We start from the raw sequence: 70,938 nt of genomic DNA, 5'->3' as shown, positions 1-70,938 counted from the left end.
AGACCATTGCCCAGAATAGTACATGGCTTTAGAATTAGCATGGAATCAGAAGAAATCATGGACGTATTGAATGGACTGGGGTGCTATTTATTATTATACAGAAAGGGTGATTTAAGCACTATTCAGCACTCAAAACTTAGAACCTGTGTCTGGAAAATTACTTAGTTCATTCACTTACCAAAGTCCATGTAGAAAAACATTTATTCAATAAAATCTTTCATTTTATAACCAAGCAATTTTATAACATCCCCAGAAATTGTGGTTTTAAAAAAAAATTATGCTAAAAATTTGAGATGTGGCAATCTAGCAATCAAAAGTTTCTGAATCCTATATTTGAACCTTGAGCCAGATTTCAGGTGTAGGAAACGTCACAAGGGGTATATATTCTGCATATTACAAAGCCTCTGCAGAAGGGTCCAGAACTGTTCCCCATACTTAACTACAATGTTTTTACGACCAAACATGAATTTCCCATTATGGGACAGATTACAAACTAGAGCTTCATGTCAGTTCAGATTAGATTATTAAAAAACACTTTCTCAGCTTCCAGAACTTCTCAGATTTTAAAGTTGCTGAAGAGGCATTGTAGACATGTAGATAATATTTCTTCTCTTCTTGAAGAAGATAATGATTACCTAGAGCTTATCCAACCTTCGCAGACCCATCCTCCTCCACCCATGTCGTCCCTCCGGCCCAGCCCCTGATAATGGACTAGGTCGTTTGAACTCTGGTTTTCCTTTGACCACATCCTGAAGCCACACAATCTGGGGTATGACTGGAACCAGTACCTACAACTCCAGATTTCCAAGCCTAAATTTATTCATATCTTATAGATTAAAATTCCTGTAAGTAATGTTCATGCCTATCATCTTACCATTAAAAGTGGGAACTCATTTTTTTTAGGCATAGGACATAAAAGATTTTTTTAATACATGGAAAGACATAGCATATTTGCACATGGGAAGTCAATAGTACAAATACGCCAAGCCTTCACAAATGTAATAGTGGAATGCATTTTTCAATCAAAAACCAAAGGAGATTGGAGAGAAAATTTGGAAAAGCAATTAAAGTCTGCTGGAAAGAAAAACATGAAAGAACCGTCAAGAAAATTTGGTAAGGGGCGCCTGGGTGGCACAGCGGTTAAGCGTCTGCCTTCGGCTCAGGGCGTGATCCCGGCGTTGTGGGATCGGAGCCCCACATCAGGCTCCTCTGCTATGAGCCTGCTTCTTCCTCTCGCACTCCCCCTGCTTGTGTTCCCTCTCTCGCTGGCTGTCTCTATCTCTGTCAAATAAATGAATAAAATCTTAAAAAAAAAAAAAAAAAGAAAAGAAAAAAGTAGGAGGCAGAAATACATACTTATCAATAATTACTTTGAATGTNTGGTAAAAGAATAACTAAGTAATAGCATTAATAGTTATTAAATAGTCAATCAACAATGAGGTGTTAGTGTAAGAATAGAGATTCATTCATTTTGTCATCCATTATTTCAATAGGATCTTTTAAGAACCTATTCTGTGCCAAGACTTAGAGAAACAGCCAGAAACAAGATGCGTAGGGTCCCCTTCTCATGAAGCACATATTCTAACAGGGGAACCAAATGTGAAAAGCCAGTCGCCACGGTACTTGATAAAAATGAAGCAGGGAGTGAGCGTGGTGGCTATTTCATGTCAGCTGCTCAGGGAAGCTTCAGTGGATTCATGCAAAAAGCCAAGAAGCCAACCCCAATATGTAAAAGAATTTGGCATTTAGTAAGATAGCGTTTCTGACATGTTTTTTAAAAAATTAAAAATGGAATAAAGCAGCTTTAAGCTAAAATTTAAGCCATGTAATTAAAAAAATATATCTGAAAGAATATATTGTGATGAGTCTATTTAAATAGTCCCCTTTGAGACAGCACCATGATATTCAGACAGGGCCGTCATCACGCATAGATGCCGGCAAATTCTTGTAGAACTTCCTTTGGAGCCTGTTGATAGTCTTGCATAGCATTTCCAGAGTAATAATTTGGAAAATTATTCAGAATTTACTCCCAACTTCATTTCCTAAACTCAAACCTCCCAAAGAACCTAGATTTTTTTTTTAAGAGAGAGGGAGAGAGGGGGTTGGGGGGGCACAGGGAGAGGAAGAGAGTGAATCTTTTTTTTTTTTTAAGATTTTATGTATTTATGAGAGAGAGAGAGGAGGGGAAGAGGGAGAGGGACAAGCAGACTCATACTGAGAGTGGAGCCCCACATGGGGCTCAATCCCAGGACCCTGAGATTGTGACCTGAGCAGAAATCGAGAGTTGGACCCTCAACTGACTGAGCCACCCAGGTGCCCTGAGAGAGAGAATCATAAGCAGGCTCCACACCCAGCAAGGAGCCTTATGCAGGGCTCCATCTCACGACTCTGAGATCATGACCGGAGCTGAAATCAAGAGTCAGATGGTTAACCGGTATGCCACCCAGATGCCCTCAGAGGGTAGACACTGATGTGGGCTGAGATTATTTGTTACCAGTGCCAAGGTTTTTAGTTTGATGAAAACAATCCTTTTTGTGTACTAGGGGTCAAAGTTACCTCATGGCCAATCTTAAGGTCTAAACTTCATCTTTTCAGAGATGTCAAGTGTCAAATACATTTTCCCCTATTCAAATGATAAAAGAAAAGCATTTTGTTGGTCAAAATTTACTCCATTAAAAAAATAATAAAACTCTTTATTTTTCTGGCCCTTACCTATTTCATTTTGTCCTTTATCTATTCTGTAACATTAAAGAGGTTGAGTTCACAGGCATGGAAGGCATTTGGACAATGTCCTCATCCTTCCAAAGAAAGAAGGTTTTAAAGGGCACAAGATTTTCTTTGATATACCTTTTCCATAATTTCTACAATGTTCCAACAAATGTGCATTAATATCATAACTAGAAAATAAGATCGTAAAAACAGGGGTGCCTGGGTGGCTCAATCAATGAAGTGTCTGACTCTTAGTTTTGGCTCAGGTCATAATCTCAGGGTCATGAGATCCAGCCCTGCATTGAGCTCCATGCTCAGCGCGCAATCTGCTTGCGATTCTCTGCCTCTCCCTTTCCCTCTGCCTCTCCCCCTGCTCACTCTCTCTCTAAAATCAATAAACAAATAAAAACTTTGGAAAAAAAAAAAAGAAAGAAAAGAAGATAGTAAAAACAGAACACTCCAAATATCTTGCTATTAGTAATCAATTGCCACAGGACGCCAAATCCTTTTTCACGTCATTTCAATAACAGCCCCCTGCGCCAAAGTGTATTTACCAGTCCACATGCCTCATGACTCAGGAAAGATGATCTCTACCAATACTTTTCAGGCAGCAGAAAGCACAGACCCTCCCAAAATAAAGAGGTAAACTCATAGCTGTTTGATAGCACGCTTCCAAACCAAAAAGCCGAATTTCTTCTAGGTCCCTTTGGGATTCTTGAAGCATATCTAAGGTGACGTTATTACAGCCTTACTACCATTTATATCAGGGGAGTTTATTGCCAACTCCAGCGGGAATATTGAGAGGAAGATAAAACATGTCTTTGTGGGAAACACAGTGACATTCCAGGCACCAGGGCCTGGACTGTCATGTTCAGTATCAGCAGAAGTGACTCCAAGTTCTGCCTCTGAAGGATGACACGAAGGTTGCTGATCATGGTATCATGGTGTCTAAAACTCTACCCTAAGAAAGCCTCCCAGTGCATTGTTAGTGTGCTGAGGCTTCCAGAAGTTCCCTATAAATGGCAAAACACCAGTGCCTTCTATGACAGGCTCTCACCCAGCTCACTGCCTGGAAGTCAGGGAATAGAGATGTGACAGCTACTCTGGGTCACAGGGGAGAGGTGCGGCACGAGAGGGAGATGGTGCCAAAGACCAACTTCCTGTCTCACAGCTTTTCTAAGTTTGGCCCTAAGTACTGGCCAGGTGGTTGGACAACCAGTCCTCCACTGCACTGTGCCAGACGGAGCTGCAGCCAATGCTCCCAATCGCCCCCAGGCATACAGAGTAGACACGCAGTTCCTTACCCTCCTGGACCTTGGCTGCTACCAGGCTCCGAGCAGCCAGAGGCAAACCTGGCCAGGCAATCACAAGGGTTTCTCCAATGCTGAAGTTAATGCTCAACAGAAAAGCTTCAATAACAACTTGGTTTGACCCCCCATATACATCCCTGGCTTGACCACTTGAGACATTACCACTTCTATACACCCAGAGCCACCATTTTAAAATGTCCCAGTCTTGATGGTGTGCCAGTGGCATACAGTTTGGTGACCACAGATACCGACAAGCTTTGTAAAAGCACCATCCCATGTATTTCTCTTTTCGTGCCTTTATTCTCTTTTCAAGGATAGGATGTTATCTCTGAACCCTGCAGAGAGCCACAAACAGTGCTTGCCACGTGGTTGTAGATATTGGTTGATTTACAGCCCTAGCAGAACAAATTCTAGATCCAATCATGCTTGGGCACAATCACACTTGTTTGTTTCTTGCATATCTTCTCTTCAGAATAGTTTTTGTATCAAGCTAAAATCAGACAACTTTAATCCTAAGGAACATCTCTCCTGCATTATCTAAAACAGAGATCGGCCACCTTTAGCCTTGCTGTCCAAAGTGAAAATGAGAGCGCTTCATAGGGTCCTCACTGGGCCATTTGATTTAAAGCACAAGTCAGTGAAAACACCACATTCTTTCTAGAAATTAGAATCCAGAGTGTAGGCAAGAATATCATGAGGTATGCATCATGCTACCTTGAGGAAAACAGGGGAAGAAATATAAGGGGGGGGGAAGAAAAGGGGGGGAGAAAAATGGAGAAAAGGAGGAGAGATTTCCATCCCTTCCCATCCCCCACCCTTGTTCTTGGCTCTTAATAGATTAGGGAATCTAGGGTCACCAGATTTAGCACATGAAAATACAGGATGTCCAGTTAAATTTGAATTTCAAATAAATGATGAATAACTTCTTAGTAAAATATACGCAGATGGAATATTTGAGATATACTTATACTAAAAAAAATTATTTATTGTTTATTGCAATAAACTGGTACGAACTGCATTATCTTGAGAACCACCAGGATTTTGAAATAAGACCAACGAGGGTAGAATCTTGCACAATTACTTATTAGTCATGAGGCTCTGGGCACGTCATATAGCCTCTCTGAGCCTCAGTATCACATCTTAAAATGAGGAAATGGCATTCCTTCATAGGGTTGCCACAGGGTTTAGAAATAAGCGTAAATTGCAACTAGCAAGTGTTGAAAAAGTCTCTGGTTAATTCACCTAAACTGTTGTTTTTGCTCCCTTCCCCTCCCACTTCCATGTCTAAATATCTCTAAACTCCATATATTTTTACAGCCATCCCCTCCCTCCCCATCACCACTCCACTCCGAGTAACACGGAGGGTACGAGTTCATTTTCCACAGCTTTTCCCCCACTACGGAAAATTGGTTGCCATAAAGTGCCATAGAGTGTCATAAGGACTATGGCATTTTAATTCCCCAGCTCAAGAAAGATGGCAGGTCCTGCGGAGGTGAGAGTGGGGTTATTCCAGGGACAAGAGAGGACAGCAGACTGAGAAGGACTTAGCCGTCACAGAAGGCAGGCTCATTCCTCAAACACGCAACGGGAATGGTGCTATTCACAGGAGGTAAACTAGGAGTTGGGCAGGTTTCTCTGGGAAGCTCTGGGAAGGCCAAAGGGAATGATTTTTAGGATTAAAAAATGGTTTCAGTTTCCCCTGGCTGAGTCTTAAATGAGGAGGGAAAGACTTTTCCCCCTACTGTCCAGGTCAGATGTTTACAACTGACCTACTCACCGCTGTAACCACACTATGGGCACAAGACAAAGTACTGATGAGGCTAGAAAGCGTGCTTTGCAAGAATTATTAATAAAACACGGCATTATGAAAGAAACCTCACAGACGAGAGAGGAAATGCTTCCCTCAAAACCACAAGCACACAAAGCCTGTTTCATCTCCTTCTGGATCAGAATCTGCAACCAAGACGTTGAAAGACTGCTTTCAAAAGCCCAAGAGTCCCGTGTAGTCTGAAATATTTGCCAAAATCACTCCTTGGCTGTGTGTGCAAAATCCTGGTGATCCCCCAATTGCACCAAAAGAATCAGTTGATAGACTCTACACTCAGTATCAGAGGAAGGGGACATGGAGACAGCCATTCTAACGGTTTCTATCAATATGGAAACATACCTAACCCTTGACGCGGCAAACCCACTGCAAGAAATCTGTCTTAGGGACATGCTTATTCATGAAGTTAAATACATATTTATGTAAAAATGCGGCTGCAGAATTGCTTGCTGTAGCAAACAATTAGAAACAAGCTAAATGTCTCTTTCTAGAGGGACAGTTGAATATATTACAAGGTAATGCTATGGGACAGGAACAGCAGTTAAAAGAATGAGGTAGATTTATGTGTCCCGGTAAGGAGAGCTATCTAAGGGGCTTTTAAGGGGGTGGGGAAATTACACAGAATATCACTATAATCCCATTACACTAAAAGGAACAAATGCCACAGCTGTTTCTATATTTACCTACGTATGTAAAGACTTATAACATCTTCAGTGACACCTACTGAATTGCTCAGAGTGCTTACGACTAGGGAAGAAAGATTGCTGGGGAAATGGAGGGAGGCTGTAACATGTGACTCAATATCTCTCTATACCATTTGAGTTTTCAGCAAGAGGGTATTAGAGCATTACTTGAATCATTTTAACTAATCGCTTTTAAAAAGAAATGTAACAATAATTAACTTAACTGGTGCAGCCACTCTGGAAAACAGTATGGAGATTCCTCAAAAAGTTAAAAATAGAGCTACCCTGTGACCCAGCAATTGCACTACTGGGTATTTATCCAAAGAATGCAAAAATACTAATTCAAAGGGGTACATGCTCCCCGATACTTTTAGCAGCATTATCAACAATAGCCGAATTATGGAAAGAGCCCAAATGTCCATTGACAGATGAATGAATAAAGAAGATGTGGCATATAAATATGTGTGTGTGTGTGTGTGTGTACATATATTACTCCACCATCAAAAAGAATGAAACCTTGCCATCTGCAATGACATGGATGGAACTAGAGGGTATTATGCTAAGTGAAATAAGTCAGTCAGAGATAGGCAAATACTCTATGATCTCACTCATATGTGGAATTTAAGAAACAAAACAGATGAACATAGGGGCAGGGAAGGAAAAATAAAATAAGTTAAAAACAAAGAGGGAGGCAAACCATAAGAGACTCTTAACTTAGGAAACAAACTGAGGGTTGATGGAGGGGAGGTGGGTGGGGGGATGGGGTAACAGGGTAATGGGCATGAAGGAGGGCCCTTGAGGTAATGAGCACTGGGTGTTATATGCAACTGATGAATCACTAAATTCTACCCCTGAAACTAATAATACACTTTATGTGAATTAAATTGAATTTAAATTAAAAAAAATAATTAAGTGAACTACTTTGACTATCCTTCCCAAATCATATTTACTTCCCTATATAGACCTTCTTTATAAAAACAGGATTTCAGAGAGAACATCGAAATCACATACCTGTGGCAAATTCACACAAACCTAGGATTTCCTGAGTACATTCGCCCAGGATCCTGGGATTGAATTGTTTTGGGAATGGAAGAGACTTCCCAAAGGAATTCATATGATGGACCAAGTAAAAATACTCAAGCTTAGTTCAAGGATTCTGCAGAACCGTCCAAAAGGAGAGGGGTCATTTTTAAGCATATTCACATATAATCCCAGGTGGTTCTCAGATTGCTTTCAAACACAGGGATTTATTACAAAGTCTTAGAGAAGGCTATTTAAAACACGAACCTACCAACTAAATCAAAATCCTCACAATTTGAGTCACCAAGAGCATCAGACAGTGATGCATGATAAGCCATGAGAAGGAATGAACCGGGGCATGTGAGAGGTGGTCTCTCCATTCCTGAGAGAGGTAACTGAAGGATGAGCCTGACCCATGGAAGGGGCTGACATTACGATTCAGTCATAAGAAGCAGAGAATGACCTGAGTCTCAAGCCACACGGATTGAGGGAGGTGAAGGTGAAAATGTTCGCAGTGACCAGGGAAGCAGGAGACCAACTACAGAAGTTGTCGAATAAAACTACACAAGATTGCCAGGAGAACCCCATGGAATTTGCTGAGATTTGGCGGAAGGGTATGTGGGAAACTGGCGTTTCCTCAACTCTGGTATAGAACCAGTCTATTAACACCGCTCATTGTTACAATCCGAAAGTCTATTACAAACTCTGTGCCAGCCTGATGGGGCTGAGGAAACCCAGGTTATATTTAAGAACTGGGTCCACCCCCAGAAGTCCTACTCCATTTCTGAAATCTCCTGTCTGGTCCGTGTACAGCTGACAGTTAAAAACGAGGTCCTGAGCGGGAAGGGGAGAGGGAACTGTCAGGTGACTGGGGGATCTAAGGTAAGAAAGAAAACCAAAAGGGCTTCTGTCGGACTCCGTGACTCCGAGGTGAATTTCACCAGCTGTTCCGTGGAGCCAGTGACGGTGGTGTGCTCCGTTTGCTGGGCTCCATCTCCAACTATTCATGAGAACAGTGAGTCCCAACTCCTGGGGAAATAAGGAGCGAGTGACAGAAGGGAGGAGGAGGTGAGATGCTTTCTTTGATAGAAGCAGCTTCTGTACTATTTTCTGACTTTATTTGGGGAAAGTTGTACAAATCTTCTTGCTTCAAAGTTACAAATATCTAAGGAAGGTGGGAAATGGTTCAGTTTACCAAGATGGGGTGACTTTTTTTCCCCAATGCTTACACTAAGTTCTTGAAAGTCAGATTCTCCTTTTACTTTTTTTTTTAACTTTTAAAAGATTTTATTTATTAGAGAGAATACAAGCAGCGGGAGCGGCAGGCAGAGGGAGAAGCAGACTCCTCGCTGAGCGAAGAGCCTGATGAGGGGCTAGATCCCAGGACCCTGGGATCATGACCTGAGCCAAAGGCAGAAGGCAGACGCTTAACCCACTGAGCCACCCAGGCATCCCTCTCCTTTTAAAGTATTTATTTTAAAGTATTTAAAGTAAAACTTGTTCTTAGATAAGAAAGCAATAGTAATTTGAAGCATGATCTTTTATTCCTTTTTATCAGAATAGTTAAATTTTAAGTTGTTTGTTTTTTAAGAAAGACTATCGCAAAGGCACTATTTCAGGATGATTTATCTCCTTAGGTTTATTGAGCAATAAGAGCTCTGGGTAAGCCCAATCCCTACCATGCTTCCAAAACATAACTTTGAAAAAAATTAAGGTGGCAACATTACCTATCACTTCTTCACTGTTTGTTTCTTGAAGGCAGGGTCCTTGTCCTATTGGGTTTTGTATCCTGTATGAGGGTGGTCACGGAGTAGAACAACATTCCCATCTTCAGAGGCTTATAGTGTAATAAGAAAATGTCAAAATAGGTTTATAAAAAAGGTAGTATATTTTAAATGTTGAAATTTAATACCAAAAATATTTGAATCAAAATGTAATATAAATGTGATGTCCACAAGCTAATGATAGGAGAGAAAGATATAGATCCATGATGATCTAGAAATAAGATACTTGTTTAATGATTTTTTTTTAAGATTTTATTTATTTATTCGACAGAGATAGAGACAGCCAGTGAGAGAGGGAACACAAGCAGGGGGAAGTGGGAGAGGAAGAAGCAGGCTCATAGCGGAGGAGCCTGATGTGGGGCTCGATCCCATAACGCCGGGATCACGCCCTGAGCCGAAGGCAGATGCTTAACCGCTGTGCCACCCAGGCGCCCCAAGATACTTGTTTAAAGTAAACAGAATAAGATTGTTTCTGTTGAATGCAGCCAAATGTCCTGTAAAACGTCCCTTGCTGCTAAACCTAAAATGGCCCCAAGGAAAGATGGCCGCTATTACCCACCCGAATATCACTGCTGCACTCAAAAGTAACTGTCAAGGTGAAGGGGATCAGAATACGGCACCCCAAAATATACCACTTTGGAGTAAGGATTATTTTGATTTGAAGGCCATTGAGATTAATCAGACACAGGAAGAACTTGCTGCCCTCTATCTGCCTAAAAGCAGGGCATAAATTTTCCCTTTGAAGGTGGCCTTCTCTCCTGTACCAGGAAGAAGAGAACAGCTGTTATTACCCAAGACAGAGATAACACCAAGATGCATCTCCACAAACAAGCCTGACTAAATCATCATTTTCCACCATTATTTTCCCCCATATATCCTACTCACTTTCCCACAAACTTATTATCCCTGGAAGCCCAAACATGCTTTCCTTTGTCCAGTTACTTCTCCACAATTTATTGCCCTTTGTTGACATTGTATATAAGCCCCTGAGCCTAATAACTTTGGGTTTTCACTTTCCTGTGAAACGTCTAGGCACATAAAAATATTAACATCAATAAAAATTGCTATGCCTTTTCTCCTGTTAATCTGTCTCTTGTCAGTTTAAATCACAGCCTTCAGGTACCTAACCTAAGAGGATAGAGGAAAAAGTTTCCATCCCTACAAACATCTGCATCAAAGTTGCTGATGCCTAACAGCCAAGTGCTGATGTCTGAAATTGAGGCTGCCTCCAGTTTTGCTGTCATGGCTTGTCATATTTCTCCCATCCTGGCAGAAGCTGTGGTATCATCGCTGCTGCCAGCTTGTGCTCCCAATGTCCCATGGTGATCACAGAGGAAACGTGCTTTTCATTTTCATTCACTCTTCTAGTGTAGGTCCTTCTATTGAGGATTCTGTTATGAATCTGGGGCTAGATTTAGGAAAGTATATCACTTAGGATGTCTTTTGCTAAAATTACTCTTAACCTCTAACTACAACTGGCTTTAAATATAAGAATTATTTTAAAAGTGAGAACTTCAAGACATAAAAACCCATAACCAGAAGTCTTCGGCCCTCCCTTCATCCATTTAGTGGCTTCATCTTCAGACTGGTAATAAGTTGACTGTCATAGTGCTGGGCATCCTATCTAGTGGGAGCCTGACCAAAGGAGAAAAGCAGACCATCTCTTCCTCCCGTCTTTTTTGGGAAGTGAAGATAACTTTCCATCAAACTAAAGGTTAGTATAACTGCATAAAGGAGCATTACCTAGGCTATTCCTCAGTCTTTCACATGTCAGTAATTCTCAGTCCCGTCTGTATATTTGAACCCCTGGAGAAATTTGAAGACTATGGATGCCTGAGTCCTACCCCCAGAGATTCTGAGTTCATTGATCTGGGGAGTTTTAAAATCTCCTCGGTGATTCTAAAGTACAGCCGATGTTGAGAACCACTGATGCAAATGGAATCTTGGTACAACTCTGTAACCAGTGACCCTCCTGACTTGCCCGGATATGCTCAGACATGTCTAAAGCCTAAGGTGAATAAAGTCAGTCTCTATGTTCACAGGGAAGACTATTAAATCTCATCTCTTTGTGTGTGTGTGTGTAAAAACTCTGTGCTCACATATGCTGGCTTACCATATACTATTTATACGTGCATGAAGGTTTCTCCCTCTACCAAACACTGCCATCTGGTCAACCCCTGCTGACCACCACCCCCACATTGTTCAACTAATAAGAGCAAGACCATGCCTACAAATGAGAGAGCAGAGATTTTATCTGCTAAATGTGTTCAGAGTTCACATTACATTCAGGACATAAAAGATTTCCCCATGTCAGATAATATTTAGTGAATGCATGATAGGTGCAAATCATTACTATGCATCTCATTTGGGGAACACAAAGATAGAAGACATAATGCTTACACTTTAAAAGCATACCATCTAAATAAGGAGATTCAATATAAACCCACTAAGAGAATACTTTTAAAAGACAAAGATGAATAAATACAATTGAATAAGATGCAAAAACTGTACTAATAATAACAACCATCTGTAAAAGACTTACAATGTTCCAGGCCAAATATATATATGACATTTCTTTTTTTTTTAATAATAATTTTTTATTATGTTATGTTAGTCACCATATAGTACATCCTTAGTTTTTGGTGTAGTGTTCCATGTATATATGACATTTCTAATATTTGGTAATCTATGAGGTAGATTTTCATTGCACTTTACAGAAAAGGGAAATAAAGTGCAGAAATTGAGTAACTTAACCAAAATCACACAGTTGTCACTCCATTATCTTACTATGCAGTAGTGTTACTTTTCAGTAATTTACATATGCTTTGATGAAGATGGAAAATTCATATCTGCATTCTGTGGAAATGCTCCCCAGTGTCAAGTCAGTATATTATATGAAGGTATCCCGAATATTATGAGAATCTTAGGAAGTTTAAAGAATACATCAAAAAGTCTAGTGCGGGAGCACCTGAGTGGCTCAGTCAGTTGAGCCGTCCAACTCTTAATCTCAGCTCAAGTCTTGAGCTCAGTGTTGTGGGTTCAGGCCTTCATGTTGGGCATGGAGCCTACTTAGAAAAAAAAAAAGTCTGGCGAAGACGCATTGCCCGGGGAGTCAGACTTGATAAAGTGAATTTTTTCTCTGGCAAAGTACTCTCCTTTCCATCTCTTGGTTTCCTTATGTATATAACATGGATATTATTTTCACATCTGCCCCTGGGATATGCTGTGAGAACAGAGAATTTCTCGCTGTGGTATAAAAGCGCTTTTGGCTGCTGTGTCCTTTTGTTTTGATTTCATGTCTTGACAGTAAGTATAAGAAGAGGTGGGCTTTCTCCCAAAGCTAAAGCAGCTGAGCTAAAGCGCTCCTCACTTTCTTGGGGTCTTCAAAGGCTGGACGAGTTCTCTGTGGGGCAGCCTAGTCACAGTCCCCTGCTTTGGGGCAGGGCAGGCACACTGTTAGCTTTACCTCCATCAATGGTGGGTCTTGGCAGCCAGCAGCCCCTGTTGATCCATTAAGCACCTGGACCCTCTCTGGGTCTCCAAGAACTGAAGCTGGGGAGGAGAGCACTGGAGTTGATAAGTCTTGGCTGAGTCAGACCAGCCGCAGCAGCTTCAGCTTGGGTGGGAGGGAGATGCGGAAGAGAGGCAAGAGTGAACCGGCCTAACAAGGTCAAGGCTAAAGTTCTCCAGGGTTGTCCCTTGGGCAAGGAACACCTTGGGGGAGCAGGAAATTGTGGCAAACATTAGAAAGTAGGCATCACTAACAGTAAGTTAGTAAGCTGAAAAACAACTTTTAGTTTATTCTAATATTTTATTCATAATTAAAAATAATTGCAAACAACCACACTCGAGGAAAGACTTTATTATCTTTCTAATCTCTCAATAGAAAATAAAATTACAAAATCTTGGTCATATTAAGAAGTCATCAAAAAGTATGTAAGAAAAAAGAATTTTAGGCTATTTTAGTTAATAATAAAGATAATCCTGTGATTTTTTTCCCTATATTTTTAATGTGTGGCATTTGTCAGCTCTTTGTGATTAATGGTTCTAAAAAACATTCAATTTTGTATTCACAGTTTTGCATTTTTTTTCTTAAATTGCATAAAATTCAAATGGTATAAACTTTAGGCTCACAAAGCCTGGCCATGTCTGGATACACTATCAATTCAATGTGGAGTGAACAACTAGTCTATAAAAATCCACATCTAGAGTTTTTACTGTCACTCATGGAACACCTAGGATTTAGTAACCAAGAGACTGGGTCCACGGAGAGGAGCGGAAGTGATACGGACGCCCAGGCGTACATGGCCCAGAATAAACTCCGCACTGTCCAGTTGGAGTTGACGCCCGGACAGGCCACGGTGAGTTTCAGTCTTCTTCTAATAGCGGTGGGAAACCGTGAGCAAGCTTTCAGCAGGGCGGGAAGTACTTAGGATGAGGAGGCAAAGGAGGCAGGGAGACTGCTTAGCAGGGGGGGATCGGTGATGCTTTGTACCAAGTTCTCCCACCTTCAGCTGCCAGTCTCTTCAGTTCTCCCACCTCTGGGCACCCTAAGTGTGCAAGGAGCCACAGGTTCCCTGGCTTCCCAGGCAACCCCTCCTCAGTCATCAGTTGACTCCTGAGTCTGCAGCCAAGTGCTATAAAAAACCCCGGGGGAGGGGGACTTCTCGCATCCTCTCAGCTTTCTGATTAATCATTTAGGTGGGAAACTGAAGCCTACTCAGGTAAAAAGATACGTGAACTCCAGGTCAGGGTCACAATCCTGTCCTAAATATATGACATTCTTTCCCCTGCAGGACGGCAGGGGTGAGGCGGGCTGGGTAAGAACAAATTATTTTCATTCAGTCACTGTTTCCTAGCAACCAATAAAAAAGCATGGGCTTTCCTGATGTCTGTGAACACCAGCCCAAGCCCATGATGTTCCGTGCTCCGGCACGCCTCCAGAAGCAGGGAGAGAACAAAAGCTCCGGAATCCGTCTCTGGTTGGTGAGAGATTCTGAAAGGGGAATTTGTTAAGAGCTGGGCACCTAATAGAAAACTATCTGAGAGTCCTGTATCATAGATGTAGGGGAGTGGAGAGGGGATCTGCGTGGAGTGTACAGATACTCAGAGCATGATATCCTTACAGAGCAAGGCTGTGACTTCTGGGGGTTTGGTTTCTATGAATCAGCCAATGCCTGAGACAGCTGACATCTTTCCATTAGCTCTTTTGTGTGTATTTCCAGCCAGAGTCTTGTTTTTTGTTAAAGCTCTATAGATAGAAAAGAAGGGTGACTGGCTGAATTCAAATTTAAATTAAATAGACTATGAAAATGGCCCCCTTTCAGCCAGGCAGATACTCAATGCATGTAAGGCAGTGAACTCTACAGCTAGTAGGGACCTCTCCAAACATTCCACTATTGTTTTACGGAAGAGGAAACGCAAAAACACAGAGAGGCAAATTCACTTATCCAAGGTGACACAGCTAGCGGATAGGCTTACTGGGTCTTTGGACCTCCTGGGGGTGGGACATGCTCATATTTTTAAGATTTCAGCCTTTGTATATTATACCATATTGAATGGTGGTCGGGGAGGGTGGTCTAAGAGGAAGCTGTCACAGTGGCCAAGAGACGCATATTTTATGCTTTGTAAGTCTGAAAATCAAAGGGTTGCCTCAGAATTACAAACAAGAATGGGTTAAAGCAAATGCTAAGACGTTTGCTTTTGAAACAGGCATCCAAGCTAAGGGAGCCCACCCAGACCCTTGTCAAGGAATTGAGATAAGACAAATGGTCTACCAACAAATGCTTTTCTAACTTAATGAAGTAGAATGACAATGCTAGCCCTTATGAAGTTTTGAGTGCTAGGGTGTTGTGGATGATGTTAGCCAAGCTCATCATTTTTTAGACAACACCTGAAACTCGGGTGCAGAAGAGCCAAGAGGCTTTTGGTTACAGCCCCCTCAGTCAGTCGGTGGTGGAGTGGACACCACATCCCAGCATCTGGCCCTCCTAATCCAGTGCTTTTCTTTCCAGGCTACGAGGTCCCCTCTCTGGCTTGTAGTATTCTCTCCCAATGGACTCTCCTGTAGAGAACTATTTTACTATCTCTGTAATTCATTCATTTCCTATGGAATGCTCTTACTTTGCGCCCCCTTCATCTTCATCTTTTCCACATCCCATCCAAGACTGAAGCAGATGCAGTGGCCGCAAGAATGGTCCAGAATAATGAAATTGGTCTGGTGAAGAATTCATTTAAATTAATGACATCCTGTTTTCTCTCTGCTTATTGTTGGTGAGCTGAATCAAATAAAGCTTAATGTTTATAGATAGCAATTTTTTTCAAAATTTTCTAAAGTTATCTATTCCAGCCATATTCATGGTAATGATTTAAAAACACATGTACAATTTCAAAAGTACAGAAGGTAATATAATGAATATCTGTGGATTTATCTTCCCAGAGTCAACAAATGTTAACCTTTTTTTTATATTTGTGTATTAGGGTTCTCCAGAGAAACAGAAAATATATGTATATATGCCTATACATGCACAGAGAGAGATTTAGTTTAAAGAATTGGCTCACATGATTGCGGTGACTTGGCCGGTCCAAAATCTGAAGGGGATAGTCTGGCAGGCTGGAGACTCAGGTTGGGAATTCTGGCAGAATTCCTTCTTGCTTGGGAGAAGTCAATCTTTCTTCTATTTAAGCCTTCAGTTAACTGGGTGAAGCCCAACCACATGATGGAGGGTAATCTGCTCTACTCAAAGTTCACTGATTTAAATATTAACCTCATCCAAAAAACACCTTCACAGAGACACCCTGCATAATTTTTGACAAATCCTTGGGCACAGTAACCTAGCCAAGTTGACACATAAGATTAACCATCACAATTTGCTTTTTGATCTTGTTTAAGAAATAAAACATTGCAGACATAGTTGACATCCGACTTATACCTTTCCCCAGGCACCCCACTGAAAAGTGATGTTTTGTTTTTATAAACTCCTTTTTGTGACTTCAAACCCCTTGCGACCCCATTCCCTAAATTCCAATTTCTGGTTCACTGTGGAGATAAGAACTGAAGATATGACCTCATATTTGCCATGGTGACGTATTCTTTCCAGGACCTTCTGGCCACAGGAAGTTGTACATGGGTTCTATAGAAAATCCCATTATAAGCCATTGTACCAAGGTGGATTCCCTGCTATTAACTATGTTGAATGCACACAGAACTCACATATTCAGATCATAGCATGTTTGGATGCTTCTGTCCAAATAGTCTCATCTACTATTACCTGAGCAGTGACTGTTCTACTTGCTAGTTTATTGCAAGGATAAGTAAATGGTGGATGTTGGGAAACTTGGAAAGAATAAGGGGTGTCAGACAAATTCAAGGTACAGTGCACTCCCCTCCCACCCCCCGACCCTCCAGCCAGTTTAATTCTCACCTGGAACCTGCTGGATAAGAGGTCTGAGCTCTGCGCACTCCCGGCTCCCTTCCAGAGCCTAGGACTCCATGACTGGTATTTGGAGTGATAGCATCCCTAACTCAAATTCTGTCTGATTTGCTGCTGTAGCTTATAGGCTCAGAGAGCCTGGGTCTTCCCCAAGGATATCAGGTGCAGTGTAGGCTGCAGATACCTGCTCAGTCGGACAAGGCTTTAATCATGGAAAGAAAGCTGCTAAAGAAAGAAATGAAGAGGCTCCTGTAAGTATGATGGAGAATAAACTTTTATTACACTCGGGCTTCGGTGGGTTTCAGGTCATAGATGGTCTGGATATTGGCGGGAGGAGGGGGTGGGTAAAAGCCTGAGGACGAATCTCTTCCTGCACTGAAGGAGAAAGCCAGATAGACGATCTAGGCTCTGCCTCCTGCCTGAGAGGCCTTACATGTGGTGCAAAGCAGGATGCTGACTCTTGGGAAGATGTTTCTGCCAGGATCGTGCATATCGGAGGCATCAGCATTCTAGAGCCTAACAGCTGAGCCCCCAACCCAGACTGCCCGTACTGGTCAGGATGCGCCTTCAAAAGGGCCCTGCTGGTGAAAGATAGAGGAGAGATTTCTGCAAAATGTACCCAAGGGCTCAGCATTTCACCTGCAGCCTCTGCCTCTCTTATTGTCAGTCTTACCAACTAAATAATTTATCTCCTTTTCTTGACATCCAAACTTTAAAAAAAGCAAACAAACAAACAAAATGTCATATTTTCCCCTGGAAAAAAAATTTTCTCCTGTGGTAGTTTTCTGTGACTTGGTACTTTTTAAAGAGGTTGTTGAAAATCAGAGCACATAAAAAGAGGGGAAAAGGCTTTGCTATTACTTATACATTATAGGCACAATAATGATATCCTTTTTATCAAACACCGTCTCACAGTCCCCATCAAATATCATTTCTCTGTCTACTATGGTAATAATTTTTAAACAAGTCTTTAAGAAATACTGGAATAAAATATGCATGACTTTACACGTATTTACATGTATGTGTTTGGAGGCCAATATAATAAAAAAAAGTGTTATCAGAAATGTCAATTCCTCCACGTAGAGCTGGAATTTCAAAATTGATATAAATATAATTTTATATCCCAAGAATACATTTAGGCTACTTTAAATAGAGTATCTTGGAATTAGAAAGCAAAACTTGAGAATTTTTATTAACTTTAGCTTAATGACTCAGAAGAGCTTTTGGGAACCAGACACAATCTTAGTCCCTCCCCCACGACCCCCTCTGCCCTGGCAGTGGCTTGCCCAAAATGCATGGTAGAGACCTTGAAAACAGAACCGGCCGTAGGTCCAAGTGTGGATCTGTGCAATGGACCCTGGGGACCCAGAATCCTTTTTCCTTCATTGGGTCCCTCTTCCTCTTCCTGATCCCCTGCACCCCGGGGTAGCCCCCTTTCTATTCTCCTGCCAGAGCCCCTAGGAAAGGATTCCACAGGACACAGGAAAGTGAAATTCCAGGTATGTTTTTACCCATAACTCCCCCTCAGGGCATTTGCATTCTAATGGGGGGGGGGGACAAAGGCCTTAGGGCAAGAGAATACATCCATACAGAACATCATATAGCTGGAAATTTTCAACTTTGGACATTCTGCCTGAGTTTAACATGGGCAGCAAGGGAATCTTTGTTTTAAACAGTGGGTTCTCAATCCTTTTGGTTTTGCAAAATCTCTTCTGCTTGTGGGAATGTGTCACTCCCCCCTCTGCGTTCCTATCAATTCTGTTCCGACTGCGTGAGTTTTATTTTTAGATAAATGTGATTGAAGTTCCTAGTAGTTAGACGTTTTAAACGTCTAACTGAAGACTTGCTGTTTAAGTCACAATGACTCTCAGTTGAGCCGTCAGAGCCGCCAGTGACTTTGTATTTTGCTGGAGGAGGGAGGGACTGGGAAGAACACTCTTCTGCAGACGGAGCTCCCCTCTCATTCCCGATGGTTCAATGCTGCTCTCTTGCTTTTAAGGGGAGATTATATTGGCATCAGACTTCGGGAAAATGAATTTGACCCAAAAGGAAGAAGGCAACTCACCTTTCTAGATGATATGGTAAAGAAAGGCATGCCAATGCAAGTCACATTTGTGTTATTTGTGTTCAGGGGACGGAACAAGGATCTAATGCAGATCATGAAGAAGGCTAATCTTGATTCTCCCAGAATGATCTCTTCCTCATCTTCTCACCCTAGGGCCCTCCACGTGGTCTTTTCAACTCTTTACACTGAAAGCGAAAAGAATGAGAACATAAAAGTCATGAGACTTTTGCTCTTTGCTCTTTCTCCCCTAGAAAAGATTAAAAAGCAAATGAGTACAAGGTTAAATGTTAGATACGTGATGTTAAAAATTTTTTTGACAAAATGACTTATGTAGTTCTCTAATATAATAATATTTTCTTTTGTTTTTTAGCATTTGCATTGTGGAGAAAACCACAGAATTGAATAATCCTAAAATCCCTCCTCATTATTCACGTTGACATTCAGATGCACATTGTGTAGTGAAAGTTCACTTCACAGAAATTAAGGAAGAAATTATGTAAAGATCTAATTCAAAAGAAATTAATAAACCCTCAACTTTTTTATGCTTACCTGTTTACTCCACTTGCAATAAGAAGAAAGGCTCTCTCCCTGCCCCTTCCCCTCTCCCTGCCTGCCCTCCCTGGAGCTGGAAGCACAGTTCCCCTTGGGGTTCTAAAGTGCTTCTCTGGGCACATGTTAAATGGAGAAATTAAGTCAATTAAACAAGTGCTTCTCAAGCTTTAATGAGGTCTTAGCGTCAGGCCCTTTTGATTCGGGAGGTTTGGGTGGGGCTGGGAATTTGCATTTATGATGAGCAAAGAGGCAATGCCAAGGCTTCTGGTCCATGCACCAACCTTTGGATTAGGTTTCAACCACTGATCACCATTTTTTTTTTTTTTTTTTTTTTTTTTTTTTTTNGTTGTTCACTTTCTAGTTTGGTTTAGTCGCTGAAAGAAATAAGTAGAGTTGACCCTTGAACAACACGGATTTGAACTGTGTGGGTCCACTTATACACAGAATTTTTTTTTATAAATATAGTACAGTACCCTAAATGTATTTTCTTTTACGATTTTCGTAATAACATTTTCTTTTCTCTAGCTTACTTTATTATAAGACTATAATATAATACATAAAATAAAATATGTGTTAATCGACAGTTTATGTTGTTGGTAAGGCTTCCAGGGAACAGCAGGCTATTAGTAGTTAAGTTTTGGGGCAGTCAAAAGTTACAAAATGGGGGCACCTGGGTGGCACAGCGGTTAAGCGTCTGCCTTCGGCTCAGGGCGTGATCCCGGCGTTATGGGATCGAGCCCCACATCAGGCTCCTCCGCTATGAGCCTGCTTCTTCCTCTCCCACTACCCCCGCTTGTGTTTCCTCTCTCTCTGGCTGTCTCTATCTCTGTCGAATAAATAAATAAAATCTTAAAAAAAAGTTACAAAATGATTTTAGACTGTAGGCTTCGGTGCTTCTAACCCCTGGGTGTTCAAGGGCGAACTGTACATTGTTTAGACAATGTTAGAACCTTAGAACCCATCTAAAACCCTCAAGACAAAACCAACCTTCCCTTTTCCAGAGGTGGGGATAGAGAGGAGAGGAGGAAGATTTTGACAGGGACAAGGTGAATATGCTTAGAAATTACCAGAAAGATGACCAGTAGGATAGGAATGAACATTTGAACTGGTGCTCAGCTTTTTACTGTATACAAAACTCTTAGCAAGCCACTCATTTGGGTCTACCTGCAGTCCTTTGCTCATGTGGGCCCCTCCACCCAGGATGTCCTTCTTCACCGATAGAAGTTATCCTCATCCTGTCCTTCAAGCCCCAGCTCCACTCAAAAGCCTCCCATTCTCACCCTGACTCCCCTGTGCCCCTGGGAGAGCATTTCTGACATTCTGCTCACATAATTGAAAATCATTTTCTGTGGCCCTCTTCCCCCACCTTCACCTTTTTCTATTTTAAAATTTGAGGAAACTGAGGCCCTGAGAACATCAGTTGTTTACCCAAGGATATACCATGAGTTGTTGGCAATATCTAGATTTGAATCTATTCCCTGATTTCCAGTTTTTTTTTAAATTTTATTTATTTGAGAGAGAGAGAGAGAGAGAGAGAGCATGAGTGGGGGGAGGGGACAGAGTGAGAGGGAGAAGCAGACTCCCAGCTGAGCAGAGGGCCTGATGCGGGGCTCAATCCCAGGGCCCTGAGATCATGACCTGAGCTGAAGGCAGAGGCTTAACCGACTGAGCCACCCAGTCGCCCGCCTGATTCCTAGTTTCTTTCCAACAATCTATCCTTTCTTTTCCTGTCACCATGAGTCAAAGATTTAAAAATGGCCCTAGTAAGAGGAAAACGTAATGACTGAAGATCTCTAAATAATCTGAGTATCAGGCTACTGGGCATAGTGGTTGATCCTCCCATTGTGGACATGACAAAATAGTAGCATAGGCTTAGCCATGCCATTGTCATTGGGCCCAGGGGGTTCTTCAGCCAATGTCTAAGCCCCTCCCTTTGCTGTCTGTGCTTCCTGCTTCCAGGCACACTATGACTTGGCCATCAATGTTGCTTTGCAATGGCTGGATCACTCAGAAGACTTAACTTGGCTGGAGTGGGAAAAAGTGTGAGTTGAAATAGGTTTTTCCTTTTTTCCCTCTTTTTTTTTTTAAATGTATGACTATGAGTAGTGATAGAGAAAGCTTCTGTCTGGCATTTTCCACCGTGAGGCACTCTGATTTGAAAACACTGCAGGGTGAGGACCCCTAGCCAGCTAGACACCTGAAGAAACCCCACAGTTGTCAACATAGACATGTTGACATATTTTGCATCTCTGCTGATTGGTTTCTGTCAGATGATCTTTCTCACACATAATGTTGTGTCTTAGAAATATAACTGTGCTTTGCATGTGCCGCGATTTTTAAAATGGTCAATTCTGTGGGTAAATGCTGTGGTCATTTTCGAAGGACTATCAAATACAAGTTCTTAAGCATTTAACTAGATTTATCCCTGAGCTGAACTATTTGGACTAGAGCTGTTTGAACCCTTTCCAGGATCATCTGTCAGGCAGACTCACTCAGTTGTTAAGAATAAGGAACTAATGAGGCCAGGATTTAATAGCTTCAGAGGCCAGTTATTTTTTCTGTTCCATCACCTTAGAACACTTACCTTGTCCTGGATAGCTATATCAATTAGGGTTTAGTTGTAATAAGCAGAAAATCCAGCTTGAACAGACTTAAACAACTCCCCCCAAATGGGAGGGGAGTAGGAATTTATTAACTTTATTTGAAAAGTCCAGGGGTAGGTCTACTCTAGGCATGGCTTGATTCAAAACTCAAATCATGTCATCAGGATTTACTTCTGGACTATTTCCTGTGGGTGGACAGTCTTCTTTTTTTGAGAGAGAGAGAGAGCATGCGTGAATGGAGTGAGGGGAAGAGGGAGAGAGAGAGAGGGGATCCCAAGAAGGCTCCACACTCAGCAACAGGGGCTCGATCTCAGAACCCGATCTCAGGACCCTGAGATAATGACCTGAGCTGAAATCAAGAGTCTGAGGCTTAACTGGCTGAGCCATGCAACTGTGGACATTATTCTTAATTTTAGCCCATTTTATCACAATATTCAGTCCATAGGAGAATAGATGAAGAAAAAAACCACAGAACTGTGTCTCAGTTGTGCCTCAGCCCCTGACTTGTCTGGAGGTGGGGGGGTGGGGATGGAATACTCTGACTAGCTTAGTCCACAGTGTGTTTTCCACCCTTGGAATCTAGGGGTGTTCTTGGCTTCCCTAGAAGCAGATAGGCTTACAATGGGTAAAGCAGTTCCCCCGAGCAAGAAGGGAGAGTTCTGCCACAATAAGGGGAAGAGGATATAGATTGGCAAAACCATAATTGTCCACCATAGTGGCCAGTGTTTGAGAGCTGTGAAAACATGGACAGATGAAACCAAATTCATCACCATTGTTGGAAGATTCAGAATTCAAAGTGTGCACTTTACTGATGGCAGACTAACCACCTCAGTTTTGTAAATAAGTGCATAACACACGGCCATTGGAGATTAATTATGGATTATTATTATTATAAGCTTACCAGGTGTCAAAAAGAACAAAAATAAACCTTCCACTGTTATTTATTCATATTCCCCTTTAGGAAAATGCCATTTCATGACAGACCTGTGTATCCAAACCGGAAAGAAAGAGAAGCAATGATTTTATCATCTTATGCTGGAATCTTAATGGTAAGGAAAAGAACACTACTTGCATTTATGGAGACTTTATATTTGTTATGTGCATTTTTATATTAATGCATATTTATTTTATTTTTCAACCAATCTTTCTAAATGCTTAGGATTTACTAATGTTAAATGTTTCTAAGATGTAATAAAAAGTCTTTGATTCCTATGTGGTATTGTGAAAACATTTCTTTAAAAGGCAAGAAACGGAATGAAAAGACATACATAATTAGATGCTGGAGATTCTGACGTATCCATTTATTCAGAAGTTATTTATGTAGTGCCCATGCTATCCAGACATGATACTGGACATACCAGAGGTATAATTTCTTTGTTTTGTAATATAAGAAAAGCCATGATATGATAATGTATTTGTTGGTGCTGTTGTTTTTTTAACAGAACAGTATCCCAATTGAGGAAGTCTTTAAAATGTACGGAGCTGATCCTTCTACCAATTCTGGGGCTACTAAGGTAGGGGTGATCTGAGACTATCAATAAAAGGGATTTTTAGAGAATATTTATTTTATACATTTGTAGTGTATTTTTAACATTTTCAACCTCATGAAACAACAGTTTTTTTAATCAAATGTACAAAACCAGATGTAGCCATATCTTACTTGGATAATAAATCTTTGTAAAATGATTTCCTTACCTGAGGGCTGTGTCAGTAATAACAACCGTATTTTGCGTAAGGCTGAGTAGAGGCAGCAAATGGGGCACCAGGCTTAGAGTCTAGATTCTGCCCCTGTTTCTGGTGGACAGAATTCTCACTCACACGTTTTGTAACGTAGATTTGGCAAGTCCAAGTACTCCTCTTGCATGATGTACTAGAACATTTAGAACTAGGACAAGATCTGCAAGGTTCAATCTCATGATAAATTCTGTAGTTTGCTGCTGCCACTCTTCTCCTTCCCATGAGAGTCCTTTAAATCCCAGCAGTAGAAGCAGCAACTGTCAGAAGTCCAATGACCTGAGTTCTGACACCACTTTCACGGAGCCTGAGGTCCCTTTCCCTCTTTGAGTTTCCATATACTGATGTAAAAAAAAAAATTTTTTTAGTATTGAGTGATCTCTACAGCCAGTTCAGTTTTTCCTATTTATGGACATATGCGCATTTAGTAAACATTAAATACAAGCTGGTATTTAGAGGTGAACACTGATCGGTTTACCTTTAGATACCTCTAGAAAAGGGAAGAGGAAAGGGAGTTGAGCAGAAGGGGTGTGCAGGGAGGGAAGAGAGAGAATCCATACCCTCATACCCAGCCTTCTGCTCACACTGTCACCTTCGATGTCCCGCCATGACTTGACAGGAAGGCCAGACCAGGGGCAGGGCTATGACCATAGAAATGCCTGCTCCCCTTGTTCTTTATCCATAGACCATACAGCAAACAATAGGGTCATACAAAACCAAGAGCTCACCAGGTCCAGCCTAAGAGTCAAGCATTTACTTAGAAGTATTGTAATGTTGAATCCAACTGTCCCATCACCTTAATCCCTGTGAAAGTTGGCTCTTGTCCTGAGACTCAAGGTCCCTTGATCACAGAGGACATCAGCACCTTACCTCTGATCATCCTAGTTTTAACCTCATTCATTCATTCATTCATTCATTCAATTTAGTTGTAGGTACAAGGAATATAAGGGTGAATAAGTCAGACAAGATAATTTTCTCATGGGTCTTATATCTTATGTTGGAGCTAACATTCTACCTTGGTTGAAATATAAGCCACTCCAGGCCCAATGCTCCTCAGAGACCAAGCTGTCCTTGGCCTTTAAAGAAAGTCCAGATCTTTTAGTTCCTTTTTTCCCCTCCCCCCCCACCCCCAACACATACACATAAATATCTCAGCTCAGCCCCTTCTAGTTCAGCCATTTTGTTTTTCCACAACTTCTGGTGCCTGGGGATGGCTAGGGCAGGCATCAGGCGCTGACTGGTTGGCCTCAACTCACAAGGTCAAAGGGCAAATATGGAAAATCACATCCTGGAGGGGATGGCCCTATGAACCGTTCTGGTCTTGGTTGGGTTATCAATCAAGAAGGTTTGTAAACACAGGTGTCCAAGTAGCTCAAACCATGTAACCAAGTAGCCGGGTTCATTTTAAAGGGCCAGAATAGGAAGCCATGCTCTTTAGAGGTGGGCTGGCCAATTTCTATCAGAAATCTATCTATCCAGTCTTTCACTTATTCAGTAAAGAGACTTTATTCACCACATTCCTTGTTTGGTTGTGCACAATCTCTGTCCTCACATCGGTGACCAAAAACAAAAAGCCCAGATGTGCACATGCACTACATAATGACCAGCTCCAAAGGGAAGTAGATAAGATGGTCATGGAGGGAGCTTTCCTTCAAACACCTGCATTTGTATATTGTTACATGATATGACTGGGATATCAGCTCATTTATTGGTTTGTATCTGGAAGGCAGCTTGGGGTAAGGGTTCAACACGAGGATTCTAAAGCCAGGCTGCCTGGGTTTGAACCACTCTGAGCAGAGGAATTCTGGGCAAGTCTTCTAAATTTCATCACCCCTGATTTCATCATAAAAACAGGGACCAGAAAATGGTATTGTTGTGGGAAATGAGGTGAATTAGTACTAGTAAAGCCCTTAATGCTTGACACATGGTAACCTTAAAACAATAACTATAGTTAAGGTTCTAGTACTTGGGACTTGAATATCTGATTTCCTCTATATTCCCATAAATCAAGGTTTTTCAACATTTCAATCCAGATAATCCTTTGTTGTGTGTGGGGGTGGAGCCAGGACTGTCCCGCGCATTGTGGGACGCTTAGCAGCATCACCGGCCTCTACCCTTTAGATGCCAATAGCTTCCCCCAGTGTGACAACCAAAACTGTCTCTCGACTTTGCCAAACGTCCCTTAAGAAGCAAAATCACAGCTGGTTGAGAACCACTGCTCTGAATAATTAAACAGCCCATCAAGCATCCTTATACATTATCAACATAATACCAACTTTGCCTATACTAGACACCGAATGATCACAAAGGGTATGATACCATTTGAGCCACAAATACAAGAGTCTAAGGATCTTCTACCCTTGTGGACCCCACAAGCTCCCCCCTGCTTCAAGAATGCTGGCCCAGGCCTTGCTATCACCACTATATGTCAGCTCAACTCCGGGACCTCCTCCACAGCTTAAAAAAGAAATTACTAAAACGTCTCAATGGAAATGTAGCATTTCAAAGATTAAATTGTAAGAGCTATTTTAACAGTCTTTCGAGGTTTAACATAATTTCAAAAAAATTGTTTTAACTAGGAGATGGGGTTGTTCAAAAGAAGTTATTGACAAAGATTCTTCTCTAATTGCTGCATATATCTGAATAAATTTGATTCCTGTGGATGAAATGTCTCCTAAATGAGAGCTAAAATCCTCTCCAAGCAAGAGCTTAAAGCCCTGTAGAGTACTAATCAGATTATGGATACGTTCTGGCCGCTTGAGTTGGCTACATGATGTAATATGGGTTGTGCGTAGGCTTGATGGCTTTCTTCAGGAGTATTTGCTGCCACCTGGTGACAGAAAGGCATCATGGGCCCAGCGTCGTTCACCAATTCTATTATCCTGAGGTCCTACTCCTTTTTTTTTTTTTTTTTTTTTAAGGGTTTTTTTTTTTTTTCACCAGAAANCGCCCCTGAGGTCCTACTCCTGATAGGGAGCTGTTATTTGATGACAGGGAGCCATTTTTCTGCTGAGGACCTTGGACCTACAGGAAAAAAAAAAAAAAACCAGCTAAAGGTCTCACACAAATGACGGTATTTACAATTAGCTTCAGATAAATATAAAATCACCTACTCAATTTTAAGCTGAAGAAAAAGGAGCGTAAATCTGCTTTCAATACAGCAAGCAAGCAATAAAAATATTCTTCAGTTCCATTTGTCAGAAAAAGAGGAAAAAAAGGAAAGGGATGCAGAGAGTAAAAATTAGTGTAACCGAGAGAGGAGAAAGACAAGGAGAGGTGGCTGGAGACCGTCAGAAACTCTACTCCTTCTCTCTTCCTGCAGCCACACACCAAAGTCTGAGCGGCCATCATTTAACCCCATCCAGAGTCCAAAGCAGGCTTTTCAGAGGAAAACAGTCCAGTCCCAGCTCAGCCACTTGCTAGTTGTGTGGCCTTGGATAAGTTATTTAACTTCTCTGATTCCCATTTTCCCTATGTGAAAATATGCATGCTTATACTTAGCAAACTATGCTAGGTCCTTCTGAGCATTCAGTGAGACCACTCATATCGGGAGGGGAGCCTTCAACATTAGTGCTATTATCTCCAAACCCACCCCCACTCCTGTCTCCCATCCAGGAGACCACTGACAGCAGCCTGGTCTTTCTGTGGCAGTCGCATCTTCCCCCCTCAGACTTTTTTGCAGCCCCAGACTCCAGGCACTTACTATGATAATCTGACGAGTGTTTTCTCTTTTTGAAGGATGCTAACCCAGCCTGAAGTGTACAGAAATGAAAAAGGATTTTCACAATAAGGAGAGGGACCCATTGGGTTTAAACAAAAGTTCAATATTGGCAGGTCTTCATAATGGGAGATGGAAAACCATGCTTTCGATATCCATTATGTCCAAATGAATTCTTACAATGCATGTTTAAAGTATAAAGCCCAAGCAAGCAACAACTCCACCAGGGGGGTGAAATGGAACAGTTTCAACAGTTTGGGAGCTCTCCGTGCACCCTCTCCAGCCCCTACCCTTCCTGTCGCTCCACGTTTCTTTCTACTATCTAGAACTGTGGGTTTATTATTTTCTTGTCTTTCTTCCTAGTTTTACCACATATGCATGTCTCACCAATACATTGTTTAGTTTTACGTGTTCTTTGAACTTGATAGAAGTAATACAAAAAGCAGTCTTTATAACTGAAGCAAATGTTTTATTCCAGGGCTTTCTTTTGTCCTTCAGCACTATGCTGCACAAATTCATCCCTGCAGTTTATTTTCACTGCACACAGCATTGTGCTGTAAGAGTATGCCACAATTTCTCTATATATTCTTCCATTTTAGACATTTGGATGATTTCTATTATATGTCTCTGTGTGTCCAATAAAAGAGCTTCCTACCACAACCCTATAAGGCCATTATGAGTATTATTATTATCACATGAATAAACAGACACAGAGGAGTTAGGTGACATGCCCGAGGTCACACATCTTGTAGGTGGTGCAGCCCGCACTCACGCACAGCCTGTTTGACACTAAAGTCCATGCTGTTAACCACTATCGCTTGACTAGACTGGTAGTCGTTCAACTAGTCAGTGACCCTTGAGGGCCTCCTAGGTACCGGGCACTCACTGCAGCACTGCAGAGAGAAGGTTACATTAGCTAACTGGGCTCCTGTTTCCACACCCAACCCATTCTCCACCCGGCAGCCAGAGCACTCTTTTTAAACCCCAAATCAGACCTGGTCACACTGCAGCTTGAAACTATTTCAATGACTTCCACTGAGTCCTGGAATGACGCACAGCTCTCTACCGTGGCCAACAGGGACCCAGATTATCTGGCGCCTGCCTGCCTCCCTCTCAGCCCCATCTACAGTTTCTCCTTTCTCGCTATGCTCTTGCCACCCTAGCTCCCTTTCTGTGTCTAGAAACACAGGTTATTCCCAGAAGACCTTCTCGTTCCCTCTGCTTGGAGCACGCCTCTCCAGCACTTTCCCTAACTGGCGGCCACTCGTTCTAGAAATCTCAGCTGAAACACTGCTTCTTTCTGGAGGATTTCTCTGGCCCTCTGTCTGAAGCGGTGGCTGTCCAGTCACCTGCTAGCACATCATTTTGTTTTGTTTATCAAACGTATCACATTGGATGGTTTATTGTTTGCATTTCCTCACTCGGCTCCAGAAGGGCAGGAACCTTGTCTGTCTTCATAACCACAGCCCCTGATACAGGGCCCATAGTAGGTGCTCACCGAAAACTTGTTGGAGGAAGGAAGGAATGAAGAGACAGTCCTAACCTTGAAGAAGTTTCCAGTACAGCAGACTGTGGGCTATAACTAACTACAACCCATTGGGGTTGTTCTATGTGAGTGCATGCTTTGACTTCCCAGATGGGTGAGTCAGTCATTCTGCCTTGAGGTAAGGTGGGGGTGCGGGGTGCCCACATAGGAGAGCAGGGGGCGTGGGGGTGGGAAGACACAGGGCAAGTTTCTCAGAAAAGGTGATATTTGAGCTACATCTCAAACGAAAAGTAGGAGCCTCTAGGCAGAAAAGGAGCAAATTGTTATCCCAGGTAAAAGGCAATGATGTGAAGAGCATCCGTGTAGGAAAGGACATCCTGGACAAAGGGGACCAAGAGTGGGAGCAAAAGGCAGTTGTAGGACCGTGCGTGCTGTGTGAAATGTGAGTCTCCCTGACAGGTGCTTAGGCTAAGGACTATGGGTTGGTTCAATAGACCAAGTGCTATAATTAGCAGGTGTTAACAGCACAAAGCGTGTGCAGCTTTTAAAAAAAGGACTGTTTTCCTTTCAGGTTCCCCGAGCTCCACCTCTCCGCCTCTCCCTGCATCCCTTTGCTATGTTAACAGCGCCCCAAGCAGCAGAATACGCCCACAAACAGAGTAAGACTCTTTACTTTCACCTGCCTAAGGAAAGTTAAGCAAAACTAAGAGGTAAACTCACGAAGGAAGGCCAAAGTTGTGAGGGTAATAAGATTTCTCTGTCCAGTTGAATAAAGAAAAAACAAACCAGAAGGACTCATGACTTAATTTCCCTTCATTATAGGCATCAGGGAAGTCTTACTTCTCAGACCCTTTAGTGATGGGAGCAAGGCACTCTAGAAGGGAAGGATCTAAAACTGTGGGTGGATTCGTTTTTTAAAAAATTTTTTTGATACAGTTCCGGTTACCACATGTGTCTCTAGGTGTCAAGTTAAGAAGGGGAGCCACAAATAAAAATGTCACCAGCAACTCTGCAAGGCAAGCAGATACCACAGCGTGGAAATGTTCAAAACATGGATCCTTGGACACCCAGCCAAAGAACAAAGTAGGTCTAAAAATGTAAATCAGACCAAACTGATACCAAGCGTTTGGGGAGTACTTTACTGATCTTGTGGTTAAAAGTCCAGCCTTTGGGGTTAGAGGCTGCAGGTCTGAATCTGAATGAAACCACTACATTCCAGCTGTGTGACTTCAGGCGGACTATGTAACCTCTCTACGCCTTCATTTCCTCCTCTGCAAAGTGGGAAAAGTAAGGGTACCTCCTCTCCAAGTGGTCGGGCTAGAAAACTGGGATGACGCATGTTAAGAGATTAGGTGAGTGCTTGGTGCAGAGTAAACCCTAAATAAATACAAACCAGGATTATCTTTTAGCATTTGGGAAATGCTAGTCACCACTTAATCAGCTGGTACTGTTTGATTCAAGGAAGTGTGCTGAGGAGATGTATATGAATGTCTCTGTCCTAAAGGTTTCTCTTCCTGGCCCCTTTCTCTCTAATGAAAGTTTGTGTTTGCCTGCTTTGTATCTCTGCTGCTCCTGCCCTGTCCCTCTGATTCCTGGGACATTGATGCTGCCGAATTCAGAGAATGGTCCAAGACGCGCAGGGCTGGAGACAAGGGAGAAAGGCAGGAGAGTTCGTGGCCCTTCCAGGCCCAGGCTCTCTACTGTCCTGTGCAAAGTGAAAAGGAAATGTAAAAAGACGTCAGGAGACCAAGTTAGTCACATAATAAAAGCTGAGAGGGGAGAGAATCAGGTACGCGGTACAGTTGGCCACCTGGGCTGCTTTAGGACTTTGCTGAATGAGAGACTGATGGGCCGGCTGCAGGGTTGTAAGGTAGGAAAGGGAAATTGGAATTTTGAAACTTGGTACACTGGGTTATGAATTGGGTTTGCTTTAAGAAACACAAGTGAAAATGAAACACAGGTGAAAATTAGAATGTCTTACAATCTAGTTTGGGTGCTGTCCTGCGCATTTTGTAACGTGAATTTCTGGATAGACTGGGCCACGTCAGGCCCAGGGTTCACTCAGGTTTTAGAGGCCAACTATCAACTGGTGAGAAATGTAACTTTATCATAGCAAATGCTTTAGGAACAACCTGAACTCTTTGGTCACATTAGGGTTTTAATAAGTGTTATTCTAGTAACTTAACAACACCACTATTGGGAAATCTTTACTGGACGAGTTTTCTTTTAAAGATATTTGCTATAATGAGGTTTGAAGGCATAGCTTTTCTAGAACCATATCTGTTACTGAAGAACTGTTTGAAGTAAGATGAAGTTTTGTTGTGTTTTTTTTTTTTAAATATGAGTTTGGATATAGCAAGTTTTAGAAAGTAAAACAGAACAGCAAGAAAAAAGTTACTCCAGAAATAACACAGAAGCATACGCATGCACATATGCACGCCCCCCCACACACACACTGATATCTAGACTTTAACCTTAATCATGAAAAGAATAAATCTCTGAGGGGCACCTGGGTGGCTCAGTCGGTTAAGCGTCTGCCTTCGGCTCAGGTCATGATCCTAGGGTCCTGGGATCGAGCCCCACATCAGGCTCCCTGGTCTGTGGGGAGTCTGTTTCTCCCTCTCCCTCTGCTGCTCCCCCTGCTTGTTCTCTCTCTCTCTCTCTCTGTCAAATAAATAAAATATTTTTTAAAGATTATTTATTTATTTATTTGACAGAGAGAGACACAGCAAGAGAGGGAACACAAGAAGGTGGAGTGGGAGAGGGAGAAGCAGGCTTCCCGCCGAGGAGGGAGCCTGATGTGGGACTCAATCCCGGGACCCTGGGATCATGACCTGAGCTGAAGGCAGATGCTTAACCGCTGAGCCACCCAGACACCCCAAATAAATAAAATACTTTTTAAAAAAAGAATAGATCTCTGAAACAGAGGTTCTTAGACCCCCTGAGGCTCACCTATGCATCCTATGTACTGAAAATCCAGAGCTCAAGATGACTCATTGGTATGTTTATTTTGAAAATATAACTTCATTTCCTGCATATATTCTTCCATAACCACTGAAGATTGTTGGCTTCTTGATGGAAGCAGATCTTTTATTTCCTTATTATTTCCCACATGTATATAAAGTGCTTTGCAAGCAGTAGCTATTCAGTAATTATTGTTGATAAGTGAATTGGCAATAACTACATGGTTCTGAGTGCTCTCAAAACACCATGCTCTGTCTATACTGTTTGAGAAGTTCATTTCTAGGGACCAGCCATTTCTATAGGTTAATTAATGCCTGTAAGGATGTCCAAAGAATAAATGCCCATTTTGCAGTAGGAACAGGTCTTGAGATGAATCCTTTCCACAAAGTCCTCCTAAAAATCAAACAGCAGAAAACACATTTATGGTTTTTGTTCATTCTTTATTACTCATGTACTTTAGCATCTTTTCCAATTTCTGAGTAAAGTACTTTTTAAATTAGCTTAAAGCATTATAATAGTAATAGCATGCTTACGGCAAAAATTTCAAACAATACAGAAAGTATAAAATGAAAAACAAAAGAATTCCCCCTTCCCCACACCCCTGTTCTATTCCTCAGAAATAACCACTCTTAATATTTCTTGTGATATTCAAATATTTTCTGTACATATACATATAAATATATATACATGTGTCCTACTGATTTGTTAGAAATTAATGAAAGAAATATCTTTATTAAATGTATGGAAAATGGGCACCTTGGTAGCTCAGTCAGTTAAGTGTCCACCTCTTGGTTTTGGCTCAGGTCATGATCTCATGGATCATGAGATCGAGCCCCACATCTGGCTCCATGGTTAGTGGGGAGGAAGATTCTCTTTCTCTGCCCCTCCCCCTACTTGCACACTCACACTTGCTCTTTCTCTAACATAAATAAATATTTTATTTTATTTTTATTTTTTTAAGATTTTATTTATTTATTAGAGAGAGACCATGAGCAGGGTGCAGTGGCAGAGGAAGAGGGAGAAGCAGGCTCCCCACTGAGCAGGGAGCCCCACTCGGGGCTCGATCCCAGGACCCCAGGATCATGACCTAAGCCAAAGACAGACACTTAACTCACTGAACCACCCAGGTGCCCCTAAATAAATCTTTTTAAAAAATGTATGGAAAATACACTTCCACAGTTTATTGCTTGAAGAGGTTTTTCATTTTATATATTTCAGCTTCGAGTCTTTTCCTTATCCATATGTTTATGGATATGGTATCATGTCTTTTAGCTGGTGAACAACTTTTTTCAACCTCAAGATAAAACAATGCCTCATTCAGAATGTTCTATGTATTTCAAACCACAAAATTGCTTCATAAAGTAAGGGAAAGGGAGAAAAAAATTTTTTAAACAATCCAGATATTTGGGGAAATAGTTTTAAAGACTTCTTTTATACTATATTGATATTAGTAATCCATTGATTAGTCAAAATGAATATGAACAGCACCATATCCTAGGAAAGTGTCGATACTGAGCACATTACCGGGAAATGGATTCGAAATGGACAGGACCATACCAAAGAGCTAGGAGACAGACTGGTGATGAAGAGGGTGGACTCTGGAGTCACACAGCCCAGAGGTGACTCTTGGTTCTGCCATTTAATAACTGGCATGAATTGTTAAGTGAATCTCTCTGTGCTTCCATTTCTCATCTATAAAGAAAGGATTCTAACAGTACCTATCTCATAAGGTTGTTACAAGGACTTAAATGAGCTAACATATATGGAACGGCTTAGAAAAGTGCCAGGAACGTGGCAAGCAATAATACAGGCACTCCTGTGACTACTGCTACTGACAAAGTCACAGTATCGTGGACCGAACAAGATACAGAGACAGGGCAGTTTGAGGGATTCTGGTTTCCAGTTCCACAGGCAAGGAATTTAGAAACTGCCACTCCTCCTAACACGAAAAAGCTGAGCAGGCTGAGAAATCAACAATTCCTCTTGGATCTGTAAGACAGGGGGAGGTCAAAGGGCAAACCTCTGCCCCCAGGGTCGGAGAGACAGACAGGCGGATATAGGGGAGTTAGAGTTCACCAGAGCGAAGACTCCCAGGCAGAAGCTGCCGACATACAGCGCTGGAGTAGGAAACCCTTAAATGCAATTGGCAAATCACAGGAAACTCTGTGCACACAACTAGGAGGGTTAAAAACTCCAGGGGGACCCAGTCATAGCAGGGTACCCACAATTTTGTGAGATTTACCTGCACGAGATCTGCCAGGTTCTCACAGTAAATACTGGAGAAAATTCCTTTCATGTTTCCAGCAGCGAGGGGTAGGGGTGGAGGTGGGTGGAGGAGGGGAGGAATCCTTTTTAAATGCAACAGAGCGCTCTGTTCTTAGCAAGGCCTACCCTGAGTGGCTACTAGTTACCTATAGCCTAACCTGTTGACGTTTTATCAGAACCCAGCTGACCTAGAAGAAGAGAAATACCCACTTCACTCAGCTCTAGTCATCTGGTCCCAGCTGGAGGAGAGGAAACATTGAGAAACACCTCTGAGGTTGCAAGTCCAGAGTCACAGGCTCACTAAAGACTGAGATCAAATCAGAGGATTGCAGAACCCTTACCTTAAGCCCACATCCCACCACCACATCGCTAAAGACCTATTAGAGAGTTCCTTTTACTCAGGACATCAAGTCTAGCTATCAAGAAAGAATTACAAGGCATACTAAAATGCATAAAACATAATTTAAAGAGACAGAGCAAGCATTACAAACAGACATGGCAGGGATGTTGGCACTATCAGACCAGGAATTTGAAACAAATCTGATTTAATATGCTAAGAGCTCTAATGGATAAAGTAGACAGCATGCAAGAACAGATGGGCAATGCAAGCAGAGAGAAGGAAATCCAAACTGTTAACTGCAGAATCCAGGTGGTAGGCCTATGTATTTTCATTGTACAAATATTTCAACTTTTCTGGATGAAAATTTTCATAATAAAATTATGAATAAGAAAAGAAAAAAGAAAATGTCAGAGTGGATCAGAAAACAAGACCTGATTATATGTCATCTACAAGACACCCACTTCAAATATAAAGGCACAGATAGATTAAAGGTAAATGGATAGATAAAATAAATCACTCCAGCCCTAATCAAAAGCAAGAAAAAACTATATTAATTTCTGACAGAGCTGACTTCAAAAGCAGAAAAATTATCAGGGATAAAGAAAGGCATTTGATAAAGGGGTCAATTCTCTGAGAAGACGTACAAACCTTAACATGTGTGCACCGGACAACAGACTATCAAGCTACATGAGGTAAAAATGGATAGAGCTGCAGGGAGAAATCACTGGCTCCACTATCGTAGCTTGAGATTTCAGCACCCCTCCATCAGAAATGGAGGGATGGCGATTCAAGTTAAAATTCAAAGCAATATGTAACATTTCAAAATAATATGGCATAAGCATAATACACAACTATTCGGGGGCAAAAAAGAAATTATTTGCTTTAGGTATGGTTAGTCAAAAGAAGTATAACTTCTATTATTTGTGTTTCCATTTGGAAATAATTTTGAGCTTAGAGGAAAATTGCAAGAATAGCACAAAGAGCCCTCACATGCCTTTTATTCAGTATCACCAGTTGTTAGTGTCTTGTTCCATTAGTATCACCATTTTTCCTGCCTCTGTCTCTCTCTTTTCGTCTTTCTCTCTGTATAGAGATATAAAATTCTTTCTGAGCCATCTGAGTTACACTCACTGTATCACTATACCCCTATATACTTCAGTGTGTATTTCCTAAGAACAAAGTCATTCCTGAAATAACCATAGTATAATGATCAACTTCAGAAAATCTAACATTGATACTTGTATCTGATCTACCATCTACATACCAATTTTGCCAAGTGACCCAATAATGTCCTTTGCTAAACATTTTTTTTCTTTCTGTACAGGATTCAGTGTGAGATCATATACTGTATTTGGTTGAGAAATATAACTCAATTGCCAAACCTCTCGGAACAATTCCATGGAAGTTCTTTTGTACCTACACATATTTTAATCCATCTTTGTCAGTAACTTAGTATTTGATATTTGACCTTAACTCCCTATAGACTGAAAGCTAATGTCTGTGTACATGTTAAACTGATGGACTTGATACCAAAATCACTTTTTTTATCCTGCAGGTCACTTAGAAACTTGGGATTGCACCATGGAACTTCATAATAAAGTCTCTGGGAGAGGAAAAGAAACATCATCTTAACACTGCAACTCTTGCCAGCACATTTTTCTTTAAAGTTAGCTTTTGGTGCAAAGTTTATTGAAATGTTTCTTCGGATGTTGGGCTTTCTTCTCTTAGAGTCCTATCGTGTGTCTATATTGTGTGTGTGTGTGTGTGTGTTTTAAGTGTATATCTTATGCTATTTCATTGTAACTGGAAGACTGCTGGTGGGAGAATTTTCAGACTATGTAGTATTTCGATGTCAGAGCAGACTGGCTTTGCAGCACATTTCACGAATGTTTAGCACGAATATTGCAGAGTGGTGGGGTCGGACGCAGTTTCCCAAAGTTTCGATCCGAAATAAAATGAATCTGTCATTCATTGCCTTACTATGTTCTCACATGGAAACATCTAAAATCATTTCAATAAAGCGTTAAAAGAAACGTGAGGGCAGGCTTTCTTTCAGTAAATATAATGACTATTAGGAAAAAGAAAATGATCTAGTCTTTCAGCACTTTCCAAAATGCTGATGAGGCCGGTGGTTTGGCTTGTAGATACATGTAGTAACAATTTGACCAAATGAATGTGAGTACAGATTACGCCTCTCTTAAGGTTTTGATGGGCCACCTGTCTGCAGAACAGTTGTCTTTAACACGTGCAAAAACACGTGTTTGGTTTGTTGGCTTTCACCGGAAATGGTGGTGCACCCCGATGTGGCACTGTTGTTGGGGAGACCGATGCTGCCTTTTCCACCTGGGTTCGGTTATGGCCGTAACTGAGGTTTACCAGTAGGCCTGCAGCACTGGCAGGGAAGCAGGGGATGAATCAGTGACTTGTGGTCCCTGGGTATGCGGTCTAGTGTCCTACGACTTTGCCCCATTTCCTGTGGTCTAGCTCTGCTAGTTGGGAGGGAACATTTCTTTCTTCATGGCTACTGCTGTCTGTCCTTTTGACAGCTGCACATCTGCTTTACATGCTGCCCGAAGACCCACGGAGGCGTTTGACTCCGTCTTTCTACATACACACAGGTGACAAAAACGAGCTGGGGACTGAAGGCCTCCCGCAGCCCTGCATAGCTGAGGAGCGCTTCAAATCAGTAGGACAGCAGCAGTGAAGAAAGCTCCTCAGGCAGTCACCTGGGCTCTGTGAAACCGTGATGCTCCAGGAAGGGAAAATGTAGGCAAATCATGATGCTGCTTTTGAAAACAAGAAGCAGCCCTAGGAGACGGCTGGTGGGAGAGACAGGGATGGGAGGATCCTGTATGTTTTCCTGCTCTCAGATGGTCTCACAGAGTCTTGGGAAATCTCTGTATTTTTAGTCCAAGGAGAAGCGTTTAATCTCAAAACAAAATAGACTTATTTTTAAAATTTGCTGCTTTTCACCAGCAGCTCAGCGTTACACATTTACAAATTGAGTTTGTTTTTCATCTCATGAAAGTAATATGTATTTATGGTAGAAAATTAAGCAATCGGGGCACCTGGGTGGCTCAGTCGGTTAGGCGTCTGCCTTCGGCATGGGTCATGATCCCGGGGTCCTGGGGTGGAGTCACAACTAGGGCTCACTACTCGGTGGGGGCCTGCTTCACCCTCTCCCTGCAGCTCCCCCTGCTTGTGCTCTCTCTGTGTCAAATTAATTAATTAATTAAAAAGGAAAATTAAGGCAATCAAAAACAGCAAAAGAGAAATAAAAACATAAAACTAGGACCTATAATCTTGCCATTTATTAATTACCGTGACTAACATTTTGGTGTATACATACACCATTCTAATCTTTTTTTCGCCCTACATAAACATACACAAAATACTTTGAGCAAAACCATATCATACTGAGGAGGTAATTTAGAAAATGTAATTGTCTTTCAATTAGAGGATTTTTTTAATCACCCTTAGCCCTTCAAGTCCTTCTGGAACTCATAGGATTGTCACAAGTCACCCCAGATGGAACCACCAACCCCATCTCAGCAGTTTCCATAGGCAAACACACAAAATGCTGGGCATGTAATGTATTTCTAGAGAGCTGCATAGGATGAGAAGTGCGCCCTTTGTCTCCAAGGTCATAATGGCTCTGCTGACCTCAATTCCTTTCACTGGAGCTAGTGAGGAGAACTCGAAAATGCCAGAGAGAGAATGAGAGCCCCCTACCCCATGATCCCAAATGAAAAAAAGAGAGAGAACATAGAAATCCCCTCACGCACTACCTCCAGGCCCCTTTTGTGTTGTTCCTGCCAACGCAGCAGCCCTCCTGCTATATATACCAGCTGCCACTCTTGTCCCCATCACACTGGACGCTGATCATCCGCTGCTAACAACCATGGGAAAGGTGAGTCACCCGAGGTGCCATGCCACGTCTGTTGTGTATCTCCTGTGTTCAGGGTTCCTTCCCCGTTGACTTCTGGCCATTCCCTCATTCCCCCCACCGCAGATCACCTTCTACGAGGACCGGGGCTTCCAGGGCCGCTGCTACGAGTGCAGCAGCGACTGCCCCAACCTGCAGCCCTACTTCAGCCGCTGCAACTCCATCCGCGTGGACAGCGGCTGCTGGATGCTGTATGAGCGCCCCAACTACCAAGGCCACCAGTACTTCCTGCGGCGCGGGGACTACCCCGACTACCAGCAGTGGCTGGGCTTCAGCGACTCCGTGCGCTCCTGCCGGGCCATTCCTTGCGTGAGTCTCGCTTCCGCCAGACTGACAGGAAAGCATCACTGATCTGTGGCCGTAAATTCCTGTTGGTCAAAGTTGGTTTGTTTCAACTCAGGACTAGTGTTCACAGTAAGGATAGCAATGCATGACTGTCAAGCATTAAAAAAAAAAAAAAAAAATGTGAGTAGGCTTATGAATCACTGTAACCTCTTTTTTTTTTTCTTATTTAAGGACAAGACTGTTTTTAGGGTGTAAGAAATCACAACATAGCCTCTGAAGTTAAACTTGGTAGCATCCAGCTGATTCCTACTTTCTAAATAAAAATCATCAGGTTTAGAAAAGAAAAGAAAAAAAGCCTATCTAAAATCATTATTTTTTAATGATAGGAACATTTAACAGACCACGGGAGAACAACGAAGGTGTAATGTGTTCAGACTGTATTAGTGATTGTTTTCCACAGAGCCTCTGTGGCACAAGGATCTAAAAACTAGAATAATATGTCTCAGCTCCAAGGGGCTCCCTGGTTCCCAGGAGTCATTATCAACTAGTTTCTTACCAGGGTCAGAGACAGATCATTAATTAGGATTTCATGAGACATGGTCCTCATCAAAGTGCTGCTTAATGTTTTTTAAACACATTGAGTTTGTGTTTCTCCTTGCTGGTAACACCAAATTGTGTGGTATGACAAGCAGATTCAAGAAGTGAAACCAAAGTAGGCTAGTGAAATTTGCGGAGGCAAAAAGACAAATAAAACAGGAATTTCTTTGAGGCAAGAACCTCAAATGGTTCAGGTGACTTGGCAAAATGTCAGACATGTGGACTCAGGGTAAATACACATTGCCGTAAATTATGTGTAAAGAGTGACTTAAAAACAAGCTTGTTAGGACCCTGTTACATGTGGACATAACAGAAAAGAGCATTAAAATCCTCTCTGCACACTCACTGAATACAGTTGTGACCAATGGTTTCCTACAAAGGAATCCCTTTTATTCCCTTTATTTCAATGTTTGTTTCTTCCACAAGATCAGGTCAGTTTTATCTTAATATTCTTCCTAATTTGTTAGACCAACAATGTGAGAAGACACATATACGGCAGGATGGCTTGAAAACCGTGCTTCACGAAGATGCGGGCTAAGTCACTTTTACTGAGATCAGAGATGCCCACATTGATTTTTCTTCTTTTGTTTATTGTTACAACAGACCAGCTCTCACAGGATAAGGCTGTACGAGAGAGACGACTACCGGGCCCTGGTGTCTGAGCTCGCTGAAGACTGTTCCTGCATCCACGATCGCTTCCGGCTCAATGAGCTGCACTCCCTCCATGTGCTGGAGGGCTGCTGGGTCCTCTATGAGCTGCCCAACTACCGGGGGCGCCAGTACCTGCTGAGGCCGGGGGACTACAGGCGCTACCACGACTGGGGGGCCATGGATGCCAGGGTGGGCTCTCTGAGACGGGTCATCGATTTGTACTAGGCCGTTTCCTGTTACGATCCACATCAAAATGCAATAAATACACAAATTGTGCTCCTGGCACTAAGTGCCTCTTGTTTATCTTTAGATAACCACTGAATTCTAATAAATGGTGACCCCTGGCAACTTACCCGACCCTGAAGGTCAGGTGTTTTGAATGTCTACTTACTTCCCCTTTGGTCAGGCAACAGTATTCCTGAAGCCCCCACACATGTCATGGGAAGGGTGGAGAAACAACATGCCTCCTTCTACAACCCACAGTCTGAGAAAGAGAGGGTGGGCAAATGGAAGGAAACTCTATTAGACCCCATATAAAGTAGAAAACATAGAATGAGTTGAGGCTGGGATACCAAAGACACGGGATTGTCGGAAAGGTTAGGGCAGCTGAAGTCTCAGATGAGTCAAGAAAAGCTGAGTGGAGAGAGGGGTTTTAAGCAGAATTCCCAAGGTAGAGAAGGTCAAGCATGCTTGATGAGTTCAGCGGTAAGATAAGTGTTAAAGTAAGCGTTAAAGGGCCTGAGTTGTAATCCTACTTCTGCTAATTACCAGTGATGTGTCCAATTCGGACTGGTTTTTTAGGGACTTTCCCAGTTTTAGCACTGAAAGTCCTACAGCCTGGAAAGCCCCTCAGTCTCAGGTAAACCAGGATGGTTGGTTTCCCTACTTACTGGCTTATCTCTTTGATCAAGTCATTTCTTATCCTCTCTGTTCCAAAGTTACCTTACTGAAGATTAAAGGTGGATAAGAAATTCCTGCTTCACTAAATTCCAGGATAATTATGATGAAAAGATAAGGAAAGATTGTGAACATATTTTGTTATTTTTAAATTATTACACAAACGTAAATGTAGAAAATTCATGTATCCCCAGTGTCTGCTCAAATTCAAGAGTACAATACAGTCATCTTTATTTTGGACTCCAATATGAATTTCTATCAAGACCCAATTACAGGGCGCCTGGGTGACTCAGTAGGTTAAGGATCTGCCTTCACGCAGGTCATAATCTGAGGATCCTGGGACTGAGTTCCACATCAGGCTCCCTGCTCAGCAGGGAGTCTGCTTTTCTGTCTTCCTTTGCCCCTCCCCCCCTCACGCGCGCGCGCACTCTCTCTCTCTCTCTCTCTTTCTCTCTCTTGCTCTCTCAAATAAATGAATAAAATCTTTAAAAAAGACTCAATTACACACATGGTGAAATGAGCACTGAGTATTATATAAGACTGATGAATCACTGAACTCTACCACTGAAACTAATAATACACTATATGTTAATTGATCAAATTTAAATTTAAAAAAAAAGACTTGATTACACAGAGTGATGTATTAATATTTATTCCACTGCATAACTCTGGAATTTCTTTCCACTATAGTAAAGCTGCTCTCCCAGAATGCTAATTCTCTTTCCAAATCTGTATAAGCATAAATAGTGCCTGTCCCAGTTAACCTTTTTGTCAAAACTGATTTTAAAATTCACATGGAATTGCAAGCAACCCAGAATAGCCAAAACAATCTTGAGAAAGAAGAACAAAGTAGGAGTACTTCTCAATTTCAGAACTTACCACAAAACAACAGTAATCAAGACAGCAAGGTCCTGGCATTGGGTAGATATGGAGATGAATGATATAGACTTGAGAGTCCAGAAATTAACCCATGTGTCAACTGATTTTTGACAAGGATTCTAAGATGATTCAATGGGAAAGAATAGCTTCTCAACAAACGGTGCTGAAACTACTGGACAACCACATGCAAAGGATGAAGTTAGCCCCCTATTTCACACCATATGTAAAAATCAACTAAAAAAATCAAAGACTTAAATGTAAAAAGTCAAGCTGTAAAACTTGGAAGAAAACACAGCATACATCTTTATGATCTTTTATTAGGCAATGATTTCTTAAATATGAAAGCAGAAACAACTATAACAAGACAAATTGGGCTTAAAATTAAAATGTTTTATGAATCAAAGGACACTATCAAGAAAGTGAATGTAGCAGCTTTTTACTAGACACATCTCTGGAGGCAAGGCAAACAAAAGCAAATATAACTATTGGGACTTCCTTGAGATAAAAAGCTTCTGCATAGTGAAGGAAACAATCAACAAAACTAAAAGGCAACCTATGGAATGAGAGAAGATTTTTGCAAATGACATATTGGATAAAGGGCTAGTATCCAAAATCTATAAAGAACTTATCAAACTCAACACCCAAAAAATAAATAATCCAGTTAAGAAATGGGCAGAAGACATGAACAGAGATTTCACCAAAGAAGGCATACAAATGTATAACAGACACATGAAAAAATGCTCAACATCACTTGGCGTCAGGGAAATACAAATCAAAACCACAATAAGATACCACCTCATACCTGTTAGAATGGCTAAAATTAATGACTTGGGAAACGACAGATGTTGGCAAGGCTGCAGAGAAAGGGGAACCCTCTTACACTGTTGGTGGAAATGCAAACTGGTGCAGCCATTCTGGAAAATAGTATGGAGGTTCCTCAAAAAGTTAAAATTAGAGCTACCCTATGACTCAGCAATTGTACACTACTAGGTATTTATCCAAAGAATACAAAAATAATGATTTGAAGGAGCATATACAGCCCCATGTTTATAGCAGCATTATCAACAATAGCCAAATTATGGAAAGAGCCCAAATGTCCATCAACCAATGCATGGATAAAGAAGATATGGTATATATATACAAAAGACTATTACTCAGCCATCAAAAAGAATGAAATCTTGCCATTTGCAATGATGTGGATGGAACTAGAGGGTATTATGCTAAGTGAAATAAGTCAGTCAGAGAAAGACAAATACTCTATTATTTCACTCATATGTGGAATTTAAGAAACAAAAACAGATGAACATAGGGGCAGGGAAGGAAAAATAAAATAAGATAAAAACAGAGAGAGAGGAAAACCATAAGAGACTCTTAACTATAGAGAACAAACTGAGGGTTGCTGGAGGGGAGGTGGGTGGGGGGATGGGCTAAATGGGTGTTGGGCATTAAGGAGGGCACTTGTTGGTGTGAGCACTGGGTGTTATTTGTAAGTGATCACTAAATTCTACTCCTTTAACCAATACTACACTATATGTTAACTAACTTAAAATAAAATCTTGGGAGAAAAATAAAAAATAAATAAGGTAAATAAAAAATAATTTTTATAAAAAAGGCAAAAGGCAACCTACAGAATGGGAAAAAATATTTACAAACCATATATCTGGCAAGAGTCAAGTATCCAGAATATATATAAATATATAAAAAAAAAATATATATATATATATTCATATATCTCTTACAACCCAATAACACAAAGACAACACTATTGAAAGATGGGCAAAAGACTTGAATATATATCTTTCTGAAGAAGATATACAAATGGTCAATAAACAAAAGAAAAGATGCTCAACATCATTAGTCCTTAGGGAAATTCAAATCAAACCCACAATGGGATACCGCTTAATGCCTACTAGGATAGTTATAATAGTTTTAGGGGGGGAAAGCCCCCAGAAAATAACAAATATTGGTAAGGATGTAGAGAGATTGGAATTCTCATAAATTGCTGGTGGAAATGTAAAATGGTGTGGCAGCTGTGGAAGATAGTTTGGCAGTTCCTTAGTTAAACATGGAGATATCATATGACTCACCAATTCTACTTCTCGATATGTATTCAAAAGAACTGAAAGCAGTGTTCAAACACAAACTTTACACGAGTGTTTATAGCAGCACTAGTCACAATAGCCGAAAGGTGAAAACAACCCAAAAGTCTATCAATGGATGATTGGATCAATAAAATGTGATATATCTATATTATGAAATACTATTTGGCCATAAAAAAGGAATGAAATACTGATATGTGCTATAACATGGATGAATCTTGAAAACATGCAAAGTGAAAGAAGCCAGTCACAAAAGTATGTATATTTAGGATTCCATTGATATGAAATATCCAGAATAGGTAAAGCTACAGGGACAGTAAATCAATTAGTGGTTGCTTAGGGCTGGAAGGAATGGGTAGAAAAAGGAATGAAACTAAAAAGCACAGGATTTCTCATTGTGGTGACAACCATATTCTAAAATTGACCATCGCAATGGTTGTACATATCTGTGAACATACTAAAACCATTAATTATATACTTTAAATGGACCAACTGTATGGTATGTGAATTATATCTCAATAAAGATCTTTTAAAAACTAATGCTCTGGGATGGGGCGCCTGGGTGGCTCAGTTGTTAAGCGTCTGCCTTCGGCTCAGGGCATGATCCCAGGGTCCTGGGATCGAGCCCCACATCAGGGCTTCTCCGCTGGGAGCCTACTTCTTCCTCTCCCACTCCCCCTGCTCGTGTTCCCTCTGTCACTGGCTGTCTCTCTCTGTCAAATAAATAAAATCTTAAAAAAAAAAAAAAAAAAAAAGAAAAAAACTAATGCTCTGGGGTGCCTGGCTCAGTCAGTAGAACATGCAACTCTTGATCTCAGGGTTCAGGGTTGTGAGTTTGAGCCCCACGTTGGGTATAGAGATTACTTAAAAAGGAAGGAAGGGAGGGAGGGAAGGAGAAGGAGGGGAAGGAAGGAAAAAAAGAAGGGAGGGAAGGAGGAAGGAAGGGAGAAAGAGAAAGAAAGAAGAAAGAAAGAAAAGAAAAGAAAGAAATCTTTAAAAACTAATGCTCTACAGAAACTTAAGTAATGATTCTTTTAAAATAAGATTCCTTCTTGTGGAAGAAACTTACAGGATAAATGATAAGATACACATATTATTGGGATGCCTGGTGGCTCAGTTGGTTACCTGTCTGGCTTGGGTCATGATCCCAGGGTCCTAGGATTGAGTCCTACATCAGGCTCTTTGCTCAGTGGGGAGCCTGCTTCTCCCTCTGCCAGCCACTCCCCTACTTGTGCTCTCTCTCTCTCCCTCTCTCTCTCTGACAAATAAATAAATAAAATCTTTTTTTTAAAAGATACACATATTATTAAAATGTTGTGGCTCTTATCAATTCCAAATATGCAGAAGGTTTGAAATTTTGTTGCTGGCCCAGCTAAATCATCACGTGTTGTCCTCTAGTTGGGTGACTAATGACATATGAGCTCTGTTTTAACAAAAAATGAAAAATAAGATGACATGTCCCACCGAAAATAACTTCGTTAATTTAGGATTTGCTTTTGTTTTAATAAGCATTTGATCTCACAAATCTCAGTATACCACAAGTTTCCCTCTCTATAAAATGAAGGGTCTGGACAAGATGATCTCCATGTTTCCTTCCAGCTCTGATGCTTTAAGACTCTATTAGGTTTCAAAATGGGTTATCTCAGTGGTTACCAATGCAGGCTTTGAGCTCCATAGACTTGGTTCCTGGCTTGACCACCTAATGGCTGGGTGACCTTGAGCAAGTTACTTATCCCCTCTGAGCTTCGGTTTTCCCTGCATGATCTTATGAGGAGTAAATGAGCTATGTTCTGTGAAGAAGCTAGCATATAGCAGAGACTCAGTAAGTAGTAGTCATCCCTCCATCAGTTGTGTTTAATTGTGCTATATATATGGACTTTATAAGGAAAACACGTCAGAATAAATTAGCTGTTTTCTAGAAAATTCCTTTAAGTCAAGAAAATGTGAACATCTTCAATGTCCCTTTGACAGTTACCCATTACCACTGTCTGATAAATCTAAGACAAATAAGTAAATATGGGATTAAAGAGCCTTTTATAGTCAGTTAATGCTGATTTCTTCAGCCTGGCAGCAATCAGTCAATTGAAGAGTCCACTACAATTTACCAGAGCTCCTGTTAAAGACAAAGATTCTTGGGGTTGGTAGGGACACCTCAGGCTACCTGGATGCTAGGCCTTTCGTAAATTAAAAGGAAAGTATGACGTTGTGAAGTGTACAATTTAGAGAAGGTATAAGATAGGCACACCTAGAAAGGTAACATCTAAAACCAGCCATTGTTATTTGCAGAGGCAATTAGTTTAGGCCTTGGAGGCCGACCCACCTGAGTTCAATTCCCAGTTCCTCCACTTACTAGCTATGTCTACCTTTTTGGATTTTTTTCTCTGTAATGATCAGTACTGATCAGACTTGGGCAGTCAGGGATCTTGACGTGAACTGGGTGCCTCAGAGAGTCTTACTCTAGCCTCTTCCAGCTGCAATCTTCCCCACAGGACAGGAATCTGTGGAACCTCAGGGACAAGCCCACACTTCTTTTAGACCATGCTCCTTTTACCTGAAACTCCAGAATTCCCTCTATTGAGACCTTTGTTTCCAAGACCTAAAAGAGAGTCTTCACGGGCCCTATCCTCCCAAGGACACTGGTAGTCAAAAGGCAGCTGTTTGTGGGAAGTGAAGGGGGGGCAAGGAGCATGTGGATAGACTGTGGACATGTGAGGGAGTGAAAAGAGAGGAGGGAAGAGGTAAAGGGGGCTCTATTTATGTTCTCGCCCGAGGTCTCACAAACATTTGGGGAAGTTCCCATAATAACTGTGCCATGTTGGCTACATGATGTACTTTGTACAATTTCTTGTACAGTGTCTGGAATATACCAGACACTCTTTATACAGTAGGCTATTTATTATTGCCTATTATTATTTTCATCATCACGAGCCAAGTGAATGCTATAAGGTTTGCTGCAGTTTCAATCCTAACGCCTTAAATGGAAGTAGACATGGCTTCCTTCAGCAAGGTCATGTCAATGACGTGCTGATGAACTCAAGAGATTTCACTTGGGAGTGGTTACCAGAGAGTCAGGAAAGAAGTCTGCAAGTGCTTCAGGAAAAGCCAGCTTGTAAACTAAAACGTTTGGGGGTGGGGGTGGGGGTAATGAACTATTTCTACTCAGGCTCCTAGCAGGCCTCAGGCAACTATAATGGCTCCTAAATGAATGATCTTGTTTTTAGAAGAAGCCAGGGTTATATTAGATCCATTCAAATATTTTGATCTACAAGTTTATTTAACTATGAGCTCCTAGAGGACCTTAAACAACTTTCTAAATTTTTGTTCTGATTTAAATAAGACCAGTTCTTCCAAAGGGAGTTTTGCAGTTATTAAAAACAAAACAAAACAAAAAACGTACATTACAGCTAAACTCGGTATTCAAATATTTCTGATAAAAGGCTCAGTGGCTTCAGTCCCTTAACCTACCACGTAATTAGACTGGGCCATTGGCTGATAATACGAAGAGACATAACAAAGCCTGTCTTGCAGCATCCAGGACCTCAAGTCTCATTCCATTGATCCATCCATCTTCTAAAGGACAAGGAGCCCCACGCTGGGGTGTTCAGCAGGGAGTCTGCTTCTCTGCCTCTCCCTCTGCCCCTCCCCTGCTCTTTCTCTCAAATAAATAAATAAATCTCTTAAAAAGTATAATACAAAAAATAAACTACAAGGAAATAGCTAAGAATCTTCTTTATTATTTTCCTTCACAAAAATGTTGTTTACCACTTTTTCTTTCATTTTTGTTCTCTTTCTCAGGCCCACTCCCCTGTCTCTCTCCCGTAGCCACTTAGAGACTTGAACAACATAGCCCTGGTGGGGTTCTAACACCTCCACAGCCCACAGGAAGGCCGTGCTGTTGTGGGCCCACACCAGCGTGGGGTTCTGGGCCATTTTCACCTCCTTTCAAGTCCTCCCAGGCCAGCAAGGAGAGGCAGAAGCAGAAGCAGAGGGCGTCAGAACCAGAGAGAGTGGTAGCGGAGTGGCAGAAAGTGGCTTCGATGTCTCTGAACGTCCGTATGGGTGATCTCATGTGCGGGAGTTCCTGTTCTCCAAAACAGAATCATTATTTTTTCACGTTCTTCGTGTTTGCAGGACTCTATTTATCCACCTACTTAACTAATAAATTGTGGTGGGAGATAAAGAAGTGTGACGTGGCCCTTATTCTTGAGTTGAGAACCGTGCTGAAGACAAGGAAAAGAAGACATTTCATGAGACAGGCAGAGCGGCAGTGCTACGCTGGGTGGTGACGAAGTGGGGCAGATGCTCGGAGAAGTCTGAGTATAGGCCTCTGACCCAAGGCCTTAGGTGATAAGCCTATTACATGTTAACATAAATAACATATTTTTATGAATAATTACTGTATTTTCCAAAGCAACAACAATTAACAAAAAGATTGGAATTGTTTTACATTTTTACAAGTCTCTTGAATGTCCTAGAGCCTCTGGAAAAACTCCACTGCACCCCTGAAAAAGAATAAGAGTGAAGAGGGGCACCTGGGTGGCGCAGTCGTTGAGCGTCTGCCTTCGGCTAAGGGCGTGATCCCGGCGTTATGGGATCGAGCCCCGCATCAGGCTTCTCCACTATGAGCCTGCTTCTTCCTCTCCCACTCCCCCTGCTTGTGTTCCCTCTCTCGCTGGCTGTCTCTCTCTCTGTCAAATAAATAAATAAAATCTTTAAAAAAAAAAAAAGAATAAGAGCGAAAAGCGTCAAGAACATCTTGGTATTGTTACGAAAACTGTTTTGACCTTAGGAACCTCTTGAAAGTGTCTCAGGGACCTTAGGGGACCCCACACCACACTGTGAAATTCATATGGTCAAGAGGCTCTGTCATCCAGCTTGGGTGCTCTCCAGCATCTCCGAAGTCTGAGGAAGGAGGCCGTTGGTATTTTGAGGGTTTCTACATTACTCCTCACACTAACTCAAACCAGCCTTACCAAGCAAGCAAGAGTCTTTAATGGTGATGAGGAGGGAAGATCTTAGGACACTGAAGGAGGACAGGGACATAAAGAGCAAGCAGCACTCCAGGCAGCCACCAGCAGAAGGAAGGATTTAGGCTCCGGGAGTTGTGAGGAAGGGGAGGAAGGCCTTAGCTATCTGCTTTCTTTCAGGTCAAAGCCAAGTACCGAGAGCCTACTAGGTGCCAACCCTCTGCTCTAGGCCCAGAGGCAGAAAGGAATAAGAGAGAATTCCCAGCGTCCAGGAGCCTACACATTTCCAGTCAAGCATCAGTTTTACTCAAGATAGACCCCAAACAACAGTGCTGACCACAGTATCCTGATTTTGAACTACGCCTTATCCTTTTTAAAGCACTTCTACAGATCATTTCACTTGATTCCCTCTTCCTTAAGATTTCTTATGATTTAAATTCTGATTTTTCATAAATGTTAAAAACCACCACCACCACCCGTCCCGGAGCAGAATACATTACTTACCTTAATTACCTTTGAGGAGTCAATTAAGCAGAACAGGCCACGAAATAAAAGCATGGGGATAGAATTTCGTTCATCCTTTTTCACAACTAAAGAGCAAAGACTCTTTTCATTTTGGCGGCAGCAACAGCTTTAGTGAATTAGAACAACCCGAACCTACCAGAAAGAATGAGAGTAAACCATTCAGCTAACCCCAATGACCAGGGGGAGGAGGAGCGGGGAGCCGGCAAATCCCCTTACTCACCGAAAGGGGCCCCTTTTGTGTGATTTCCTGCGGAGGCAGCAGTCAGGGCTGCTATATATACAGCTGCACTCCCCCTCGTCCCACACAGCGCCGGCCAACTCCTCCTGCTCCCTCGCTCCAAAATGGGGAAGGTAAGTGCGGGCTCCCTGAGGCTCAGGGTCGGCCCTGGAGCAGCCCCTTCAGCAGGGGCAAATGGACTCATGCTCCCACATCTTCCATTCTGCAGATCACCTTCTACGAGGACCGGGGCTTCCAGGGCCGCTGCTACGAGTGCAGCAGCGACTGCCCCAACCTGCAGCCCTACTTCAGCCGCTGCAACTCCATCCGCGTGGACAGCGGCTGCTGGATGCTGTATGAGCGCCCCAACTACCAAGGCCACCAGTACTTCCTGCGGCGCGGGGACTACCCCGACTACCAGCAGTGGCTGGGCTTCAGCGACTCCATCCGCTCCTGCCACCTCATCCCCCAGGTGAGTGTGGCTCTGTCCTTGTCTCTGGTCTCTTTGGAAATGAAAGCCATGAACAAATACCATTCTTCCACCAAATCATTCCAACTAGAGAGCAGCAGGTGAGAGTGAGCCCACTGCCCACAGTCCGTTCTAGAAGGAGGTCTCAGAGGGGAAGCCATTCTTTATGAACTCTGTGGTGCTTGCTTTTTTACTCACATATTCCCATAATTTTATATTTTAAATGTAATAAAAAATTTAAAAATCCAAAGATTAATTGAGAAAAAGCAGGACAGAGGGAAAACAGAAGTTGCCATATGTTTAAGATAGAGCTTCCTAGGGGCGCCTGGGTGGCACAGCGGTTAAGCATCTGCCTTCGGCTCAGGGCGTGATCCCGGCGTTATCGGATCGAGTCCCACATCAGGCTCCTCCTCTATGAGCCTGCTTCTTCCTCTCCCACTCCCCCGCTTGTGTTCCCTCTCTCGCTGGCTGTCTCTATCTCTGTNAAAATTTAAAAATCCAAAGATTAATTGAGAAAAAGCAGGACAGAGGGAAAACAGAAGTTGCCATATGTTTAAGATAGAGCTTCCTAAAGTCGTCATTCCAAGCCGTGTCAACTCAAAAATAATATGTCAAATCTTCTAGATACAATCTGGGTCTGCTTAATTGATAAGAATACACTTGCTTGCTTTGGCTCACTTTTCTATTTAATGATCTTCCTGGAGAAGATCAGCCCCTTTCTTTTGGTTTTTATTCTAATTTCATGGTCAGTATCTATTAGCTCACTTGGAGGTATAAATTAGAGGAAAGTCCAATTCCAAAATGAAAGTTTGAGATTCAGTATTTCCTAGAGAGTCATTTGCACAGTTCTCAGAAGAATGTGTCGGAGTTGTGGGAGGTATGGGGTATAGTGTCATCCAAACAGAGCTCAATGGAGATGATTTTTGCTGCAGAGGGAAACAAAGACAGTGAGGGAAGAGCCCGGAAAGCAAACTTAAGAGTCAGATGGGTTGAAATCCGAAGTGACACTGAGGCGATAAAAACAGAGACAAAGAAAATGGGTCGTCTTCTTTTCTACAAAAGCTTAATAATCTTACGCTCCATGGTGTACACAAAACCAAAACATCAGCCTTAGAGAAAATAGCTAAATGTTGATTCCTTTTTAACCAGAGTACTATATCAAATGGGACTTTCCTTTCCAATGACTTACACTTTTCCCTTTTGAGAAGGACCTTCTCTAATAACAAGCCTTAACATGATCACTTTATTTGAGACAAACCTTGGCTGCCAAGGACAGAGCCCAATGGATAGCACCGAAGGGCTCCTGTTTTGTCCCTCGCATTGCCCAGAAATCCTGTAGACGCAGNGACTCCAGGAACTTCTGGGCTGGTGGGGGCAGGAAAGCATAGGGGTTAGAACTCTAATTTCTCTCCATTTGTGTTCATTTATCTTTTCCTTTCTGTTTGCCTCCCCAGCACTCCGGCACATTCAGAATGAGGATCTATGAGAGAGATGACTTCAGAGGACAAATGTCAGAGATCACAGATGATTGTCTCTCTCTTCAGGACCGCTTCCATCTCAACGAAATCCACTCCCTCAATGTGCTGGATGGCTGCTGGGTCCTTTATGAGCTGCCCAACTACAGGGGAAGGCAGTACCTCCTGAGGCCCGGGGAGTACAGGAGATACCTTGACTGGGGGGCCACGAGCGCCAAAGTTGGTTCTTTCAGACGAGTAATGGATTTTTACTAAAGTATTTACGTTCTCCACTTTTCTCCTTTAGAATCCAATAAAATATTTAGCTTGTGTTTCTGGCACTATGGAGTCCTGCTCTTCTTTTAACCTACTAAGACTTTGTAAGCAATAACGGCACTTAGCCAAACATAATGACTGACATTTTCATGATGGGAAACAATGTCTTTTAAGGGGGATAAAGTAAAGGATATCATTGCCAGCATTCTTTTGAAGACTAAACCATGTAGGCTCAAGGTTCAAGTCAATCGGGCTAAAGACATTTATGGTTAGTCTTAAAAGGTAAATTTGCAGCTACAATGTTAAATTAGTACTTATTGTAATGCCTCAAGTTATCCTTGTAGGTTATCTCCGTCATCTTTTCTTTTTTTAAAGATTTTTAAATTTATTTACTTGACAGAGAGAGACAGCCAGCGAGAGAGGGAACACAAGCAGGGGGAGTGGGAGAGGAAAAAGCAGGCTCCCAGCGGAGGAGCCTGATGTGGGGCTGGATCCCAGAGCGCCGGGATCACGCCCTGAGCTGAAGGCAGACACTTAACGACTGAGCCACCCAGGCGCCCCTCCACCATCTTTTCTATGTAGGCCAAATCTTAGCTAATGAGGAAAGTCGTCTCAGAGTCTAGACCCTTCCTTTAGCTTCAAAAACAAATGAACAAACTGGTCACCCTCCCCTCTTGTGTTCTTTACCCTTCTAATGGCAGCCAATTCCATGTCAATACCTCATCCCTTCACGAGATTTTCAATCCAAATAGAATTCACTGTCTCTTTTATAGAAGAATTTCAGGATTTCTACCCAAAACCACATGTACATACGGAAACTCAGACTCCTATCACTCTAATAGGAAGTAAAGAATTATGACTATACCTGGAAAGTAATACTAAATGGAAAATGAGGAATTGACATTTTCTGGAGAAGTTTGCTTGACTGTTTGTGTGTTTTCTTTGAGGATGTTTATTTTCCAGGAGAGACATTTGAGCCCAAGTCCCATGTTCTGAGGCACTTTGTTGGTTGTAGGTAAAGCCAGATTTGAATCCAGCCACCAAGACAGAGGGGAAACAAGACCACTTCCATCACTGAGAGAGTCCATGAGACAAATAAACTAATTATCCAAAACTAACCTAACTGTTCCCAGTACTGAAACCTCAAAGAAAGTTTTCATGTAGGTCCTAGTAAAGAGGGTACTGAGCAAACAACATCCCTAATAGCACCCTGCAATAATGAAATATGGTTCTTCATTCTGTTTCTTACAAAGTTCCACAATAAAGCTGATGGTTTCAGGTCAAAAATCCATCTAAAGTACCCCATTCTTTGAGATTCTAATGAAATGGCTGAAATGTCACCTCACATGGAGTGGGAGACTTGTGTATCCACTCTCTCCGACACAAATGTACTCAATGGCTCTTGTAATTCTGGAAAGGGAATGAGTTATTTATGCCTTCTCCAGTCACCCTCCCCTCTGAACTCCTGCCCTGTTAGGATCATCTTGTCCTCCCCCATGTGACCCACCCCATGCGTCTCACCAACTCAGTGCGAGACATAGCTCCTTTTCCTGGAGCTCTGAACCATCTCTCATATGAAACATTCATGTCTGCCACCAGCTTCATTACAGAGATTGTGAGAGGAGTTTAGATCCCAGCAGTACAACAATATGAAATTTAATATTACGTGGCCATCCTCTCAACAGTCTTCAAGGTCCAACCTGCTGCTGGGTGGCCTGGTCTTCTTTCTCATTCTTGCTCATCTCTCCTCTGTTCTTAGCTATACCCACATGGCTGTTCATTTTTTTATAGTCTCCTTCCAAACCATGCTTTCCAGGGTTCCATATCTACCACCCATGTGACTCATGAACAGAACAAGCATCAAATTTGTTGCTTAGTCTGAGTCATTTTTGATAGTACAAGTAGGTGCTATTAGGGATTACACCAGGGCAAGAGGCATGAACCAGGAGTGTTCAAGGCAAACTGGGCCACATGGTTCTTTCCCTAAAAAATAGATTCTTGAATTATTTGGTACTAATTATTCCTAAATCCCAGTTCTTCAACCTTTAAACTCCCAACACTAGTGCTGGCTTCCTGGAGATATTAGCCAGAGTTCTCTGTTTGCCAGTAACATATCAGACATAAATGGAAAAGCCAAAAGCTTCTGACAGTGCTGAATTTTACTTTATTTGTTTGGTAAGCATAAAATCACAGACTTCAGACATGGAAATGATCCTGAAACACTTGAACCCAAAACACATAAAATTAGAGACCCTGGATATCACTGATCAAGTTTTTCTTCTTGAAAATTGTGTTTCCATCTGTGGGGAACAGGCAAAGAGAATGGTATCCTCCTTCTAATCCCAATATTAAAAACAATCAACAGAGGGAAGTAATGGTGGGGGGGGGAGAGGGGGATAAAACCAAACTAACTCCTCACCTATGCTTCCTTCTTCTCTCCCTCCTCTCTCAAAAGTTCCCACTGGAACCTCAAAGAGGTAAAAGGTCTGAGATGAAAGCAGCCTCCAAGAGAGGAATGGGAGAAGGGATATCCTACAGGATCCCACTAACCTTTTGCCCATGAAGATGAAAAACAATTCAAGATAACTCCAGTGTCAGCCTATATTCCCTATATACACCAGTATTTCCTGTAGATCCTAGTTTATAATAGTCAAGATTTTAAATCTTTTTTTTTAAATATGGAATGCTTCAAGAATTTATATGCCATCCTTGTGCCATGCTAATCTTCTCTGTATCACTCTAATTTTAGTATGCATGCTGCCAAAGTGAGCACCAGATTCTAAATCTTTTTCTTCCTTTTTCCCTCTTTTCTCCCATTGAACCTATAGTGTTTTCTGGCCAATCTAACTTTATATAAGGCCCACCAAGCAAAGAAACTGAATTCTTTTCATAAAAAAGTGCCAGGAGCTGCTATATTGAGTTTTACCCTCAAAAGAGTGCTCCTCATTATGGCTTCCCTTTCCAGTTATCCTGCCTTGCTGCCACGGGGTTAGGTCCTTATGTTGCTATTGTCTTACTCCCTCCCCTCCAGACTTTAGGGGTTTAAATTTTCTTGTGGGTTTATTAAAGCAAAAATGACAATCATGCCACCTGTTGCTTAAATGAGAAGAAATGTACTGCTTTTCACACAAAAGCCAAATGATCCAAATGGAATGCCACAGGAGTCAAGCAGAGGTGGGTCATTTGTTACCCCCTATCTTCTTGTCATCTACTGGACAGTCATCAAAGACAAGCTGAGAAAGAGAACCAGAGGCTGGTGCTACTATGGTGATCCTTGGCGTCTCATCCAGCCTCCTTGTTTGAGATAGTTTGGTCTACGTAACTGCCAACCAAATGACCTCATCTCATTTAACCAAGCTTGTGTATGATACAAAGGCTACATTAGTTACTAGGAAGCAGGAAGGTGTGTGTTAAGGTCAATGGCTGGCTGGACCTCAGACACTAGCCATAGTCTGGAATTGGATACTGCTGTTGTAGTATTAATGTGACATCTCGGGAAACACAAAAAGTAGAATTACCAAGGAACAGAAGGTTTAGGGAACAGCACGACATTCCTGTTTTCTCTCTTTTGCTTACTCATCTCCCCTGTTATAAAGGCCCACTAAATAGATCAAATGCAGAGTGCTTGTGTCATCCTACACATTGAAAGTTGCAAATACTGAACTTTGATGTGAGCGTGTATGCCTGTTGTGCTGAGCATTCAAAATAGGGCCCATGGACTATTACAACAAGGGATTTCAGACTAGGGAATAACATTCATATCCTCCAGGCATTGATTGAGTAAACTTGATGTGCCAGTTCATTTTGCCACTTAGTGGGAACACAAAAATAAAGATGGAGTAGTCCCTTCCCAGAAAGGGGCTCCCCTCATTGATTTCAAGAAACTGATGTCTAAACAAAATAATTAGATAAAGTAATAATTACCATTACAGTGGGATGAGCAAGATGTTTGATAGAACCAAGTTGGCAGTATTAAGTCCAGCCTGCAAGATTAGGAAAACTTCAAGAAAATCTTTACAGAGGAATTGATACCTGAGATGAATCTTCAAAAAAGGGGTAAAATCTCTCTGGGTGAAAAATGTAGAACTGGTATCTCAGTGAGAAGGATCAGTTTATTAAAAATCAGGAGAAAGCATAGCAAAACTTCCAGCTATAAGGTGAATAGGTTCTGGGCATCTAATGTACAGTGTATGATTATAGTTAATAATACTGCATTATATACATGAAATTTGCTAAGAGTGTAGATCTTAAATGTTTACACACACACAAAATATTAATTATGTGAGGTGATGCAGGTGCTAGCTAACACTGTGGTGGTAATCATCATCTTGCAACACATTAATGTATCAAATCTATATGTGGTCCACCTTAAACTTACACAATGTAATACTTCAATTCTATCTCAGTTAAACTGGGGGGGGCGGTAAATGAGAAATGTGAAAATAAAAGTGTGCATTGGGAGACAAGGGATTTGGTGTGACCTGTCGGAAAGTCTGAAGACAGAGGATTTCAGGGCAAGTGCGCCATGCTAAGGAACCAGTACCGGATTCTGGAGGCAATGGGAGCCAGTGAAGGGTTTCAAGCAGGTGAGTGGCTGCCTTAGTTCAGGCCGCGAGAGCAAAAATACCATGGACTGGATGACTTAAACATACATTTCTTTCTCTCAATTCTGGAGGCTGGGAAGTCGGAGATCAGAGTACGGCTAGATCCGGTGTCTGGTGAGAGCCAGCTTCCTTCTTTGCAGACTGTCTTCTGATTGTGCCCTCACCCAGAGCGAGGAAGCAAGCTCTTTCCCATCTCTTCTCGTGTCTAGGAACACTAATCCTATCATGATGTCTCCACCCTCAGGACCTAGTTCTCTCTCAAGGTCTCAAGGCCCCATCTCCAGACAGCATCACAGTGGGGATGAGGGTTTCAACACATGAATTTGGAGGGGACACAAACATTCAGTCCAGAGCAGTGACATGACTTGTTGTGTTCTGATCCTGATCGCCCTGGCATGCTGGCAGAATGCAGTTGAGAAGAAGGCAAGACTGGACAGAGTCAGGAGACTGCGGGCAGTCCGCTGAGATATGACCAGAGTCCAAGAAAGGCAGTTGCAGGGTGGGGTGTTGGGGAGGGGAGACTGGCGGGTAGATAAGAAAGAGAAGGCAGGAGCCCCAGGACAGAAAGAGAAAGATCTGGGGGAAAAAAAAAAAAAACAAGACTAAAGTTTAGTGCTCTGCATTTTCTGAGCCCTTCACCCCTTGCCCTGTCTAATCAGCACTATCATTTAAGTGCTGGTATTTCTGCTTTGATTCTCGCATCATGAGGATATAAAACTTAATAGAACAAAGCAGAGAGTTTTTCTGCCTACATGTTTAAGGAAAATGGTGTATAAGTGCTAATAAAACATTAACTGGGAATGGCTAAACAATGTTTTCTTTACTAAAAGGGAAAAAAAAAGAGTAAACCAGATTAGTGTTTTTTAAAGTTTGATCCAAGAACGATCTGGACCTGGTTAGAAATACAGATTCCTGGGGTCTTTCCCACTTCTCCTGCTGCAAGATCTTGGGAGAGGGTAGGACCTGGCAATTTGCAGTTTTAACAAGCATAGGTGAGACTTTACGCATACTAGAGTTTGAAGCCACTAGAGATTTCTCCACGTGAAGACGTAGTCTCCACGTCTTGTTTTGTTTTTTTTTTTAACTGAGAAATGGCTTCATAGCAGAGAAGTTTTTCAGGCATCTTTGAGAGGATTGACTTTGTTTGAGAGAGATAAATAGGCTGAAGCCATCCTTAGTAATGCCGTTCCGTTCCTAACACGAACATTTACTTAATGCTCATTTGTGCCAAGAATGTGCCAAACACATTATACACATAATCCCATTCATTCATGTCAATGCCCTTTAGCCAAAGACCACCCGAACACCCGTCACAAAACAAGTTGGGTTTATTAGTTGTTACAACAAGGGAGAACACAGGCCATGGGGAAGTGTAGAGTGTCTCAGTAAAGGGTACCAGCAAAGGATATTATTACAGGATTTGTACTTTGGTTGGGTGATTTGGGGAAGAGTCTAAAAAAGCAGGGGCTCGCTCTAAACTGGATGTTGTCAGAACATCCAGAACAGGGGTAATTTTATGATTGGATATCATATAATCCAATCATATGATTGGATATCTCAATAAATCTACTGATGGGGAGGGGAACCTAGAAGGATAAAGCTGCAATTGATAAAGAAGGAGCAGTTAATCATATGGACTGGGGGGGGGGTGTTTGGTGCTTTGTGGGTGGTACAGTGACTTTTTTTTTGCTTGTGCTTAGACAAGATTATGAAGTGGCCTTATTTTGTCTCATTGCATCTTAGTCTCAGAGTAACCCTGCCTGCAGTTGGTATTCTGGGAAATTGTTTACATCTAACAGAGGAATAATAGGAATGACTTGGCTCTGAATGCCAGACCAGCTTCTAATTGCAGATAGCTCTCTCTCTCTCTCTTTTTTTTTTTCCTTCTTTCTTTTTCAAGTTACTTTATCTCATGATATAGGTACTATGAAATAATCCGGGCTCTGAGAGGTCATGTGGCTTACCAAGTTCATGTGGCTACTGAATGGACATTCTGAGTTTACGAAGCTTTACTGCCTCCCCCCAACTCCATAAAAGGGAAGCGCTTCAAAAAGCAGTACACTTCTCAATTTTGGACCCAATGACCATAGAAACCTTCCCCTGGGTTCTTATCACAAGTTGACTTTCAGGGGCTGATTTCTAGTACATGAAGTACTCCCACCAAAGGAAGAGTTAGTAGCTATGTCTAAAAGCATCAGGTCACCACAATCAAAACTAGCAAACATCAGAATCCAGACCTGTGTCCTGCACTAGACTGGCAAATCATATAAAGAAAAAAAATTAAGTTACAGTGGCGTCTGCCGTCCAGGGAAATCAGTGTTGGTGGCATTCTACCTCACAGCCAGCCGCTGGAACTGTGGAGCACTTCTACGAAGGGACAGATCTTCCCCCAGAAAATACATGGGGCAGAATGGAGTCCTATCCATAGAGACATGAATTTCGGGTCAAAAGTTCAGATTGATGTGCTGATAAATTTAGAAAACACTAAGAATCCAAATAAAAGCAAGTCTACGGACTCAACTAGGACACGTCCAGAACAACAGAATATACCAGAGAATGAGGGCAAACTCTACAGGCATTTCCACTGAATGCAGCACGTAAAAGGGATCCATAAAATCCCCGTACTCACCCCCGGGGGCCCTTTTGTGTTGTTCTTGCCAACGCAGCAGCAGCCCTGCTATATAGACCCGCGGCGCTGCCGGCCCATCGCACTGAACTCGCACATCCGTGTCAGCCAGCCATGGGGAAGGTGAGAGGGATACAAGTTAAATAAAAAGAAAAAGAAATGCCTCTATACCAGATCCGCTGGGAGCCACTGATTTAATTTGGAATCACTCTTCCTTTGCAGATCACCTTCTACGAGGACCGGGGCTTCCAGGGCCGCTGCTACGAGTGCAGCAGCGACTGCCCCAACCTGCAGCCCTACTTCAGCCGCTGCAACTCCATCCGCGTGGACAGTGGCTGCTGGATGCTGTATGAGCGCCCCAACTACCAAGGCCACCAGTACTTCCTGCGGCGCGGGGACTACCCCGACTACCAGCAGTGGCTGGGCTTCAGCGACTCCATCCGCTCCTGCTGTCTCATCCCCCAGGTGAGCTCCACCTGATTTCCATCGCGCTGCCTGCGTGTGCTCACCGGATTATTGACGGGAGTGAGGGTGGGAGAGGTTTTTCCTTTAAAGCACCTAAGGGTAGAGTGGGCTTTAGCTGCTGCCTGAGCCCAGGTACAGAAATGCACAAAAACAGCAGAGAATACCAGAAGAATTCACTTATGGGAAGAGTCTGTTTTATTGTTAATTTTTGCTACCATTATATCCATTGCAAAGTTGTTTGTAACAAATGGACTCTCATAGTGGGATACAGAACAAAACTTGCAGATGGGAAGCTGGTTGGATATAAGAAGGTATTGTGAACAGATTCATTTTAAAAATTTAAGATTGTAACATTGTAATTTTAATTAATAGTAAAGAATTGATGATGAATGACTTAGATGGGTTCCACTACAGACTACTAAAAATGGAAATTCTATTGTTTATAGAGACTAGTCAAAGTTTGTGTCTAACTTTGGAAAAAGTAAATGCCTTTAATTTGGAAAAGCAGTTGAATTCTGGTTCCAAGTGACTATTTTACTAATTTTCACTGAAGTATGTGATTTTAAAAGTCCAACTTCAGTTATAAATTTATATGCATATAAATTTGTGAGATAACACTCATTCTAAAAAAGAGACTACTCCTATTAAAAGAATATTAGTCAAAATACTTTCCATTGTCTCCCAAAATATACGTTTGACTTATCACCTAGGAAACAATGGAAATGAGGGAAGGAAGAGTCAAGATATTTGAATTCCTGATGGACTCTAACCCAGACTTTGAACCTCTTAAAATTTACATTTCCTAGATATGAAATAGAAAATGAGAATGCAAACACGCTTTACATGCCAGTAGAGCCCAATTCCATACTTGGCATACCCAGCCATGTCCCAGTCTCAGGTTTTTACATGAGCCATCCCATGCTCCAACCTACCAAGTTCATTTTTTGTTTGGTTGCTTCTTCCGCTCCTTCTCTTGCTGGACCAAGCAGACAAGCTCCCACAGGCTGCGGCTGTATGAGAGAGAGGACCACAAAGGCCTCATGATGGAGCTGAGTGAGGACTGCTCCTGCATCCAGGATCGCTTCCACCTGAGTGAGATCCGCTCCCTCCACGTGCTGGAGGGCTGCTGGGTCCTCTACGAGCTGCCCAACTACCTGGGGCGGCAGTACCTGCTGAGACCCCAAGAGTACAGACACTACCGCGACTGGGGGGCCATGGATGCTAAGGCAGGCTCTTTGCGGAGGGTGGTGGATTTATACTGAAATAGGTTCACACTACCATTTTCTCAATTTGGAACCTAATAAAGTATTTAGTCTGTATTGTTGGCAATTGCTGACTTCTGTTTTTCTTTCACCGTGTGCCAATTCATTCACCTGTAAATGCTCCCTGTTAAAGGCTGAGGAGCAAATAAGTGGGGAGGGGTCAGTTCTAGAAGCTCCGCCAGGTAGAATGAGCCTGAAACAGGCTCAGAAGTAGGGGTGGAAAGAAGAGGTAGATGGTCTAAGAAAGAAAGGGAGGTCAACATAGAAAAATGGGAGAGGGTGACCGGTGAGGAGGGAAGTGTTCTGTTGAGGGCCCTGAGGACCAGCATTCCAGGGGCTTCCTTCTGACCCTGCAGGTGACTGGAAGCCATAGAAGAGCACATATGAGCAATGAAGAGAAGCCCACTTGGCAAAAAGCCTGACATAAGGAATCGCAGTATTGTTTCCTTTTGAGCACAGTATGATGTAACCACTGCCAAGGCTGCCATTGGACATTGCCATACCTTTGGACCAGTTGAAGATCCCCCCTCCTATTCTAAAATGCCTCCTGACCTGGGTGCACCTCTTGGCCAATATATCCCCTGGGCCAAACCCTACATGAAGGGCAGCTAACACAAACACATTAATGAGACATACGTTATATTTTAAATAGACTTCGATTTTTTAAAAAGATTTAATTAATTAATTTATTTGAGAGAGAGCAGGAGAGAGCAAACAGGGGGGAGGAGCAGAAGGCTCCCCACTGAGCAGGGAGTCTGACATGGGGCTCAATCCCAGAACCCTGGAATCATGACTTGGGCCAAAGGCAGACACTTAACCGACTGAGCCACCCAGGTGCCCTTAAATAGACTTCAATTGAAATGAAATCTGCTTGCTCACAAGCAAAGCCCTGCAAGTTAAAAAAAAAAAATTAAAAATCTTTTGTCAGGAGAGAATTAATTTATTTTCAAAATTTTTCCTCCAAAGTAAAAGCTTCCTATAATACTACAACTTTACAAATTCTATAAAGAAAGACGTAGAGAGGGTCCTTCTGGACCCACTCCTCATTGCTAACCCTTCTTTACACTTGCTGGGCACTCTTCTTGAATTTTTTCCTTCTTTATATCGACATCTCATGAAACGTGCTTTTTATTTATTTACTCACTTATTTGCAAATATGGAATCATGCTGTACATATTAGTCTGCAACTTTCTTTTAACATGCAAAATGATATGGACATAGATCTGGGTCAGTACCTTATTCTGTTTAATGACTGCATTGTGTTCAATTATTTGAAGGTTCCCTTGATTATGTTACCATTTATCCATTGGTGATTGGGCTTTCCTTTTACAAACAAGACTGCAAAGAATACCATTGTACATATACCTTTATCTACACGTGCCATAACTTTTAGAAGATAGAGACCTAGAAGTGAGACTGCCCAAGGATAGCACAAGATATCTGTAATTTTAATAATCTCTGCCCAATTGTTAGTAACCAAAGATCCTAACTTCTTTGAGATAATATCTTCACCATTTACTGAGAACCTACCATAGGCCTGCCATATGTAGCACTGGGGATGAAAAAACAAGCAAAACAAATAAAAGGCATTGTCCCTATGCCCACAGAGCCCTACACAGAAATAATGTGAAATGCTTACGCTAAACAGTAAGTATGTAACCACTTTTTAAAGTCAAGTACTTCTCAAGTACTAAATAATACATATGTAATCACTTTTGTCAAGTACTTTTATTTGGTACTTTAAAGTCATCCCAAGACAAATTTCTGGGGGGAACAAATGCAGTAATATTTAGTTACATATTTCTTATGATACCAAATGGTTTAAATCTTGACATCAAATCAAATGGTGCTCAATATTTTAGATGTCCCAGACCAGTTTTCTTTAAATAGAAACCAACAAAGGGTCGCCAGTTTTTATTTTGCCAAGCAAGGAACTTTAAGGTTAAAAACAAAACAAAATCATAAAACTAAGCACCATCTATTCATACATCATTTTATAAAAGAAGAGACATTTACAAAAGGACACTTTAACACCCCAAAATACACAAGTTCCTAATAAAATATGGCTCAGACCAAGGAAGAATGCTTGGGAATTTGCTCTGTTGTCTAATGTTTTCATTTGGCAAAAACTGAGCAGAGTTTGAAGACTCTTGTTTGAGGTTACAGCTCAATGCCTTCATGGGCCAGAGAGATGATGTAAATGAGCAAAACAACTTCCTTTAAGACCACGAGGAGTGATGAAGAGTGTGGTGAGCTGCAGAAAGTGCAAACCCACCCAAAGCATCAGGGGAACATCTAAACATTGTGCGGGCCAAATAAAATACCTCCCAGTTCCACAGTCCTCGGGGCTGCCAGTTCTCATTTCCATGCTGGAGTGAAAGCTGGGGAGAGCCACCACCAAGGACAGCACGGGAGTTCCCAGTGTACCCTCTCACCCCATGGAATGCCTCGGTCTCATGTTAAGCCCACAGAACCCAACCACAGAGCCCAGGAACATGAGTGACAAAACCCCAGCAATGACTACAGTGAAAATTTCTCTCCATGCTAATGGAATGAGACTTAGATTCCTAAAATATTTTTAGCTCTAGGAAATAAGGAAAGTGGTATTTCTTGCATACTTCATTTTGTACACTGACATGTACAGTTACAGAAGTCTTTGACCCTGCATGCAGCAGAACTCTAACCTGAACCTGGGTCTTTTGCCTTGGCTTTTGTTTGAAGCCACCTGAATATTTAGGAATGACAAGGGGTTACTTGCTGGACTAGAGCTCAGGATTGAGGGTGCCTGACCCTTATCTCTTATTCTCCCGCCAAAGACAGTCTCCATCAGTCATTCCAGGCAACTTGTGTGGAAATCTGCTTCAGGGCTACAGGCGTAAGGAGTCTCAAGTCTTAATTTCTGTTCACTTAGCACTTTAAGTGCAGCTTGGGGCTTTGGTCAGACACGCCTTTGTCAATCCTGGAATTTTCTGTGGAGCATTAAAATCAAGCCATATTTTGGCCCACACCATTCACTTTTCAGTTCTACAAAAACTGTGAGGGTTTTGTTTTTTGTTTTCTTTTTCCCAATTTCTCTCCCCAGGCTGAAATAAAGCCTTTTCTTTTCCTAGTCAATGAAAAAACCAAGCCCAGAGTCCCCTTGCTTTGGCCTCCGGATGTTTCCCAAATTTGTAATTGCATGTCGGCTTTGGCAGTGGTGGTCCCCAAAGCCATCCCTACCCTGCTCCCCTAAGTGTTCTCTGGGACACTGCAATCGCTCCTGTCTCGTATTTTACTGTTTTTATCGACCAACATTCTCCCCTCAGAAACAACTCTGAGCAAAATGACTATTTAAAATTGTTTACTTTGTTAATTATTATTTTTTAAATTGTTAATTAAAATGATGTGGGGTTTTTAAAAATTCTTTTGATTTTGGCTGTTTATTTTCCACTCTATAAACAGAAGTAATTTTGCAAACATATGCCTATCTAGAGTGGATAACAAGAACTGAAATCATCATATGTATGTAGCTGGTGTTTTATTTATAAATACCAACTTACAAAGACTTTATGACCCAAAGTCCAGACGAAGTATTTCCACGAGACAACACAGGACTGTGAAGAATTGTTTAAACATGAAAGAGGCTAAAGGCACAGGTCATCTTCCACTCCAGCGCTCCTTCCAGTCCAACGACTATTCTCTTCCAGGCTAATAAATACTTTCTAAAGTCTTCCTGGAGTCTCAGCTTCCAGATTTATTCCTTCCTCTCCCCACACCATTTTAGCTGTTAGCTCCTCTTTGTGGTCACGCAATGAATCTCCTCTGAGTCAAGAGCTTTGTGTGCTCTTGTTCCCAGAGGAGAAGCTCTATCTAGATTCCTCCTAGAGATGGCTTTCTTAGGCGTTAGGTTTTATTTTATAATAACCTGAGAGGTAGGTAACCGATTTTTGTGTTTTAACTTTTTCTTATTTTCTCCAAGTTAGAAATTTCCCCTTTAGTTCTTTATGAGATGAAGTCTCTTAAAACTATTCTCCTTTTTGAATTACAATTAGCCAAGATGAAACATCGAATCCTCAGTCTACTTCTAAACTGTGACAAATTCAGTCTACTTCCAGACTGTAACAAATTCAGACCAAATGCTGAAGATCCGTGCCAGCTGGGATTGTTTTGTTTTGGTTTTTTTGTGTGTTTTTGTTTTTATCATACTGTAAGTTTGAAGTTCTGTGAATTCCCTTGGTAAAATATTTCAATTTCTTACACCCTTTAATAAGAAAATTCTCTTGAAGGACTCAGTTGAAATTTTCAACATTCCGTTAAGGTCATTTTCTTCCTATTAACAATTGGAATTCAGCATGAGAGACTATGGACTCTGAGAAACAAACTGAGGGCTTCAGAGGGGAGGGGGGTGGGGGAATGGGATAGGCTGGTGATGGGTAGTAAGGAGGGCACATATTGCATGGTGCACTGGGTGTTATACGCAACTAATGAATCATCGAACTTTGCATCAAGAAATAAAATAAAATAAAATATTAAAAAATTAAAAAATTAAAAAAATTAAAAACAATTGGTATTCAATATTGTGGCACGTATGTCCCTTGATAGTTCTGGACAGATTAATCCTATATTTACCATATTAAGGCTGCTACACTTTTTTTGTTTTTCCCCAACCAACACAAATAAAAGTGTAGACTATATATGAAATGGCTGAAGCTCTGTTTCTATTTTTAAATCAACAATGTTCCAAATTACTTTTTTTTTCAAACAGTCTCAATAGCATCAGCCAGTGATAGCAACCTGAATACTCCAGAGAGAATGGGACCAAACCCCACAATGAGCCCTGTGGGCTATGACAGCAAAGAGAAAAAAGAGCACACGAAAATCCCCTCCTCACCCCGCGGGCCCCTTTTGTGTTGTTCCTGCCAACGCAGCAGGCCTCCTGCTATATAGACGCGCGCGCTGGAGGCCCATCACTGACCTCCATCCACCAGCCATGGGGAAGGTGAGCCCAGCGCGGCCCCAGGCCCGGAGGGACCCCCGCACGCTGGGCCGGGGGCCAGGCCTCTAAGCCTCTCCCTCCCTTGCCTTGCAGATCACCTTCTATGAGGACCGGGGCTTCCAGGGCCGCCACTACGAGTGCAGCGGCGACCACCCGAACCTGCAGCCCTTCTTCAGCCGCTGCAACTCCATCCGCGTGGACAGCGGCTGCTGGATGCTGTATGAGCAGCCCAACTACGCGGGCTGCCAGTACTTCCTGCGGCGCGGGGACTACCCCGACTACCAGCAGTGGCTGGGCCTCAGCGACTCGGTCCGCTCCTGCCGCCTCATCCCGCACGTGAGTCCCGCGCCCCATCGGGACACTGAATGGAGAGTTTCAAGCGGAGGTTAAACATCTGGAGTAGTGATCCTTCAGGATAATTGAGGGTTTGGACACAAGACAAGCTATGGTAGCGTAGTTCAACGTAGCTGGCCCCAAACAAAAGTAAAGCGTTCCCCAGGTACCCATTAATCCACAAATATTTATTACGAATGTGTTGGCTTCCCTGGGCATATACGAGCTATAGGTCCTGTCTTGGAATCACTTACAGTGGAGTTGTAGAAAAACCACTAATATCCCACAGAAGAATAATTAGGTGCGGGAATATGTGGGAGTCACAGAGCAGATAGGAGTTGAAAAGGAAACTTGCAAGGGTTCGGGGTTTTTTTAAGACCTCTCTCTCTTTTGCTCCCCACTTGCATATTGTGGTTTACCCCATCTATACAAATAAAAGTTCTTCCTCTCAATGGAGAGAAACACAGAGAAATTTCATGCACGTACCCACATATCTTTCAAATACGTGTTTTAAAACTCTAAGGTTTTTGAAAAATTAGTCCTGGGCCTTACTGATTTTTCTGTCTCATTTTTCCTCATTCTATTCCTAAATTATTAAATGAGAATCAGTTGTTGTCTGAGAGACTTAAGATGTTTAACTTTGCTTTCCACAGAAACAGAAATATCCAAGTCCTTGGTGATCTTGCCAAGATTTATCTTAAACCCAGTGCAAGGTCGTTCACTTCATACACTGACACTACTGTGCAAACACGCATTCTTGAAAACTTAAAAATATCTCCTCAAAATGTCAAAAATAGAAATAAGCTGTTAAAGGTTTGAGGTTCTCTCTGGTACGGGATACTGAGCACGGTTAGTATTTCATCCTGGGGAATATTTAAATATAAAAAGAGTGAAACTTCCTTCTTAATTCTTTCTATCATATTTCATGGTCTTGAAAAGGTACTGAATCTCCGCCTTTGAGAATGGGGACTATATAAATATTGAGAATTAGTTAAGGCTTATCATATATTTCAAAACAGCTTGAGCTGGACTGCATGAGTGTGTTGCGACCATTTCATGCCTTGCTCTCCTCCTCTTTCCATCTCTGGATGAGCCAGGCTGGCTCACACAGGATCAGACTCTATGAGAGGGAGGACTACAGAGGCCAGATGGTAGAGATCACCGAGGACTGCTCCTCGCTCCAGGACCGCTTCCACTTCAATGAGATTTACTCCCTCCACGTGCTGGAGGGCTCCTGGGTCCTCTACGAGCTGCCCAACTACCGGGGGCGCCAGTACCTGCTGAGACCGGGGGACTACAGGCACTACCATGACTGGGGGGCCACGAGTGCCCGAGTGGGCTCATTGAGGAGAGTCATGGATTTCTACTGAAACAAGTTCCTCGTCATTTCTCAATCTGGAAACTAATAAATTATTTTCTGCGTGTTCCTGGCATTGGTTTGCTCATGTTTTTCTTTGGTCCTCCTCTTGTTTAATTATTTACACACACACACAAACCCACACAACGCAAGTGGAAGCCGCTATGTGTGATCCAGAACAAGTAAGACGCGCCTGTCACAATGAAACAAGCCTTCGTATTAAGGAGAACTTTACAGTTTGCGGAACGCTTTTATAGTACATTATCTCATTTGATTCTCTGGTCTTTAAACAAGATGTTGCTTCAAACCAGATGATTAAAAATCTGTTCAGATTTCAGTTTTTCTCTGAGGCATGAGGATCTGAAAAGCTGAGGTTCAGAGATAGTGTGACCCGCTTTGTAAAACACGGATTCTGAAGCTGGGTACCGCGATGGGCTACAGAAGGTTTCGAATCCCTTAAACTGTATGGAAAAGTGGAATTCACACATCTCTGGCAGACTGCCTTGATGCTGAGGCTGTCACACGACACTCGCTGGACGTGGAAACTGAAGGGAAGGAATGCTGGTGGAGAGAGAGAGAAGAGATGGTTCCGGAAAAACGTTGGCCTTCCTGATGGAAGGGAGTAGCTGCCTCTCGTGCCACAATTCCCTTATCTTTTGGACATTTTATACCCAAGAGATAACAAGTGTGAGGAAAATGCCACAATTTCAGAAATGCTGGCCTTGATGTGGTCGAGCCCCTGAATGTCTATCAGTCATGGCTCTCCAGAGAACAGAACCAATAGGATACACATATGAGGAGACTGATGAGAAGTATTGTCTCACCAGTGGGGTCTGAGAAGTCCCATGATCTGCAAGCTGGAGAACCAAGAAAGCTGGTGGTATAATTCAGTCTGGGTCCAGAGGCCTGAGAACCAGGAGCACTGGTGTCTGAGGGCAAGAGAAGATGGATGTCTCAGCTTAAGCAGAGAACGAATTTGTCCTTCCTCCACCCTTTTGTTCTAGTCAGGCCCTCAACAGATCAGATGGTGCATTCACTGGTAAGGGCAATGCCAGCAGTGTTTGACCCTCACAGTTTGAGTAATGGGCGTAAAAGAAACCCAAATTCATTTATGCCACTGTCATTAGTTGTTCTGTTCCTTGTAGTTCAACACACATTTTTAGCTAATACAAAGTATATGTGACTTTTTCTGAGGTGATTGTTGAGTACTGTATTCAAAGACATTCCTAATGGAAAATGCACAAACAAAAAAAAGAGAGAGAGAAGAGAAGAATCAGGAGAAGAAGAAAGAAAGAGCAGGAGAGAAAGAGGAAGGAAATCAGGCACTATAGAACAATGAAGTCATTGATTTTTAACATATTTTAGACCTGGAGATCATCTACAACTTAGATAACTCATTTTATGTAAGGTAAGCTGAAGTCCAATTCCAGTATCAAATAACTAATAATAGAAGTGGCATGAGAAGCTAGAGCGCCTGATTTTCCATTGCGGAATCTGGAAGATTCTTGTCAAAGTAGTTGCCAGTACTAGCTTACTGATTCTTGCCATGAGGTCATTGCAAACAACCAAGCAGGCATTGAATGAAATAAATAGGATAACCCAAAGCTCATTCTATTTCTGCACATCCCCCACACACAGTTAAATATACTCACATAACCTTGTACTTGTACGTATAGTATGTGTGTGTGGGTGTGTTAGCACGCTACACATGTAAGGCTTTAGGGAAGTAGGGCACTATATTCAATTACATTGGTTCTTCTATTTTCTGTTCTGTCTTGTGCTCTCATTGCTAGAATTTTAGAAAAGATGAAGGGTGTGTATGTTCAAAGACTGATCTGATCAAGTCATTTCCCTGCTTAAAAGCCTTTGCTATGTCTCCACTGCCCACAGGGGAAAATGCCTCTTACAAGAACTTAGCCCCAGCCCAATCACTCCCTCTCCTATCACCTGATGCTTCTGACCCACCTGAGTCCTCCCAGCACACCAAGAATTTTCACATCTCTTTGCCTTTGCTCACATCGTTTCCATACCTGAATTACTCTTCCCACCTTCCCCCGATCAAAATTCAACCTCATCTCGGGATGCCTGGGTGGCTTAGTCAGTTAAGTGTCTGCCTTCGGCTCAGGTCATGATCCCAGGGTCCTGGGATCAAGCCCCTCTTCGGCTCCTTGCTCAGCAGGGAGCCTGCTTCTCTCTCTCCCTCTGCTGCTCCCCCTGTTAATGTGCACTCTCTCTCATAAATGAATAAATACATAAATACATACATAAATACATAAATACATAAATACATAAATAAATAAATAAAATCTTTTTAAAAAAATTCAACCTCATCTCTCAGCCAAAAATGAATCTGAATCACTTCAGAAACATTAGACTGGAAGTAGCAGAAACCCCACATCAAACAGATAAGCGATGCAGAAATCTACTAGCTCATGTGACAGAAGGCCTGGCATGGCACAGGATTTAGGGATGGTTGACTCAGCAGCTCAGCAATGTCATGAGGGCCCCAGGTTTTGTCTGTCTCCCACCATAGTTAGCATCTGCACGGTCCCAGAGAAGGCAGGTGTCCCTGGTGACCATAGGTTAGCTGCTAGCTGCAGCCGAGGCAGCACGCAAGGAAGGCTGGGCGAAGACGAGCGCCCAGAGCACAAATTCCCAGGATTAAAGAAGACCCTGAATGGTTACCAGGTTCTTGAGTGTAAGCTTTGGTGATAGAAGGTAATTGGAATGGAAAGAGTAAGGAGAGGGCGAGGGAGAAAGCCCAAGGAGGGAAAGGAACTAATAAAAAAATATTTAAGACATTAAGTATATTTATTATTGTTTTATTTCCTATTATAAAGTAAAAGGACTGTAAGCACCTTAAAATAAGCTGTTTTAAATGCTGCTTAATTCCCTTCTAATCCCTAGTAGTCACCCCATTTTACCATTTTCTTACAATCTCAGAACTATTGAAATCAAGAAGTTAATATTGATATAATAAACATAGATGTATTCTTTTATTTTTGCTCTTGGAAAATGTTTTAAATTGTGGTAAGATACACATAACATAAAATTTACCATAATAACCACCTGTAAGTATTCAATTTGGCAGCAGAAAGTGCATTCACGTTGCTGTGCAACCATCAGCACTATTCATGCCAGAACTTTGTCATTGTCCCAAACTGAAACTCTGCACTCGTTCAACACGAAGTCTGCATCCCCACTTCCCTGTAGCCCCTGGTAACCACCATTCCATTCTCTGTCTCCACGAATCTGACTATTGTATGCACCTCAAATAAATGGAATCATACAGTATTCATCCTGCCTGGCTCATTTCACTTAGCTTGGTGCTCTCAAGATTTGTCCATGTTGTGGCATTTATCAGAATTTCATTCCTTTCTAAGGTTGAATCCTATTTCACTCTATGCATCTACCACATTTTTGCATCCATTCATCCCTCAATTGGCATTTGGGTTGCTTCCATCTTTGGGCTCTGGTGACTGGTGCTGTGAACGTTTGTGTACAAATATCTGTTTGAGTCCCTACTTTCAATTATACTGAGTATGTGCACAGAAGGAAAATTG

General features: G+C 42.0%; 5 protein-coding genes and 1 pseudogene across 7 annotated transcripts; 5 read left to right on the top strand and 1 right to left on the bottom strand.

Annotated features, from left to right (window-relative positions):
* Window positions 1-13,557: 13,557 nt before the first annotated feature.
* Window positions 13,558-36,508, top strand: C2H2orf80 (chromosome 2 C2orf80 homolog). The gene is made up of 8 exons (XM_034642510.1): window positions 13,558-13,692; window positions 14,237-14,317; window positions 16,885-17,015; window positions 22,946-23,033; window positions 23,427-23,498; window positions 29,494-29,581; window positions 29,884-30,005; window positions 36,047-36,508. The coding sequence occupies exons 1-8, from the start codon at window positions 13,558-13,560 to the stop codon at window positions 36,053-36,055; spliced, it is 726 nt and encodes a 241-aa protein (XP_034498401.1). The 3' UTR covers window positions 36,056-36,508.
* A 1,884-nt stretch (window positions 36,509-38,392) lies between these two features.
* Window positions 38,393-40,195, top strand: LOC105237114 (gamma-crystallin A). Its single transcript, XM_011223472.2, has 3 exons — window positions 38,393-38,401; window positions 38,504-38,746; window positions 39,923-40,195. The coding sequence occupies exons 1-3, from the start codon at window positions 38,393-38,395 to the stop codon at window positions 40,193-40,195; spliced, it is 525 nt and encodes a 174-aa protein (XP_011221774.2).
* A 9,395-nt stretch (window positions 40,196-49,590) lies between these two features.
* On the top strand, window positions 49,591-51,763 carry LOC100479907 (gamma-crystallin B). The gene is made up of 3 exons (XM_019798410.2): window positions 49,591-49,688; window positions 49,784-50,026; window positions 51,478-51,763. Exons 1-3 carry the CDS (start codon window positions 49,680-49,682, stop codon window positions 51,751-51,753), a joined length of 528 nt encoding a protein of 175 aa, XP_019653969.2. The 5' UTR covers window positions 49,591-49,679; the 3' UTR covers window positions 51,754-51,763.
* A 2,662-nt stretch (window positions 51,764-54,425) lies between these two features.
* On the bottom strand, window positions 54,426-54,526 carry LOC117801245 (annotated as a pseudogene).
* A 4,530-nt stretch (window positions 54,527-59,056) lies between these two features.
* Window positions 59,057-60,710, top strand: LOC100479656 (gamma-crystallin C). 2 transcript variants are annotated; one of them, XM_002918095.3, is made up of 3 exons: window positions 59,057-59,106; window positions 59,206-59,448; window positions 60,438-60,710. In XM_002918095.3, exons 1-3 carry the CDS (start codon window positions 59,098-59,100, stop codon window positions 60,708-60,710), a joined length of 525 nt encoding a protein of 174 aa, XP_002918141.2. In that variant the 5' UTR covers window positions 59,057-59,097. The 2 variants fall into 2 exon arrangements, with proteins under 2 accessions (XP_002918141.2, XP_011221772.2); XM_011223470.2 differs by having other exon boundaries at window positions 60,435-60,710.
* Window positions 60,711-65,679: 4,969 nt separating this feature from the next.
* On the top strand, window positions 65,680-67,388 carry LOC100479408 (gamma-crystallin D). Of its 2 annotated transcripts, none has more exons than XM_034644487.1 (3): window positions 65,680-65,688; window positions 65,779-66,017; window positions 67,112-67,388. In XM_034644487.1, exons 1-3 carry the CDS (start codon window positions 65,680-65,682, stop codon window positions 67,386-67,388), a joined length of 525 nt encoding a protein of 174 aa, XP_034500378.1. The 2 variants fall into 2 exon arrangements, with proteins under 2 accessions (XP_034500378.1, XP_002918140.2); XM_002918094.2 differs by having other exon boundaries at window positions 65,779-66,021; window positions 67,116-67,388.
* The last annotated feature ends 3,550 nt before the right edge of the window (window positions 67,389-70,938 follow it).

The sequence above is a fragment of the Ailuropoda melanoleuca genome, chromosome 2 (assembly GCF_002007445.2).
Source record: "Ailuropoda melanoleuca isolate Jingjing chromosome 2, ASM200744v2, whole genome shotgun sequence".
Lineage (NCBI taxonomy): Eukaryota > Metazoa > Chordata > Mammalia > Carnivora > Ursidae > Ailuropoda > Ailuropoda melanoleuca.
This window is presented reverse-complemented; position numbering and strand designations above follow the sequence as displayed.

Coding starts and splice junctions, on each gene's coding strand:
- C2H2orf80 (XM_034642510.1), top strand. CDS start 13,558: ATGGAACACCTAGGATTTAGTAACCAAGAGACTGGGTCCACGGAGAGG. Junction 23,034..23,426: donor CTTATGCTGGAATCTTAATG/GTAAGGAAAAGA, acceptor TTTTTTTAACAG/AACAGTATCCCAATTGAGGA. Junction 23,499..29,493: donor CCAATTCTGGGGCTACTAAG/GTAGGGGTGATC, acceptor TTTTCCTTTCAG/GTTCCCCGAGCTCCACCTCT.
- LOC105237114 (XM_011223472.2), top strand. Junction 38,747..39,922: donor CCTGCCGGGCCATTCCTTGC/GTGAGTCTCGCT, acceptor TTGTTACAACAG/ACCAGCTCTCACAGGATAAG.
- LOC100479907 (XM_019798410.2), top strand. Junction 50,027..51,477: donor CCTGCCACCTCATCCCCCAG/GTGAGTGTGGCT, acceptor TTGCCTCCCCAG/CACTCCGGCACATTCAGAAT.
- LOC100479656 (XM_011223470.2), top strand. Junction 59,449..60,434: donor CCTGCTGTCTCATCCCCCAG/GTGAGCTCCACC, acceptor TGCTGGACCAAG/CAGACAAGCTCCCACAGGCT.
- LOC100479408 (XM_034644487.1), top strand. Junction 66,018..67,111: donor CGCTCCTGCCGCCTCATCCC/GCACGTGAGTCC, acceptor TCTCTGGATGAG/CCAGGCTGGCTCACACAGGA.